The sequence below is a fragment of the Alligator mississippiensis genome, chromosome 1, assembly GCF_030867095.1.
Source record: "Alligator mississippiensis isolate rAllMis1 chromosome 1, rAllMis1, whole genome shotgun sequence".
NCBI classification, from domain to species: Eukaryota; Metazoa; Chordata; order Crocodylia; family Alligatoridae; genus Alligator; species Alligator mississippiensis.
In genome coordinates, this window is record NC_081824.1 from 18,273,879 (window position 1) to 18,345,967 (window position 72,089).

Genomic DNA, 72,089 nt, shown 5'->3' on the forward strand with positions numbered 1-72,089 from the left:
CTCCCATAATGCCTTAACATTTGAGAGGTTTATCTGTCCCTCATAGATAGTCCCAGCCAAAAGAAACCTTTTTTAGCAGAGACAGGTTCCAATGCTAGTATTTTCTCATATTTATTCTCCTTCCCTCCTAATAAATAATTCCAAGGAAAGTTTCAGACCTAATAAAACTCTGTGTATCATTCTTACTGTAACAGCATCTCAAAGAAAAGGCTGCAAAACTGGGAATTCTGCATATTAAATATTTTTGGGAGAAATTGGGTGATTTTCACTGTCAGAGTAGACTATAATAGTTATCCTGTCCTGTGAGGCCAACCCAGTATGTTATGCTGTCAAATCACAGACACAATAGAAAGTGGTACCAAGTCATGTTTAGACATTGTTTTTCCACTCATTACCTAGCCATCGCATACATTATTCAAAATAAGCAATTATTCCATGAAAAATAAATAAGGCTATTCCTCTGGGGTGTGTTTGCACCTCCAAGCTAGCTAATGTCATACAGTCTATAACTACCATCAGAGTAAAAATACTAGGAAATGTAAGTCTTTGGGGAAATATTCTGTTAAATCAGTTTTAAACATATGCTATGCCTACTGCTGACTTTTTTGAACAGAGGAAGTGGATGCTAGTGGTTAGAAGAGGGGACTGAGAGTCAAAACTTCTAGAATCTAATTTTCCAGTCTCACCAGCAGAAATCAGTATTCTCTCCAATCAGAAGGATTACATTAAAGTAAAATGGATATATATAAGATCCTTTGAGAATAATCATAGCTCATCCATGATCACAATATGACCCTGAGGAAGACACAATTTCTCTGATTCTGTTTAGAATACCTAATATTAAATGGAATTTAATATTAAATGGTGATATTAAATATTGATATTAACTAGCTTAACTTTAATTAACTTTATTAATTTATAATGCTAAGAAGTGCCCATTATGGGAACATAGGGCTTGGAGACACCTTCTGAGTTACTGAACCGAGTCATCTGCATTGCATTCATTAACCAATGGTGCTCCATCTTAAAGCTAGCTACACTGTAAATCCCACTCAACATCTATCTGATCTTTAACTTCCTAAATACCAAGTGCCCAAGTTTTACTTTTGACAATGGCATTTAAGCTCCTAAGTCATTAAGCACTTTTAAAAATTGTATTAAACTCTAACAAAATAGAATGGTATACACGGCAGTTCTAGTAACCTACCTCAAGGGTTATTTTATTTAGGTGCATTTTTAATACCTAAGTAATAAGTGACCAAAAAATGAGATCATCTGACAAAAGACAGCATGAACTTGCACATTTTCAATGACTTTATCTGCTCTTCCAACAATTAGAACCAGGTCATAACTGAGCCCTGCAACTTCTAAATAGAATATAAATGGAGCAATTCTAATTGATCCTAGTCAGTGACCAGAAAATAACTTAGGCAATTGAATTTTAAACTGAAAAAAACTATAGGCCCCCAGAAAAACCTGCAGCATCCTTATAGACTTGGCAGTGCTACGCTGGCTAGCACTGCGGATGAAAGCAACTTGTGGGTCATGATTGACCACAAGATGAACATGAGCCTGCAATGTGATGCTGCTGCTAGTAAAGCAAGAAAAATGTGTGCTTGCATCCATAGATGCTTCTCAAGTAAATCCCAGGGCGTCATCCTCCCGTTGTACTTGGCCTTGGTGAGGCTGCAGCTGGAGTACTGCGTCCAGCTTTGGGCTCTATAATTCAAAAAGGATGTGGAGAAGCTTAAGAGAGTGCAGAGGAGAGCCACGTGCATGATCAGAGGTCAGGAAAGCAGACCTTATGTAAAGAGGTTGAGAGCCATGGGACTCTTCAGCCTGGAAAAGCTCAGGCTCAAGGGGCAATCTGAGGACCACCTATAAGTTCATCAGGGGTGCTCAACAGGATCTGGGGGAACGTCTGTTCACCACAACGCCCCAAGGGATGACAAGGTCGCATGGTCACAAAGTCCTCTGCAACTGATTCAGGCTGGACATGAGGAAGAACTTCTTTACTGTCCGAGCCCCCAAGGTTTGGAATAGCCTGCCACAGGAGGTGGTTCAAGCACCTACTTTGAACACCTTCAAAAGACTTTTGGACGTTTATCTTGCTGGGATCCTATGATCCCCGCTGAATTCCTGTCCCTGGGGCAGGGGGCTGGACTCAACAATCTTCCAAGGTCCCTTCCAGCCCTAATGTCTAAATGTCTATGAAAATTTATGCTACTATAGATGCTCTGAAGTGATCCACACCGGTCAGCTAATCACATCAGTCAGTTACATCCTGTTGCAAACCAAATCATTTTGGAAAGCACATCAAATTCAAAAGTCCCCAAATCTGATTCCTGTGGCCAAAATTATTTATGTTATAACTCATAACTATCTAATATAAAATTAATAAACAGTTCTGGCAACTGGAGCCCCAAAAGCTCCCTCCCTGGGAAGTGATCTTCATGCTTGGTTAACATATCATATTTCTTTGTGCTTGCTCTGTTTCTGTTGCCATGAATCCTGCATTCTTGATTCCCTTTAGGAAGATTTACAGTGACTGCATTTAGCCTAAGCCATACCCAGTGATAAAAGTGTTGACTGGGAAGTGAGAGATGTGGATTTGAATCTCCTCAAGGTGAGGAAGGCCTAGCACCTCAAGATGCTTAATCAGCCCCTAACATTAATTAGCGGTATCCCAAGAAAGGCACTTAAATTTTAGGCTTTGTGTCCGTCTTTCCAGTTGGAGAAGACACCTTTGAGGTCAATTAGAATGTGGCCTTTAGTGATTTTTGAACATGTCATTCTGACAGTCATGAACAAAGACACGATAAACACCTGCAGTAATGGCTTCATGATTGTTGTTCTCTTCCATGTAGGTTACAGGAGAATTACAAGTTCCTTCTCTCTGCAAAATGAGAGAGAAATTTCCCAAATGGGGGAAAAGCTTTCTTAAGATATTTCTGGTACTTTTTGACTCAGATCAGGCCATAGGTCTTATGGGAACAGCCTCTCTATCATATATGTGTTACTCTTCCCATCTAAGACCAGCTGGTAGAAGGCAGAGGGAAACAGTAGAACGATGAAGAGAAACTATCTGAAAATCTTTGTTACAATATTAGAATTGGGTTATCACTGCTTTTAACTAAACCAATTCAGCCAGACATAGTATAATTTAAAAAAATCACAGCCAAAGGATAAGTCACCAGGCTTTGAGTCAGGGCACCTAGGTTCAAGTCTTTAAAGCTAAACCTAAATTTAGGTTGAAAAATTTACATTAAAACTATTTTTTAATCAAAAACTGGTCTTTGAAATGCACCCCTCTTTTTTCCATAAAATGTGCCTATTTTGCAAAGAAAATACAGATTTTAATTGAAAAACAGGGCTTAAAATATGAACCATTTTTTCTGAGAACAGAATTCAGTTCGATGCACCCCGGCAGTATTCTACAGGAGCTGTAGTTCTTGCTTCAGATTCCCAGTCTCTTCAAAGCACTCGGCCCACTGGTCGGTGAACATCTGCCATGATCCACATCCTTATCATGATAATCTATATCATGGGATAGCCAGCTGGCCAGGAAACCCAACTCATAGAGAAGAATAGGGTGAACTACTGAATCATTTTTTCCAAACAGAAACATTCTACTTTAAAAAAATTAGATAAAATTTGCTTGTGGGACATTTAAAGTATTTAAAATTCACTGTACATAGCCTTCAAACAAGCACCGAATCTTGCTAACCTCATCACCAGAAACAAACTTCCTCAAGCCCAGACCACACCAAAAGGATCCAGACCGTGCCATGACAAGAAATGCAAAACCTGCCAACACATCTCCACCACCCCCACTATTACTACACCCCACAACAGAGCCATCAGCATTCCTGGATCTTACAGCTGCACCTCCAGAAATGTAATACATCTCATCCAATGCACCAAATGTCCTGATGGAAAATATGTAGGAGAGACCAAACAACAACTGCACACAAGAATGAATGCACACCGGAAATCCATCAAAGACAGAAATACCCAATTACCGGTGGGGGGCACATATCTCACAAGAAAACCACTCTCTCTCCAATCTCTCAGTCCTGATCCTCAAAGGAAACTTACACAACACTTCCCAGAGACAAGTCTATGAACTCGACTTCATCAGCCTTCTAATACTAAAAAAAATCATGGACTAAATATAGACATTGGATTTCTGACACATTATAATCTGCCTGACATCTGACTCCCCAGCCCAGCCCCTGGCTTCTTTACTTTTCATACCATCCAGGAAGATCACACACCAACTGCTGAAACTTCCTTAGCCCGATGAAGGGTTTTTGAACCCAAAAGCTTGCTAAATAACTATTCTCCAACTATTTGGGTTGGTCTAATAAAATATATCAAATTCACCCAAGGAACCTTGTCATACATATGAGGTTTTCTTTAAGGAAAAGAAATCCAACTGCATCAATCTAGAATTTTATTCTTACCTTTGTAAGAGGCAAGGATAATCCTTAATATAATATAATCCTTAATATAATATAATATAATTCTTGCATAATTCCTGGACTATCATGGCCACAACTTTGCTCTAATACTACGATTCTTAACTTTGTCATTAAACTATTGAGCAAGAACTTTGTGTCTCACTTTCCATATCTGTACAATGACAATAATGGGACTGATTGTTCCTTGTAAAAAAAAAAGTTTTAGATCAGAGAATGAAAAGATACAAAGGTCCCAAGTCATCCAAACACTTAATGTGATGAACTTCAAATATAAATCATTGCTTTGCAGTCAATGGGATTACTTGTGTGCTTAAATTCAAAGCAATGTTTAAATGCTTTCCTGGATTAGGGTATTTGAGACGCTGGGTTAATATTATTGACTATTATATTCACCAATTCTGAATATTTGGCATTTAATTCTTAGGGGTTTCTGCCTTCTAAATGGTTTTACTTTAAAATGTTAAAATATGGTTTCAGCTTAAACTCGAGAGGGCTAAGATCATGAAAATTTCTGTGCATACTATATTATTTCTATTAAAATGATCTAAAACACATCTATTTCCAGTGACCTGTGTGTTAGCATCTTGCTGAAAAATGTCACAATTAGCTAAAGAATCCTGCTGAGGGTTTGATTACACAGTCAGTGGCTAGCTTTGCACCTCTGGATGTCTGACTTGAAGTGAAAATGTCTCTGTTGGTTTACAATTTATTCCCTACTGAGCATTTGTCCATATCACAACATCAGCACACAGTTTAGCACAATTAACACTGTAGTCTTCACTGAAGGAAGGACTAGGAAGGGAGGGGCTGTAGGACTAATCAATTCCTTCAGACCACATTGACGGACCTAGATTACCTGGTGGTTTGTGCCCAGTAAATATAAATGACCGATGAATAGACAATGAATGTGAATTTGGAGAACTATGTACTGAAGCTGGCCTAGTGCTGATCTGCGTCTATGAGTTCTCCATCCTGCTGGAGAAGATACTACCCCATCATCTCCCAATGGGAATAGAGTGCCTCCACTGAGGACTATATTTTGTCATATAACCATCAGTTTAAAATTTAGAAAATAAGAACTCCCATTTACTGGGTCAGATCATTGGTTCATCTTGCCCAGTATCCTGTGTCTACTAGGTGTTCCTCCGTTCATGTCTCCTGGCAGAGTTTCACTGGTTGGCAACCGCAGGCTCCGTTGATTAGTTCAGGGGGCAGTGGGCACTGGCTGGTGTGCTCTGCTTGGTGTCCCTTTCCAAATCCATTGTTATTAACCTGTGAGCTCCACACCTGTCCCCATTTTCATTATTATTTGCCCCCAGTACTCAGTAGTATGTAATTAGTGGTCTCCAGTACTAAAGAGGGCTTATGATTTCCTTGGCAAGCCTGGGCCTGTGACTTTTCCTGAAGTGTTAAAAGTCGTACATCCAGCAGGTGTCACTCCTCCACTCAAGTCTCCAAGCAGAATTTCACTAGTCGGTGTCTACATGCTCCCTCTACTCATGCAAGGGGCAGTGGGAGCTGGCCGGTGTGCTCTACTTGATGGTCCCTTCCAAACTTGTTGTTATTAACCTGTGACCTCATTGCCATTCCTGTTTTCTTTTCTCTTGTCCTAACTATTCCATTGATGTTTATTCAGTGGCCTCCCTTCTTAAGAGAAGCTTATATGTGATGGGCCAAGACCCATGACCCAGTGGCATATCATATAAGTTTCCTAGACATTAGGGATGGAAGGGACCTCACAAGAACGGAATCCACAGAATCCAAGGATGAGGAAGTAGAAGGATTGTGGGTTAGGCTACATGGGGGGCAAGGAGAAAGGGATTTGGTGGTAGGGGTCTGCTACAGACCCCCACATCAAGGGGAAAAAATAGATGCAGGGCTCCTGAGGCAACTCTCGGAGACCATAAAAGCTAAAGAGGCGGTAGTCATGGGGGACCTAAACTACCCGGACATCTGCTGGGAGTCACAGACAGCAAAGTCCCACCGCTCACGCAGGTTTCTAACCTGTGCACAGGACCTCACCTGACACAGGAGGTACATGGTCCCACTAGGGGGAATGCCATACTGGATCTGGTATTGGCAACGGGGGATGACATGGTAGGGGACCTACAGGTCGGTAGCCATCTGGGGGACAGTGATCACCTAATAATAGAATTCACCATAAGACGTCGAGTGGGTAAGGTAACTAGTAGGGTGAAAGTGCTAGACTTTAGGAAAGCTGATCTCAATGCACTCAGGTGATTAGTCAAGGACGCACTGCAGAGTAGGAGTTTTGAAGTGATGGGAGCCCAAGAAGGGTGGCTGTGCCTTAAGGAAACAATCCTTCAGGCACAAAGCAAGACAATCCCCATGCGAGGTAAAAGAGGGAAAGGGGCCAGGAGGCTTCCCTGGCTGACCAGAGAAATCCAGGGGAGCCTAAGGGCCAAAAGGGGAGCACATAAAAAGTGGAAACAGGGAGAGATCACCAAAGACGAATATGCCTCCTCTGCTCGTGCTTGTAGGGAGGCAGTAAGACAGGCCAAAGCTACCATGGAGCTGAGGATGGCAACCCAGGTAAAAGACAACAAGAAATTGTTTTTTAGATATATAGGGAGTAAAAGGAAGGCCCAGGGAGGAATAGGACCCCTGCTAAATGGGCAGAAAAAATTGGTGATGGACAGAGGGGACAAGGCTGAAGTCCTCAATGAGTTCTTTGCCTCATTGTTCCTAAGCGAGGGGCACGACAAGTCTCTCACTGGGATTGTAGAGAGGCAGCAGCAAGGCGCCAGACTTCCATGCGTAGACCCTGAGATGGTGCAGAGTCACTTGGAAGAACTGGATGCCTTTAAGTTGGCAGGCCTGGATGATCTCCATCCGAGGGTGCTAAAGGCACTGGCCGACATCATTGCAGAGCCACTGGCGGGAATATTTGAACGCTCGTGGCGCATGGGCCAAGTCCTGGAGGACTGGAAAATGGCCATTGTGGTCCCCATTTTCAAGAAGGGGAAGAAGCAGGACCCGGGCAACTATAGGCCAGTCAGTCTCACTTCCATCCTTGGCAAAGTCTTTGAAAAAATTATCAAGGCTCACATTTGTGAGAGCCCGGCAGGACAAATTATGCTGAGAGGAAACCAGCACGGGTTCGTGGCAGGCAGATCGTGCCTAACCAATCTAGTCTCTTTTTATGACCAGGTTACGAAATGCCTGGACACAGGAGGAGGGGTAGATGTCGTATACTTAGACTTCAGGAAGGCCTTCGATACGGTATCCCACCCCATACTGGTGAACAAGTTAAGAGTCTGTGACTTGGATGACTACACAGTCTGGTGGGTGGCGAATTGGCTGGAGGGTCGCACCCAGAGAGTCGTGGTGGATGGGTCGGTTTTGACCTGGAAGGGTGTGGGCAGTGGAGTCCCACAGGGCTCGTCCTTGGACCAATACTCTTTAATGTCTTCATCAGCAACTTGGACAAGGGAGTAAAAAGTACTCTGTCCAAGTTTGCAGATGACACAAAGCTATGGGGAGATGTGGACATGCCGCAGGGCAGGGAACGACTGCAAGCAGACCTGGACAGGTTGGACAAGTGGGCAGAAAACAACAGAATGCAGTTCAACAAGGAGAAATGCAAAGTGCTGCACCTAGGGAGGAAAAATGTCCAGCACACCTACAGCCTAGGGAATGACCTCCTGGGTGGCACGGAAGTGGGAAGGGATCTAGGAGTCCTAGTGGACTCCAAGATGAACATGAGCCGGCAGTGTGACGAAGCCATCAGAAAAGCCAATGGCACTTTATCGTGCATCAGCAGATGCATGATGAATAGGTCCAAGGAGGTGATACTTCCCCTCTATCGGGCACTGGTCAGACCGCAGTTGGAGTACTGCATGCAATTCTGGGTGCCGCAATTCAAGAGGGATGCGGATCACCTGGAGAGGGTCCAGAGAAGGGCAGCTCGTATGGTTAAGGGCCTACAGACCAAGCCCTACGAGGAGAGACTAGAGAACCTGGACCTTTTCAGCCTCCGCAAGAGAAGGTTGAGAGGCGACCTTGTGGCTGCCTATAAGTTCATCACAGGGGCACAGAAGGGAATTGGTGAGGATTTATTCACTAAGGCGCCCCCAGGGTTTACAAGAAATAATGGCCACAAGCTAGCAGAGAGCAGATTTAGATTGGACATAAGGAAGAACTTCTTCACAGTTAGAGTGGCCAAGGTCTGGAACGGGCTCCCAAGGGAGGTGGTGCTCTCCCCTACCCTGGGGGTCTTCAAGAGGAGGTTAGATGAGTATCTAGCTGGGGTCATCTGAACCCAGCACTCTTTCCTGCTTATGCAGGGGGTCGGACTCGATGATCTATTGAGGTCCCTTCTGACCCTAACATCTATGAATCTATGAAGATCATTGGGTCCAGCCCCCTGTCGATATAGGCCTGTGTCCACCAGGTATCACTCTTCCACTCATGTGGCAGTGTTTCACCAGTCAGCATCCACAGGCTCTCTCGAATCATTCAGGGGGCATTAGGAACTTGCCAATGTGCTCTGTACAGTGCCCTCATCTGGATCCCTTACTTTGCACCTGTAACCCTCACTCCCGTTCCTATTTTCTTTTTTAGTTGTTCCACGAAATCACTTCTTGCATTCTCAGTGGCCTCCCCTTTTAAGGGAGCTCATGGCTTTTTTTGTGGTAGACCTAGGCCCGTGTTCCCTGAGTGTAACAAATAGGCCTGTCACACAATGTTAGAGAGTGGATGCTGAAAGGGAGAGTGCACTGGGTATGAGCAGGATTATCTTCCACTGTTCCTCTCACACTTGTAGCCTCCAGCATTTAAGATATAGGAAGCTCTGGTTCAGAGAGTTTATCCCTAACTCCCATGCTCAAGAGCTACTGATGATGTCCCTTTCCTCCAAGAATTTGTCCACTTCCTTTTTCAGTCTGGCTGAACTATCAGCTTCTACAACATCTGGTGGCAATAAGTTCAATGCTCTAATTACATGCTGGGCATGTCTACATGTGCATTTACACTGACTTAAATTTACTGTACAGTAAGGTACTGCATGGTAAAGAGGAATAGGCCAGTGTCTACACGTGCAGGCATTAAAGCACATTGATGCTGTGTGTGGGCTGACTTGAGACTTAAGTTAGTACCAACACAGTCCACACACACAGTGTTATGGTGCAGTAAGGCATCTGCATGTGCGATACTGAGCTGTAACTAATTGGGCATAAATTTAATAGATTTCATAGATTTCATAGATATTAGGGCTGGAAGGGACCTCGGGAGATCATCGAGTCCAGCCCCCTGCGCAAAGGGCAGGAAGTCAGCTGGGGTCATAGGATCCCAGCAAGATAAGCATCCAGTTTCATCTTGAAGGTGTTCAATGAAGGCGCTTGAACCACCTCCGGTGGCAGGCTGTTCCAGACCTTGGGGGCTCGGACAGTAAAGAAATTCTTCCTTATGTCCAGCCCGAAATGATCTTGAAGTAGTTTGTGACCATTCATGATGCAGGTATCAAATTTATGCTCAAATTGGCATAAATTACCATATTTTTTGTATTGTATGGGCATGCCTGTGTAGATGCATGCCTGTGCTACACAGTAATTTCAGTTACTGCTTGTAAATGTGAATGTGTGGATGTGCCCACTGCATGAAAAGAACTTCCTTTGTTAGTTTTAAATTCCTAAATACTAGTTCTATTTTGTGACCCCTGGTTTTATTCCTCAAAAGCCCTGCCTAGGTCTTGGGCTGCCTAAATTCTCTCTGCATATAAGTTTCTTCCAGCAAATTCCTTTTAGTGCCTAAGTTTCTATTGCTAAATATGACAGAACTACCGAAGTCTTGATACCTACCATACCAATCTCATGCCTATGTCCCAATGGGATTCACAAAATAGGTGTTTTCCCTCTCATCACACCTGCAGGATCAAGGTCTGACAGGCATTCTCAGGGCACTTTGGAAATGGCTTTCTTAGTCTCTTTTTTTAAAGCCCTTGTATGCTTTATAAAATATTTAAATATTCACTGGAGCTATGAGTGGCACCTGAATCTTTCATATCCCAGGGGGGTTTAAAGCCAAACTCTTGATTTTTTCTCTCTTGTCCAATGAATATTTAATAATTTACATAAACTGGAACAGACTGAAAAGGAAAGACTGAAACCATTCTGCTGCCCACAAAATACCCTGCCACTGGCTCCAGCCAGCAGAACCAGCCTCCTGGCATCTGGCAGGCAGATCAGGGGCCTGCACCCCTGGAAGAAGTCCGGGCACAGCCCCTGCAGCCCTCCTAGGAGTGCTAGGGGGCCCCCAGTCTGTCTGCTGCATGACAGGAGGCTGCCACTGCCAGCAAGTGTCAGGAGTAGGACATTTTTGGAAGAGATGGGACAAATGGACTCAAGTCTAATTTGATAGTAGGGTGATTCAAGAATCGGCCGCACGCATCCCAGATGAGTGTTTTAACCACTGTGTTTTAAGAATTAGATTCTATTCCACCTATGAGGTGTGTAAGTGTATCTAGCCACTTGCATCCTAGAAAAAAAATTATTATGGTGGGAAAGACCTCAGTTCCAGCCACTGTTTTCAGGATTGTTCATGCATTTTGCATTAAATAGGCATTAGATTCAAAGCAGAAATAAGCCTGAGTGCTGTGACCAAAATAATTTTTTGCCCATCAAACATTCCCTTTTAACTAGGATACTAGGATGCTTTCCTTCTGTCCCCTTAGCTTTTGCGTTCTGGCTACGCAGTGGTCCAGCTTCAGTAGGAAGACTAAGACTCTTCTATAATCTGGTGATAAGGCATGCTTCAAGGAAGTGAGATATGTGAGTTTGAAATTTCTCAGACTGACAAATATTTAAAACCCAGGTCTCCCACTTCCTGGGTGAATGTTAAAACCATCAGGCTATTATATAAAAAATGGCCACTGCCCTTGTTCCACGCTTTTGAATGGCAAAGGCTATCACTGCTACTTTGTACTGAATTCCATGCTTTCAGGTGGTAGTAATGCTTGGAGCATACCTACTATATCATGTTGCATTTAGATGACACACTGCCTCGTGCCTGGATTGCAAAGAAGGTTAGGTAAATGTGAGGTACTTAGGTGGTCATAACAGCCATGCCTGCAGATCTATGGAAGCCCAATCTTAAGGGTACAGGGAACTTTGCAGTTGAAAAATGTTCGTACCACCTGGATTTAGGCATGTAATGGGTTTTGACTCCCTGCTGGAGTACAGGGCTTCCTTGATTTATTTTTTTTGGGGGGGGGGGGGTGGATTTAGGCACCTAAAACCACCTAAGTATAATTTCAAGTGTATATAGGGCCTTTCTGGATCTTATTCTAAATGGCATAACTTCAGCTTATGAATTACACTGAGTGGCAAGGAGCCAAAAAAGTAAGCATTGCAAAATTGAGCTTACCTCCCATTGGGCTCATCTGCATGTGCAATTAAAGTGTAGCCATTAACTCTGGCACATATCATGCCAGAGTATATTGTTTCCAGGCACCGTGTTTGAACATGTGTCTGGGACCACAGTGCACTGAGCCAAGGCAGAACAGTCCCAAATGGCATGGAGTCTAGGGGCTCAGCCTGGCAGCCCAGGGCTGCTCCAACCTGGCTCAATGTGCTACAGAGAGACTGGCTATTTTGAGTTTTGTTTTGTTTAAAAAACACTGTTCTGTTTCGTTTCATCAAAACTGTTTCGCTGTTTTGACACTGTTTCGATATTTTGCCCACAGGCTATAATGGAGAATCATGAAAATGCCTAAAACTTTGTCATTTCTTGCCTGATTCAGATGAAACTTGCAGGGATGGTAGCTCCTTCTGAGGGCATGAAGCCTGCACATTTCAAGGAGATAGATGTAGGGGTTTCTGGGAAACTGAACCTCAAGCTGTTGACAAGCAAAACTCCTGTCACTGCTAGCAGTGGCAGCCTCCTGACATGCAGCAGGCAGATTGGGGGCACTCCTGCACCCCTGGAAGGGCTGCAGGGGCTGTGTCAGACTTCTTCCAGGGGTGCAGGCCCCTGATCTACCTGCTAGATGCCAGGAGGCTGGTTCTGCTGGCTGGGGCCATTGGCAGCACCAATCTTCCTGGCGCTGGGTGTGGGACACACCCAGTGCCAGTCCCAGGTGGCAGCAGAAGCCTCCTGTCATCTGGCAGGCATATTGGGGGCCCACACCCCTGTGAGGAGTCTGGCACAGCCCCATAGTCATCCCAGGGGTGCAGGTGGGCTCCCAATCTGCCTGCCAGATGCCAGGAGGCTGCTGCTGCCACCCGGAACCTGCGCTGGGCACAGCCCATGCTGAGCACTGGGAAGATTGGTGCTGCCGCTGGCCCCAGCAGTGACAGTATGCTGTCATCCAGCATGCAAATCCAGGGGCCCATATCCCTGGGAGGGCTGGGGGCTGTGCCAGAATCCTCCTGCGGGGCATGGCCCCCAGATGTGCACTGGATGACAGGAGGCTGCTGCTGCCAGCTGGGCAGTAAACCTAGCAAAGTAAAGTAAACCCGGCTTTGAAACTCGAAACATTTCGAAACTTTTGAAATGTTTTGAGTGCCTCTGTTTCATTTCAAAGCTGTTTCGAAGGTTTTTGTTTCATTTTGATTTTGCTATTGTGAGCTCAAAACGCATTGAGACAGCTTCAAAATGAAACACCCATCGAAATTTCACACAGCCCTACTAATTAGGCAGCTCTGCAGTAATCATTTCATGTAGATGTGTTCACTGTGTATCTAGTCCTCTCCACAATACAGCATAAATAAGTCATAGATGGTTCCTTAGAGGCATGAAGTTTATCACCAGATAAAGCAATTTCAGAACCTGTTATATAATGGCTACGTGAACATTTGAGACAAGGAGTATAAGGGTCCGTGCTTTGGTCTAACCCTTTCCTGCTGCCCCTGTATTTGCATACAGATTAAATTCACCTACTAAAGAAAATGTCACTCATAGCCACTTAAAGATATTCTCATAACAATCACTTTTCCCTACATTAATTAGCACATGTTTTGTTTTGTTGTTTTCTAAAAATCTTATGAAGGAAACTGGGGAATTATTTAGCTTAAAAGAAGATATTATAACTTGTCAAGATCTTTGCTGCCACTGTTGCTGTTGTTGTACTGTGCACTATTAATGCAGATGAGCAACAAATGTGCTTCTATAAATTGAATCTGACTATGGCAGCCCCAAGAATAACCCAAGGCAGAAAACTGGGGAAAAATAAGAGAGTCAGAAAATCTCTCTCATTATTTTACTATAAAAATCTTAATTAGTCCCAAAGGCTTTTTGTTATAAATTCAGGTAGGTAAGGCATACCAACTTTTTGTCAAGCAGACTATGCAAAAAGTAGGACAGCGACAAGAAATGATTTGCAAATGAAGCTAGTCATGTAGTCTAACAGGTGAAATATTTATAAACCTGCAGAGCTATCTATCCACAGAACAGGTATAGTCAGTGTAAATAAATTAAACTGCAGAAATTAATAAATGCTTTTAATTGAGTTTACCCTTTTAAATTAATACAAAAGGAAAGAATATACATTTGTGTATGTGTATATATAAGTGCATATATACGTGTATATTAATATATATATATATATAACAGTGGGGAATCATAGCTATCTCATGCCATTGTATTTGCAAATTAAATCTAGAATTTTGCAGCAATTTGAGTCATGTAGTGATACTTTTGCTTGCTTTGGATACCATCTAACTCTGCATGTTGTCCCACTGTAGCCATTACAAGGATCCGATTTTAAGAAGGGACTGAATGATGGCATATCGTGCAGAATAGCTGCTGGCATTTCATGACATGAAAATGGCACTGAACTTGCTGCCCTGAGAAAGACATCCAGCTGTCTTGCATTCTTAATTTGATCTCTGTTTATTGTCTATGATTGAGTATTCCTACAGAGTTGTGATCTACTTCTAACTCTTAATTTTTTAATTTGAAAATAAAAGAACACCTTCTGGCATAAACTATTCCAGATATTCTATTATTTGGGAACAACAGACTCGTGGCTGTTGTATACATATTTTGGTTTATCTTTGCCATAGTCACTATCTAGTTTTGTACAGAGGTTAGTCCAACTAATGGTACATTCTTCTTCTGTCAATATAACAGGGTGTCATTGAAACTGGTTGAAGTCCCTAGTCTTTCTGCAGGAATGTAAAGCCCAAATTCCTGAATGAGAACAGAAGAACACTACCGAAGAGTGCTCTAATCCCAGTCCATAGGGAATTCTAGTGTGGAGTGATGTCAGGAGTGCAAGGAGTTGTCAGTCCCTCCTGCAGAAGCTGCTACACTTTGAATAAAACAATTAAATATTCATTAGACTAGGGACTGAAACCCAGGTCCTTTTTTCCATGTGACTGGGCTAACCACTGGGCTACAAAGTGATTCCCATTCACTTTAATACAGTGAATACTTCTGTACTCCTGGCACATTGGAGAAACTTCCACAGGAGGGACTGAGATAACTCCTTTTCTCCTTGTAAGGACCCCATAGACCAGTAGTTGAACTATTCACCTGAAAGATGGTAAATTTGGGTTCAAATCTTCTCTAGTTGACATTTGGCTTGACCCTGTCTCTCCCACTTTTAGTATGTATAGGTTATTAGTTAGAGAGATGCCATGCTTCCTTCTTTTTTCAGTCATTTTTTGTGGAGCATTAGATGCAGTTTACATTTGGAACAAACCAGACTCTTCAAATGAGACAGGGGTAGCCCCCATCTACTCTCCAACAGGCACTGAACGCAAATACTCTGCAGTAGGCATTAATCCTGGCAGTGCTATCAGGACATAGTCAGTTATGAACACGCCATCAGCAGACACTTAACTGCCTCTGGGTTTTACCAACAGAAAGTGAGACAATCAGAAACTTTAGGTATATAGAGAATTTGGAGGGGGCGGTGATAATGCCAGTAGGCACATCCACATATGAAATTAATTTGATGCAATAAACTCCAGTGCAGTTTGCAGCATAGTTTATTGCTCCTAAGCACAGAGTTGACATTTGCGCCCAGGACTGAAGCATGTTGAGCCAGAGCGATGTAACCTCAGCTACTAGGGAGTCTGGGAGGTCAGCCTGCCAGCCAGGGACTGATTCTGCCCTGCTCAAGATGCTGCAGAGGGGCCGGCTATGGTATGAGAGAGTTTTGCTCCAGGACTAGCCAGCAGGCAGCCCTGTACTGTAGCACACTCATACCCCAGCCAGTCCTGGTCACTGTCTACACATGTGTTGTGGTGAAGAAAATAACCCCACCTTAAAATAATACTTGTGTTAGGTAGTACTATCCTATGTGGAGTTAGTTAGTTTACTCCAGCCTAATACCATGGCTCGTGTAGAGTGACACTTTACTGCAGAGCTAATTAGGCAACTCCGCAGTAAGCGTCTTGTGTAGATGCACCCAATGGCTCTTAAATCCTGGAACTGGGTGCTCATGATGTCATTTAATACCAAAGTTCCCCATGCAAATCTAGCCTGGTGTGATATTCAAAATGACTAGGCATTAATGTCACCATATAGACATCCAAAAGAGGTACGAAGAGGACAGAAGAAGTAGAGTTATAACTATTCTTCCCCTTCCTCCTGTTTAGTTGCAGGGGGAGGGAGAATGCATTCAACCTTTTGGTTTTCTAAATGTTAGATTATACTTGCTCTCCCATTATAGCCTTAACCATCTCAAGGGGAGATGGGGAGCCAAAACAATCTTTACTTTATTTATGACAATGCAGGCACCAAAATTGCTTTGCCCAGCTAGAAAACCAGAGATGCACAAACATAGATCAGTAAAACAGCAGTGGCTGGTAGGTTTTGACACTTAGGGATGGACTTTTCCTCAGGCACTTTCTTCCTCATCAGCTCACACAGCATTTTCTGTTTATGCACTCAGTAGTATTCATTGATCAATTATACAGCCGTAGAGGGCATAAGGAAAAACGAATAGTGTACTGATAGGTTTGAAAATACATCTAAATATCAGTAGATAATCTATAGCATGTGGATTATTGTTTCTAATGCATCACATATACCCATATCTAATATTCAGCATTAGTATTTAAATGATATATTATTTTTTATTTTTATTCCAATATACCTACAGATTCTATTAAAGAGAAAAGTACCATGGTGCTAGGGACAATAACCTTGCTACTGGAGTTACCAGGAGGAAAACAACCCTAAACCTACTTCTTGAAAGCACTGGCTGTTAAAAATAGATCTAAAAATGTCATGTGGTTAGGTGGTATTAATAGTACACTATTGTCCTCTATGTGGATCAACCACTAGTTAGGGATATTGCATGTAGTGGCTATGACTACCCTGTGTCACCAGTTTGGGACTGATTCTATTACCCTGTCTTACTATGCAAGTGTCCTCATTGTGGAAATAGGAACACCCTTGAGAGATACATAGGTGTCTCCCCAGGGGAGGGGGGAGCAGTGGCATGTAATAGAATTGCTCCTACCCATTAGTTGGATAACTCAGGGTTGGTCACAAGATGCACCTCATTGTTCACTAGGTGAAATAGCATTTTGTCCCTAGTTTGTTACATAACTGCTGTACAAATGCAGATATTTAGATGTGTATATATACATATGCATAGAGAATTGCATCCCTAATGGAAAGGTCTTACAATCTTTTCTTATTTTACTAAAAATAACTTAGATATATAAAGAAGGGATGGTATTTCAGAGTTTGTATTATACTGGTAAGATGTATACCCACCCTAAGCATTACAAGATATGATTTTTTTTTAAACTCTTGATATACACACATTCAGTGGTGGTAAGCACTTGTATAAAATATCCTCAGTGGGCGTATCTACACTAGATGCTACATTGCTGTAGTGATGAACTACAGTGACATAGGACTGGTGGGCACAGACCGTGACATAGATGCTACAGCGCAGTAGGGTCAGAAACGACCCATGTGCAACCGAGACTGCACAGTAATGGCAGTTACTGCATAGTCACTTAGTACTTGCTAAAGCACTTAGCAAGTAATAAATGACTGTGCAGTAACAACTGTGAGTCGAAGGCACGTGTAGAAGCACCCAGTGAAAGACAAAACCTGGGAACACTTATCAAGGTCTTGGTTTTATTACAAACTCATGAAAACTTCCATGAACTTAAAATCTGGCAACCTTAGCCAGTTTCTGACTCTGACAATGTATCTCAGCTATTTCTACAGCTCAGAAGCTGAAAAATCACAGTCCAAAATTATTATTTCACAAGTTACTGTGGACAAAACTCAGGCTATGGGCAAATATTCCTTTTAAACACTTTAACAAGGGAAACAGAGCTGCCAGTCAGAAGTATGCATCACGTGTTACAATGATGTAACTGTTCCACCTACAAGCTCCTGTAGTGATTCAAGTTAGCTAAAGTACTGTACCTTTAACCCTGAACGAAACGAGGTTAAAACTACAACAGTTTTGCTACACTTATATTGCTACAGAAGCATGCAGATTAACTGTCACATTGTCACAGCTTCCATCAGTATCATTTGATATTGATACCATTGTTATGTCTGTCTTCATCCCCAGTGTACTGCAGAGCTCCAAGGGAAAGGGAACATTTTACAGGATGTTTACTGGGTCTTACAAAAACAACAGAGGTTTTACTGCATTTCATGTAACCAGCAGGGGCCTTCCCATCTAGGTAAAGGCAGGCTTGGTGGTGTTAGTTGTTTCTGGATTGTTTGTTTTAAATATCTTTTGAAAAAAGATTTCCCTTTTAAAGCCTCTTCAAAGGCCCTCGTATGTCTGCTTCAAAGAGAGAGTAAACATAACAGGAGGGCCTCATGCACCTGACCAAAAGTGGAGAATGGTCTTTTTGTAAAGTCAATTAAAAGGTAATAGCAGCCCATCCCTCCTGCCCGCCGCCATCTTGCTGTCACTTCCCTCCATGGCTGCAAGAACCCCTCTCTTTTTCCTGGTAACCTATTGCTCACACACATTTATAGATTCTAGAAATTATAAGGACTCATTACTAGTTACTTTGCATGCATAGTGTTCTCTCATCTCCCAGTGCTAAAACATCCCAGGTAGGAGAAGAGTTGGATTTCTCCTTGGCTCACCTCTTTTAGCTTTCACACTTCAACTCCAGCTGCTTGTTCTAGGACAGAAAATGAAACCAGATAAGTTTTGCAAATAAAGGTGCTGGTGTGAATGACTTTAGTGTCGGCAACAAAATATGATGTAGAAAGGCAACCCAAGGTCAACACTAAATATCTAAATATACACTAAATATCATTGTAGATCTATATATTCTCTATAGCCATATATTCTAATGCACTGGAATACATATCATTGTAGAGCTATATATTCTCTATAGCCATATAATCTACGACAATATATTTGCATGGAAACTAAGTCATGGCTTGGTTTCTTGGCTTTTAGACTCCATCCTCCCAAGAACAAATGGTTTGAGCTTGCACTGTTACCATGTACTTCACAATGGTGGTTGTGAAAGTGCAGGCCAGTCTTTCATTTTGGCCATTAATTAGTTAATATATATATATATATACATACAGCAGTAACATCCCAATGCAAGAGTCAGAATCAGAGTAATATGTGCTTTTCAAGGTACTGGTATGCGAAGAACTATCACTCATCCCAAAGAGGTTCTTTTATTTTTCATCAAGTCCAAGATTTTGATATTTTAGTCAGTTTGACCAATATCTGAGTCAGAGAATATGTCTTAAGCAGGGTTATTTGCAAGTGGGTGCATCTACACAAGCCACCCACTGCACAGCTGTTACTGCGCAGTCATTTAGTATTTGCATAACTAAGTAGTAAATGACTGCACAGTAACTGGCATTAACGCGCAATAGCATCGCAGCATGGTTGCTTAGTGATGCTTACTGCGCAGTAGCTCATTAGTACTGCAGTACTGTTGTATCACCCGTTTGTGCCCAGTGACACTGCTGCACAGTAGCAACAAGTTACTATGCAGGAAGTGTCTCATGTAGACCTAGCCAGTTTCTACTAAACCAAAGTAGAAAGGGAACACAATTGGGTCCAGTATAACTGATTTATTAAAATCAATCTCATTTTAATCATTTGAAACGAGAGACAGAAAAGAAATCTTTCAAATCTTCTGTGATTCAGTGCAGAAATAGAACGTTTTATAACTGTGACTCAAAGTGCAGCTCAGGTTATACTTGCTTTTTCAGATGCCATACAAAACAAATAGTGCATTAAATTGGGACGAATGACTGGATTTCACAGTGGGAAGAATGCATTAGATTAAAATGATGCATAATCATAGATGTGTGATACTGTGCTTAGGAGCATAAAATGTTGCAAGGGAGCTACGCACCATGCACAGGTATTTAAAGTGCTGCTTATAGGCTTTATCATTTACAAACAGGTGAACAGAAAGAAAAGCCTGGAAATTTCCCCCAAATTAATTTTCAGCTGAGAGTTCTCTTCTGTTAAGGTGATAAGTAACTTGTATTGGATTACTATACAAAAAGTTAACTGTCTGAAGAACTTGTAAGTCTAAGGTTATCTAGGATAACACGTACAAAATGGCATTTGTAAAGTGGATAGTGATAAGAAATTTGTAACTGCTACAAACCAAATTAAATTATCTATTTAACCCAGAGGTCTGCTGCAGCAGTATGCTGTGGGAACTGGAGTAACAGGAGAAATGTTGCCACTCCTAGTTAACATCCACACATGACTATTATTCACTTTTCTTGCCATCATTGGTTTCTGTCCCTGGCTTATCAAGATACTTTTGAAGTATCACTACTCCCCAGTGACTCAGATTATCAAGCCAGAAGATGGGGTAAATTTTCACCTTATAAACTAACTAAATCAGAGATGCATAAGCTTTCATAAACAGCAGTTTGCTTCATCAGATGCAATAAAGGGACTGATGAAGAAAGCTACCACTGGAGAAAGCTTATGCATCTCTGATTTAGTTAGTCCATAAGGTGCAAATCTGCAATGCCTTCTGCCTGATATCAGATTAACATGTTTAACTACCTCTCTTTGGGTGCATCTCCATATGCAATTATGTTGCCTAAATATACTGTGGAACTTATTGCTGCCCAGTTAATTGTTCCCAGGTGCACCGTTTGAATGTGCACCTGGGAGCAATTAACTCCAGAGCAATAAGCTCCACAGTTTATGCAGGCACAGCATGTTGAGTCCAGGTGAAGCAAGCATCCCTGGCTGGTAGGGGTCCTAGGGATGAGCCTGTCAACCTGGGGCTACTCCCCACTGCTCAGTGTGCTGTGGCGGGACTGGCTGGGGCACGAGAGGACTTCAGCACAGGGCTAGCAGCCCCCTCACTGCACCCTCATGCCCCTGCCAGCCTGGCAGTATCTACACATGTGCTGCTGCAGTGTTTTTTACTTGTATTTATAAGTACTGTCCTGCTGTGGAGTAAATGAGTTTATTCCAACTTAATAGGGGCACGTGTGTTGATGCCGAGACATTTACTGCACAGCCATTTTGTCAACTGCCCAGTAAACATCTAATTCAGATGTGCCCTCTGTTCAGATAAACCACCTTATCCATAGCTGAGGGTGGAGTAGTTACTCCATCACTGGCAAGACCAAAGCTGACTCCTCTTAAAGAATTTACCAGCCTACGGCAAGGACAATTGCAAATTCCCCTATAATTTCCTTGCCCAGGATGATACAATGCATCAGTGATACAATAGCTTTCTATGAGTACTCTTCTACTCAGGGGCCTGCTACATGTTCAAATTAAAGCTGGATAAAAAACAGCTATAGCGTTGGTACACAATTTCAAGCACTAACTTTATAATAGGATGGCTCTTTTTATAGCTGGAGAGTCATTTTTATCACGTGATAATTACTTTGCACTTGTGGCTGGTCTTACATGGTATGTATGGTCAGTCTAAATTTATCATGCCATTAACCAGTTAACTGTGTAATACATGTAACGCGTTTCAAGGGTCTTAGTATGGTAGGCCATTGACCCTTCTCAGGAATTGTTGATTATTTTGTTTTCATTCTTCCCCTTCTACAAAGGCACAACCCTGGTTTTCAGAAAGAGTTATTGTCTACCCTTTGGAAACCAGGTATTTTTAAGATGCTTCCAGCTGGGCAACTCAAAATGAAGGTAGGTACCCAATTTCACTGCTTTCTTTTGAAAATCTTAACCATGATTATCATTTTCCAAACTTGCTCTATTAGGTTATTTTTATGCTTAAATTGAGTAATTATATATCTCTATGTCAAAATCCTTATGCTTCCTCCCTCCTTACCATTTCTGGTTTCTACCAGACCTATTATTAAATGCTAAACATTTTAGTGCAGGAAAAATATCTATATATTTGTACTGTGAGGAGTCTGGTACATTGACATGGTAGAGAAAACTATGTCTATGATATTTTTATGGCACTTATCACTACAAGATTAAAGACCATGAGCATTTCATAATCTTTCTCAGTTGATATCCCTGAACAGCTTGCTGGTTTGCCCAGTGGGGGAAATAAGTGTAGTCACAAAGGCTCTGCCCCTGTAATTTGATTCACACCCTTGCAAAGTGTCACTGGACTCTCACTGTGATGGGTCTGATTTTGTAGACCTGGTCTAAGTAGTAACACAAGGAAGAAAATGATACAAGTAAATCTCCTCTGTGTAAAAGCAAATGTTATTCTAACGAGGCTATTTGTATTAACACTGTATTAATATCCCTAGAGCTGTGTTTCCAGTTAATTCATAGTCATTACATTTCTGAAAAGAAAATAAAACTTAGCATTTAAAATAATACCATAAACATTTAAAGATAAATAAATCTGGGAGCCAATATATGCATGGGATTTGATCCAGCAAAAAAGAACTCTTACTCCCACATAGAATGTGATGCCATTACAATGAGTGAAAGTACTTTGAAATTGCTGATTATTAACAGATTTCTCTGAAAAGTGAATTCCACTGCATAAATTTGTGCTTTCAGCTCCTTGTTTAATACAGCCACCGTGTTTGCAAGAAAATGAGGAGTGACTTTGCAGAAGCTCTCTTTAAATATCCTCTGCTCTGCCCTATTTCTAACAGCTCTGGTCTCCATTTCTTAACGCTGAAAGAGGAAGTTTCTTTTCTCATCTCCAGATGTGTATCTAGCCCACGTGGAGGAGAAGGAGTCAGGCTTTTCTAGAAAGGAATATTTGTGCTAGGAGAAAAGCGAGCTAAAGACATAAAGGAGGGGGCTCGGGGAATAAACTGGAAATAATACAGCTTCAGGCTTTAAAAAAGCCCCTTTATACTTCAAGACTTCCCACCACTCTCATAGCTGCCAGGGTTCACTTGAACGAGTGGTGCAACAATCCAAATAAAAAACAATAGAAATGGAGGTGAATCAGACAGAGCTGGAGGCTGCTGGATTGCTGAAGCTGAAGCAAGAGGTAGGGATGAATAGTTCCAAGGATGAGTACAATTTTTCCTCCTTTATTCTCACCAGTAACACTTCTCTCTTTTCTGGATTTGCTGTCCAGGCTTTCCTTCTTTATTTCCTTTCAACTTTTACACTTTGGCCCACTAGGGCAGACGGGGAAAAATAACTGTACCCTTGAGAAGACTGAGATACCTCCCTCTGTTCATGTGGGTGCATAGAGACACGTGCATGATCTGGGCCAAGCTAGCTATACAGCCATTATAAAGATTACAAATTCTGCAAATTCTGGACTCCTTCAATCCCCCCTTGGTAATATATCTGCAAATAAGTGAAGTAGAATACCACGTTGCTTACACAGACAAGCACAGATGACCTTTTCAGGAGTACAGTTAGTTTAAACATTTCAATCAATTTCCTCTTTAAATGAGGAGACAGGAATAAATGAAGAAAAATCCCATTTTCATAAAAGATCTTTGTGCTTTTACTTTAGAAATATACACAAAATAAGAAGAATTTTGCCAAAACCTAAAGTTTTCCCCAGGTTCTTGATTTTCCTCCTCACTGGAAAAAGCTGTCCTCAGCCAATTCTATTCAGTATTAAAAGGAGCTTCAAAGGCAAAACCTGGCAGACAGATGATTGTTTATATTAAATATACCTTTTGAATCTAATCAGTGCTGAATTGATCATTTCAAAGCAGGCATTTAGTTTACAATAAAATGAAGACTGGAATCTCAAGGCACTTCACAAACAGCTTCAGAATAATTATCTCCAGTGTTTCTAGGTGATGAAATGGTAGCACAGCAAAGTTATGTGGCCATCCTATCAGACCTGTGATAAAGCTGGGATAATAGATCTCCCAAATCTCATTTGAGGAATCTAAACAAAAGGATAACTGAGGGCCATCTCACATGTTACATTAGCGTGTGTTAAATGTGCTTAAATACAAGCTTAAATTCAAGCAGAAAGACATGTGCTAAGTGTGCTCATGTTGTAGCAAAGTTAGGTCTTTTGAGGTGAGCAGTATCTCTAGATTCATAGATTCATAGGGGCTGGAAGGGACCTTACAAGATCATCGGGTCCAGCCCCCCTGCGCTTGGGCAGAAAAGACTGCTGGGATCAGATCAAGGTAGGCATCCAGACACTTTCTGAAGATCGTCAGGGTGGGTGACTGTACCCCCTCTGGGGGGAGCCTGTTCCAGACCCTCGGCACTTGAATTGTAAATAATTTTTTCTTTATGTCCAATCTGAAGCAATCTTCAATTGGTTTGTTCCCATTGTGCCCTGTCTTCCCCTGCAGGGCCTAGGTGCCCAGATACTCCCCCAGGCCCTAAAGTAGGCCCCTAATATACTTATAGGCTGCCACCAAGTCCCCTTTGAGTCATTTTTTCTCCAGGCTGAACAGTCCAATGTCTTTCAGCACCTCCTCGTATGACCTCTAATCATGCATGTGGCCCTCCTTTGGACCATGCGTGTGGCCCTCCTTAGATCATATTAAGTAACATGTTCAGACAATGCCAGAGTGCTCCACAGAGATAATATGAGCAATCTGTGTTACATCAGCTAGGGACCCCCCAAACCCCCATCTGGGACAAGGGAAGCCACAGATGTCAGGAAGAAGGATCCTGGATCATTCACTTGTCAGGTTCCTCCAGGATCAGGATGAAAGCAAATGCCCACAGCCCTGGAGGGTTCTGGAGCTGGGATTGACACTCAGCTGACGATCAGTCCCAGCCTCAATACTGAACTGGGACCAGTTCAAGACTGGCTACTATGCATGGAATCGCCACAAATGGACTGGAGCAGCCAACATAGCCGGGGCTTTGGGCTGCTGATGCCATGGTGCACAGGCTCCCCATACAGCAATTTCAGCAATCCCCAAGGTATAGCCTCCTTGGGGGCCACCATTTTGCCACCCCCTCTCAATCTGTGCCTGGGGCAGGCGCCCCCTCACCCATCCCAGGTTAAGCCACTGACTGTGACGACTAAAGCAAGTATAGTCCTGTGTGTTTATATACTACAGAGCAGGCATAGGAGCAGCTGGGAGAGATAAGTGTAAAGTTTTTGTTGTTCTACTGTGTCACTACAGCTCAAAGATTTCTTCCTTACTTTTGTTTCTGTCACTCTCTTTAATGTCTCCTTTACACCATACCTCTGCTATCTTTGCAGACAGAGACCAGCTCTTGCTGAGAAATTCTTCCTGAGCCTATAAAAGTATATAAATGAATGAACCACAACAACATTACATTTCATTATTCCTTGCCCTTTACCGCACACACACAAAAGTCATAAATAAGTTACAGAGAGCAATCCTTATAGACACAGCCTCCAGCACTTCTCATTTGGAGTCTCACTCATCAAAGGGCAGTTTACAGTGGTGCATGGGTTGAGGTCATGGTCCAGGGGAGAAGGGTTTCTTTTCACATAGTCAGTTGATAAAATTGTTCCATGGCTGCTGATTTAGTGAGAAAAATAAATGAAGATACCCAGTTATTTTCATACTCTGAAAATGTGTATGAAACCTGATCTTGGCAGGTGATCCTCTTTTCTACTAGCTGAGTAAACACATTTGTATGCATAGCAAACTGCTGAATTCTGCAGGTTTTTTAAAATGCACATATTTTGAATGACTATAATATGATATAATAGAATATAATACAGCCAAGGCCAGATCCTGATTGACCATAAATCAGCACTGCCACAGTGATATACACTAGCTGAGAATGTGGTCTATAAACTTATTCAAAGCAAAGTTACCAAAGTATTTTTCCCGCATATATGTGGATAGCTATGTGCATACATATGCACATGTGTGTGTGTGCATACACATATATACACACAAGTACATATATACATATATAAATGCATATGTATACATACACATATATGCATATATGTACATACATGTACACATGCTCAATGTAGATTTTTTTCATATTTTCCCACTTTATACAATTTTTCAGTACTTGATTTTTTTTCTGAAATTATTTTGTGACAATGATAATTATTATAGCTGTTCTTATTTTATGCGTTGAAGAGTGGACAGCTCACTGCTGCTCAAAATATTTCAGATGAAATGACAATTGTGGCCTTATTTGAACTGCTTATATTACTGTCTTTCTGGAATATATGAAGAGGAGACAAGAATGTAACATTATGCAGGTGGATGGCATTGCTAATGCCTCACTTTTTTTTCCCTTTACGCATTCCTTTGCCCATGGTCTGACAGGCACTGTACACCTATGCCTGATTGTATCCTATGCCACCACTTAGATCCCCTGCAAAGTTTACTTATAGAGCTAAGTCCTATGTATTTCCTTTCATGCTCCTAAATGGTTAGTATGCAGTCCCATAACTGCAGTTTATGGCACTTAGGGTTAGCTTGTGATTCAGTTCTGGGCACACAAGTGCCCGTGCACCCTGTCAGTATGCTCAATTGGCTTGTATGCTGGCCAAGTAGGTAAACAGCAAAGCTGGATCACCCAGTGGCTTGAGATCAGGTAAGTCCCAAAATTATAGGTGCAGGAAAACTCTGAATGAAGGAGTGGCCTAGCTCCAAAACCTTTGGATTAGAGAACATGTCTAGGGAACAGGAGGCCCAGGCTGTCCCTCTTACCTATACGGATTTTGAACGTTAATCTTGTTCTTCCCATCAACCTACTCTAGCAACCAGACTGTGGACCAGGCATTACTCAGACCTTTCTCTAGCTCTCTTCTTGTAGCTGGTCCATTAGGCAGCTGAGAGAGATCCATGTAGTGAGGTGGAAGCAAACAAGCTAGCAGGTGCATGTCTCAGTGTAATGCCTACAAGTCTAGAAAGGAAGGGGGTAGGTTGGGTTCTAAGGTAAGTCTTTGTTCCCACCTGGGTGGAAACCTTCCCACTGCTGTTTACAAAAGGAGTATTAAGCACAAAGTGCAGTGGGTCAGCTTCAAGACAGCTGAAAGGTTTGCCTCCTTGAAATCCAATATATTTTCCCACTCTTGGTTTTATTCCCCACTTAGCCCTACACTAAGGTTCATAGGGGAAGAATTACATTCAGCGCTATTGCTGTCACCATTATTGGGTTAGGTCCTCTGCCAGTATAAATTAGTGCTGATCCACCGAATTAAATATAACTACCATTATTTACAGTGGCTACAGAGCCGGCCTCATTATATCTTACTGATATAATGACTGATTGTCAACCGCACAGACTGCTATTTGTCCTCCCTTCTATGGGGTCATGCAAAAGTTTGTTCAACCCTCACTGAAAGAAAAATGAGTGCAGTCACAGGACACTACATTTCTACTTTGTTTCATGCCTAGGTATGCATGCAAATAAGGTGTTTACTTGCTAAATGATATGTACTTATAACTTATGCAGATAACTTTGTACATACATCTTCACGTCTTATCATCAAGCTCCCAAGTCTAATCTGTTTCTTTCTAGGGCATTTTCTGTAGCATAGTACCTACCTCCCCCGTTGTGTAGAGGGCTACCCTGCACAAAAAAAGTCCCTCTTCTATTGCAGGAACTATTTTATTGAATTGCAGAACATGGCTTTACTAAGTAGCTCTCAGTGTTCAAAGGGATAGACAATATTTTGTAGTTCACTGTATTTTTTTTTTTTTTTGTATTCGCTTGTTTGTTGCTTTTTGACTCTCCTTCATTTCCTAGGGCATTCATCAATTTACTTGCAGAATTCTAGTCTGACTGCTAAGTTAAAACTCTCTCTTCATCTTGTGATGTTACTAGTTTTGGTCTTCTGACTCCCGGGGGCTGATGATTTGCATATGGTTGACAGTTTATTTATGTGTTGCCTGTGTTTTTAGATAGTGTTTGGGCTCAAATCTGTTTGGAGGAATGTGTATGCAACCAGAATTAGTTAACATCTAACTCTGAATCCAATAATTAGAGATGAATGAGTACATGAGTATCCTTGCTCACCTCAGGCTTTCTGAGCCAGTGGAATAATTAACCAAGCACCTGAGGCATGCTTTCCTTAAGGAGGAGATATCTCCAGAAACATAATGTAATGGGTCTTGAAGGCATCAAGGCTATCTGGCCTAGTTGGAAAAAAAAAACACAAATCCCCTCTTCATTTCGAATGACACTTGGTTTCTATCTAATTGCCTCTTTTTTCTCTTAGATCTTAATCACTTGTTTCACACTGTACAGCAAAAAAAAGTCTCTCTGATATAGTATCAAGGATCATAGGGTAAGGAGGTATAAAATAGACTTTGTGGCTTGCCTATTGTCATATATGAACAGGAACATAAAGGTAGGATAAAATGGAAGCTTGGAAATGTGGAAGTGGTAAAATTCCTAGGCCAGTGATGAGACGACGCTTCATAGGTTATAGCTATTACATGAATAAACAGAGGGACTCTGTCTCAGAGATAGCAGTGTGGCACCTTTCACAAGCAATACATTCATCAACAGACCCAAAATGCTTACCTATGACTTGTTCTTTATTGTTCATTCTGACCTCATCAGGTCAGGGTGAGAAAAAAGCGATGTTATCAAAATTGGTTTGAAAGAGAGTGGGAACATGAAAAACAACTTCCCAAAATACTATTCTGCATTGTTGTAACTTTTGTATTATTTTATAAATAGCTCCCAAATGATTAACTAGCAAATGATTTCCTTCTTATTGACAGGAATGTATGTGACTTCAATCCACCACTGAAGGACATTAACAAATAACAGGGCATATTTTATGTGTCCTCATCTACTTCACACAGAGCTCTCATAATTCACTAGTGAAGTCTACGTCACTGCTGTCAACCTACCAAGGCCCCTAATTTGTGACACTGGCCTTTAAAAAGCATGGCAAAGACCTAACAGCAAAACAAAAACAAAACAAAAAAATACCCTAAGCAGCACCTAGAGAGGATATGAAGATCATTTCTTTTCTATGGGTAGGATAGATTGTGACATTGAAGACTGAAAAATAAGGAAAGGCCTATAACATGCAGCAGGGTCTGGAGGCACTTTGCCTGAGGTAGGGAGTCCTTGTGTTGAAGGTAAGAGTCAGCACCCGCTAGCTGCACCTCCCTTTTTTCCAGGCCCTCTGCTTCTACTCCCCTCATGTCTTGATCCTTTTGCTTCGTGTCTCTCAAGGTGGAATCCCAAAATTCTCCCACACCTACTCGTCATATGTATATTTGGTCTGCAGATTCATTTACATACCTTTATTTTTTTTATTTTTTCAAAGTACTAAGATATGTAATCTAATCACTGCAGTAGCTGGGGGGGGGGGGAGGGGGGAAGTGGGGTGACTGCCCCAGGAGCCAAAATGAAGGGGCACCAGCAGGGGCAGAGTGCGAGACAGAGCCATGAGTGGCTCATTTGGGGGGTGGGGGAGAGCTCAGGGATGGGGGAAGGGGAGCTCCCACCATTGCGTGAACTTCCGGGCAAGTATGGGGGGGTACCCTCCAAATCTATGCATGGGGTAAGGGCAGGCTTTGCCCGGGACACCAAACTTCATTGTTCCGGCACTGAATCTAAGATTAAGGTTCAATACTCAGCTGATATGGACAGACAGTTACACTGACCTCATTCAAAACTCACTGAAGATACCCCAGAATATACAAGTAAATAATAGAGATAGAGAGTAACAAAGGGGCATAAAAAGCTTATTGTCACACTGGTTGTTGAATATCCAGCTTGTATTTGGAGCAATAAATCAACCTACAAACAATTTTCAATGCTAATTGCTATTGTCTTTGAGGCTATTATAAATGTACTATTAGATTTAATTGCTTAATAAATTAAGTTTTCAATGAACAAATGCTTTAAAAATAAATGGTAGGCTTTTTCATGTGGTATAAGCGTATGAATACAGCTTTTAACCATTTCTTTTGTTTCAATTTAAATGGAAGTCTGAGAAAAAGGACTTGGTCACCAGTGTAGCAATAATGGCTGGTGCATGTCAATCAGTATACAGCAAATAGCACTGAGACAGCAACACAGCATTGCTTGTGTTCTCTGTGAACTGTCTTGGTTATTTAGTCTCGTACATCAATCAAATGTTGTCACTATGATTGAACATATTCAGTACATCCCTTCAGAGCAGGTAAACAAGGATGCTTTGTATTTCTCTTTTGTGCGGTAACTTTCAAGAGTTCTACCCAAAATACGCTGGCTAGCTGGAAAATATGTAAAACCATTTAATCAAGACATGTTACATTCTGTATTCCTTTGCACAGGCCAAGGATCATTTGGAATTGGTTTCTGTAGCCCTCCTTTCATTGTGCATCACACATTACTTTCAAGGCCTGTTTCATCTACTCCATGGTAGCTGGCTGCTAGGGAATGTGGTTCTTTACTTCAAGTTGTAGTCTTCCAGTCTTAACTATGAACATTTTGGGTTAATTTCTTGCCAATGGCCAATGTCACATTCTTTATGCTGGTACTCAACCTAGCCAATGAGCGAGGATTTTTACAGCATCATTGTGAAGTGTCATTTAAAAATGCGGTGATAAGCTCTTCCATGTAGTAATTGGCAGAATCATTGGCTACATGATGCACTTATCATACTTCACACCAACATTCATTACAGAGCCCCAAATGCTTCACAGAAAAGCTCTGAGAAATAATTTACAAGGAATAATTCTGATAATTAAGTCATTTTGGATATATCCTCCCTTTAAAAGTCACATTATATGAAAATGAAGATCTTTATGGTTTAAGGGTCCATCTGCTTCTATTGCTGATTTCCCATCTCATGTCAGAATCCCATCTTTAACATAATCATTCTTTTGAAACCAATTTTTCATATCAGAACTGAAAGTTATGATCTTAAGTGATGGGAAAATAGCAGGACCAGATGGAATTCTAACCCCCAACAATCCTGGTTAGAGAAAACATTTTTGGATTTCAAAACATGATTTCTTCTTTTAAGAGTGATATTTTCAAAGGTTTCCATGGGGCACTTATCTGAAGACATCGAAGTGCATGCTGCAAGTGAGTCAGTTCCTGCAAAACAGCCCAATACCTAGCGGTGACAGTATTAGACATCTACCCAGTGCTCATATAGCTAAGAGGAAGGATATTTTCTGGGGGGAAAAAAATCTAAGCTACAAACTATATCCTCCTTCCTTTATGCCTTCTCCTGAATTGGATGCAAGGTGTCTGTTTATCTTGTTCTTCATTTTTTACCTTATTAGTAATAATTTTCTTCCTTAGTGCAGGTAATACCACAGTTAAGCTAGTCATTTGCAGGTGAGTTCTTCTAAACTAGGTTTTCATTGACAATTACAGCTCTTTAGGTCATATAGGCTAATCAGAGCTTCTCAGAAGAGTTTTGAGAAAATTGCTTGTCATTGGCAAATTTGTCAGAACTGAAACTTTCCCTGGGGAGTTTTGAGGAAACTTTCCTTGGGGAAGCTTTCTCAGATGCACAGTGGACAAACAGGTCAAAATGAAGGTGAGAGAATCTTCCTCCCCACAAAGTAACCACTAGCTTGCTAGTCAGGGCATTCAGCCTGGAAACTGGGAGCTATGGGGTTAAGTATTGACCCCTCTGATTACTTAACTATTGATAAAAAAGGTGCAAGACCTGGTGTCCCAGAACGACCAGTAACCTGGCTGCTACAACACATCACCACAGTGCAAAAGAATAGTAGAATTAGGACTTGAACCAGTTCTTATATTGACCATAAAGCAAACACAAACCCATTAATAGGTCTTGATTTATCCAAATGGGAAACAGGAACATTTTTTAAGCACAAAAAAATATGGGCCAGGAAAATTATATCCTGCCTTGCTCTAATTGCAATGCACACACATTTTGTTTGTGTAGCATTGGCAAATTGCACTGTAGTGGCCTTTTTTTTTTTGGTTGCCAGCAGGAACAGGTATAGTATTTTAAGTGTCCCTTCCTCATCCCTAATTTAGGTAGGAATTGTTTGATTTGACAGGATGCAGCTTCCAGTTAATTTTAGATCTTGTTTGATTCAAACACCTTCCAACTCCACGAAAAACAATCACTTCAGCAGAGATATCCTATCAATCATAGCAAGGTTTGCATGCTTATTTAGCTGGCTTGTAATTAAAGGCAGCTAAAAATATCATGCATGAATGGCAAGTTTCTTCTTCTTTTTTTTATGCAGCTCATCTCCTTCACAGAGAAGACACAAGTCCCATCAATCAAACAGTTGGTAACTGAAGTCATTATCCCTAAAATTAAGGCAATTATATACAAATGAATATTAATGAAGCCTCCAGTCAAAATCAGGGTCAGTTCTCAACATTTAAAAAAATGTTGAGAACTCCTCTTTTCTATTTAATCTTGTGCAAAATAACCAATAAAGAAAAGGACACACCTTTCGTATTAAGCTAACATAGTGGGATCATAGCTTTAATGAAATTAATAGCACTACTTTCTGGCATGGTGCAGAGTGATGTGTTAATTAACTTTGTTCCTCAAGAAAGTGACACAATGTTACAATGACATAACTTAGAAATTATCCCTTCCAGTTTCCATTATGTCTACTAATAAAAAATCATAATGCCGTAGCATCAAGAATAGCCGAATGAATGAGATGAGACCACACTGTCATACAACCAAGGCGGTCACCTACCACTGACTGTGTCCTACAAAGCTCTTGGTAGGTGACAACACCTCCGTTTGTCACTCTCCTAACTCCACCCAATCAGCAGCAGAAGGGGTACCAGTCTCCATCTTCCATCTTCCAGGGCTTCACCGTGTATCTTCCAGAATCCTCCCAACTACTGTGTAAATGCTTTGAGGTGAATCACGGCAGTAACTGAACAGAGCACAGTTACACAGCACAATGGATAATGACAGGAAATGCAGACGCAGCGGCATATAAATGAAACTGCAAGAACGATTTAGGAAGATAGAAGGTAGATATTTCACATCACTGAGGTTATGGTACTCAGACTTTCATATCTCTGTCTTTACGAAAAATTACCAGCGGCAACTGTCAACCTTCTTCTGTTATCAATAGTAAGATGGTCCCTCATAGCTTGATTTAGATTTTTTCCCCTCTTAGCTGGAGCTGAAAGCTACACTAAACTAGATAGCAGCAATGGTGATAAATTAGATGTGTATGCCCCTTTTCATATTTTGATCAACTTAATTAATAAAAAATACTTTACTCACCACTGAAATGCATCTACCTCTGGGGTCAAATGTGTCAACTGCTCAACAAGTGAGGCATAATATTGTGCCCAATTGTGATCCCTATCAGACCCAAGTTACACTTTTGCCTAATTCCATGAACAGCTGGCATCACTCCTGTGCTGATTTACACTTGAGTGAGCAAGATCAATCTCAAACTCATTATTATTATTATGAGTATAGGGGGAAATTAGGTAGGCAGAATGTAATCACTCAAGTTGGTATTTGGCTAAGATATAGGAGTGATCAAAATAATTGTTTAAGTTGTAAATCAGTAGTCTCTCAGTACTCTGAGACTACTTTAAACCTCAGCCCTAGCAATAGATAGAGGCAAAATGGAGTAAAATAATTAAAAATTATACTTTTATAAAAGAATCCCATTTCACATGTAATCTTCAAATTATAAAGGAGCAACAGGGAAGTATGTACACAGTATTTTAAAAGGATATGTAGTACTGGGTGGATACAGAGATAATAAGGAGCCTTTCTTCTTGGAGAATTTAGAAGACTTATTAATCTTCACAATTACAACCAACAATTCCAAAACAATTAAAATTGGTTAAATAAAAGCTGTGGACAGGGAGACAGTTTATTGCCTGTAAATTGCTAAAAGTCCAGGAACATTTTAATGTGATCTCTGTGTACCACATTTATTTATCCTGTGCATAACCTAGTTTAAAGGGGGGGGGGGGAGAGAGAGAGTTTCAAAAGGTCGCATTGTTGTATAATAATTGATTGCTTTGTTAAGAGAATTGAATACTTAGCTACTGTTCAGAAATAAGAACTGTTCATAACATCAAGAGTTCCTAACCCATTATTTTTTTTTTTAAAGAAACAAAAGCTCATTCCTAAAGTAAATAGCTATTGGTAAGTTTATACGTGACTTGATCCTTTACTTATAAAAGAATCATTTAAAACTAAGTAAGGTGTCCAAGAATAAAGACTGGAGGACTGAGTAAGCAGTGGTGGGAATAGCTACTTCCAGTGTGAGTGTGATAGCCGCTCCCCTGGACCATCTGAGTGCTAATGCACTAAGACAAGCTGAATGTTGTAACTGGTGATATTTTATGACTTTTGAAAACTTTTGGGTTTTTCTTCCCCTGATTGAGAGATTGTTTTCAGAGCTGCCCCTTTCTCATGAATAGTTCTGATTTTGACAAATTGACATCATTTAACGAAAACCATTTCCCTAGAAAATTCCATACCGCAGCTCATGTAGATGACTGTGTAAGAAGTTGAGCAACAGTAAATCAGAGACCAAAAGCCTAGCAATTTTTCCAGCCTGACAGATCTCCTAGACTCTGATAGACCTTGATAAACCTAATAAGGTTGTTATTTATCCTGAAAACTATTCCTGTGCTTAAGCAAACAATGTTAACTCTTTTAGGGCACGTCTACGTGTGACGTTACATCACCATAGTGACAAGCTACAGCAACATAGTGTCCACAGGTGTCTATATGTCATGGGTAGCTACTTCACTGTAGTGGCATGCTCCCCTGTTATAGTGTGCCACTATGGCCAAGTAGCTGCTAAAATAACCAGAAGTACTAAAGTAACAATGTCATCGTAGGGCAATATATAGATGCACCATAATGTGATGCCTCTTTTTTTTGACGTTCAAGGTCTATGGAAGTGCTAAGCATTGTCTTCTATATAAGACACAGGACCAAATTGTCCTTGTCTCAGTCAGAGAAGGCATAAAGACCTATTTTCACTATTTCACTATTTAACAGGTTAAAGGGATAATAAAGGAGAAAAATGCCTTTCTCGGTTTTATACGCAATGAAATAAAACCCTAGGGGCTAAGACTTCAGGTTTCTACAGGTTTTATATTTAGATTGACCTAAGTAGGATATGGTCAATATAATGCTTTATCTTACAGATGTGCAGAGGGCTTAAATCACCCTCAAAATGGTATCCAATTAGTGCCTGTTGCACTAAGTTAGATCAAGGTTGTGTTAACCCACTCTAAGAAAGGGGTAATCTAATCTTATTCATAGATTCATAGATCGTAGAGTCGGAAGGGACCACAGTGGATCACCATGTCCTACCCCCTGCCCCTGGCAGGAAAGAGGACCGAGATCAAATGACCCCAGCCAGGTGACTATCTAGCCTCCTCTTGAAGACCTCCAAACTAGGTGATAGTACTACCTCTCTTGGAAGCCCATTCCAGATTCTGGCTGCCCTTACTGTAAAACAATTCTTTCTAATGTCTAACCTAAATCTACTCTCCACTAGTTTGCACCCATTATTCCTAGTTACTCCTAGGGGTGCTCTGGTAAATAGCGCATATCCAATTCCCTGCTGTCCTCCCTTGATAAATTTATAGGTGGCTACAAGGTCTCCCCTCAGCCATCTCTTGTGAATTTTGAAGAGATCCAGATCTCTCAACCTCTCCTCGTAGGGTCTTTCACGGAGGCCACTAATCATGCAAGTGGCCCTCCTCTGAACCCTCTCCAGATTCTCCATGTCCCTCTTGAAGTTCGGCGCCCAAAACTGGACACAGTACTCCAACTGTGGCCTGACCAATGCTGCATAGAGGGGGAGCATCACCTCCCTTGATCTGTTGGTCATGCATCTGCTAATACACAACAAGGTGCGATTGGCTTTGTTGATGGCCTCGTTACACTGCTGGCTCATGTTCATCCTGGAGTCAACTATGACTCCTAGATCCCTCTCAGCCACTGAGCTATTGAGAAGGTCATCCCCCAACCTATAGGTGTGCTGGGGATTCCTCCTTCCTAGGTGGAGTATACCTTACATTTATCTTTGTTGAATTCCATCCTATTTTGTTCTGCCCATTGATCTAACCTGTCCAGGCCAGCCTGTATCTGCTCCCTGCCCTCCAGTGTGTTAACTTCGTCCCATAACTTGGTATCATCTGTGAACTTGGAGAGGGTGCTCTCCACACCCTTGTCCAAATCATTGATGAAGATATTAAATAACACCAGTCCAAGGACCGAAGTTTGTAGAACCCCAGCACCCACCTTCCTCTAGGTCAAGAACAACCCATCCACCACCACTCTCTGGGTGCATTCCCCAAGCCAGTTGGCCACCCACCTGACTCTGTAGGCATCCACTCGACAGCCTGCTAGCTTCCCTATGAGAATAGGTTTTGAAACTGTGTTGAAGGCCTTCCTAAAATCCAGGTAGATAACATCAGCCTCAGCTCCTGTGTTAAGGCAGTGTGTGACCTGGTCATAAATGGCTATAAGTTTTGTCAGGCAGGATTTATCTGTGATGAACCCATGCTGGTTTCCTTTCAGCATCATTTCCCCTGCTAGGCCTTCAGAAATGCACTTTTTGATGATTTTTTCCAGTATTTTCCCAGGGATAGAGGCAAAACTGACTGGCCTAAAGTTACCCGGCTCATCCCTTCTCCCATTCTTAAAAATGGGCACCACATTGGCCCTTTTCCAGTCCTCAGGGACCTGGTCTTGACTCTCATGAACACCTGTATGCATTTGTAGTGTATCTCCAGGGTTGGGAAAGCATAGAGGCCTGCCCAAACCCTGAGACTGTGCTATTTGTACCCCCCTGCCCCCAGCTTTAACTGGGTGACTTTTAGCCCCCCAAATCCTCCCTCTGATCACACAACCCCCCAGCCCATGGGCCCACCAGCTGCACTGACCCCCCGACATGTGAACACAGACCAGGTGCAGCAAACAGAATCATAGAAAATGAGGGTTGGACCAGACCTCAGGAGGTCACATTTAGTCCAACCCCCTGCTTAAAGCAGGACAAGCCTCAACTAGATCATTCAAGCCAGGGCTTTGCAAGCTGGGCCTTAAAACCTCCAAGGACACGGATTCTACCACCTCTCTAGGTAACCTATTCTAGTGTTTTAATAACCTCCTAAGGATAAAGTTCTTTCTCATTTTGAACCTAAACTTCCCTTCCTGCAACTTGAGACCATTGTTCCTGTTTCTGTTATCTGCCACCACTGAGAAGTCTAGCTCCATCTTCTCTGAAACCCTGCTTCAGGTTGTTGAAGGCTGCTATTAAATCCCCCCACTCCCCCAGTCTTCTCTTCTGCAGACTAAATAAAACCAGGTCTCACAGCCTTTCAAGTCACATGCCCCAGTCCTCTAACCATTTTTGCTGCCCTCTGATGGACTGTCTCCAATTTGTCCATATGCTTTCTCTAGTTGGGGGCCCACAGCTGGACACAGGTGTGGCCTCACCAGTGCTGAATAGAAGGGAATAAACACTTCCCTCAATGAATCTTCTGGCAACACTCCTAGTAATGCAGCCCAGTATGCATTAGCCTTCTTGGAAACAAGGGCACACTGTTGGCTCATATATTTAGCTTGTCATCTGCTGTAACCCCCAGGTACTTTTCTGAGGAGCTGTTGCTTAGCCAGTCAGTTCCCAGCCTGTACCAATGTATGGGATTGTTCTGTATTAAGTGCAGGACTTTGCACTTGCCCTTATCTAAGCTCATGAGACTTCTTTTGTTCCAATTCTCAATTTGTTGAGGTCTCTCTGAATCCTAGCCCTACTCTCCATTGTATCTACTACTTCCACCAGCATGGTGTCATCTGCAAACTTGCTAAAGTTGCACTCCATCCTACCCTCCAGGTCGTTGATGAAGATATTGAACAAAACTGGCCCCAGAACCCACCCCTGAGGCACTCCACTTGACACCAGCTGCCAACTAGACATCAAGCCATTGACTACTATCCTCTAAGCCTGATGATCCAGCCAGTTTTCTATCCACCTTATGGACCATTCATCCAATCTGTACTTCTTTAGCTTGGCTTGTGAGCTGTTTTCACATACATGGCTATGCTCACCCTTTTTCTTAAAATTGTCCCCTGGCCAGCCCCTCTACCATGCAACATTGCCCATCAAGCTCAGGACTGACTCCCTATTCCCCCTGATATTCCAGGACTGCTCTACCTCCATCTAAAATGTGCTATTGTCCTGGGCACATGTGTAAACACTGTACCTGGGAGCAGCTGACTCTAGCACAGACTGTGCCAGAGTTTATTTCATCACACTAATATCTCTGCTGTGCTACTTGGAACATTGGATTACACTGGGTCTTCCCAACTGGAGGTGAAGTCCTTCTCCAGTCCTCCAAAAACTGGATGCTAGATCCTTGAGTCAGGGCCACGGGAGCGAGTGAAAGGCCAAGGTCTTACAATGCATCAGAGCCTTGGCTCCCCACTTGCTCTAGAAACCATGCCTGGGCTGGTTTCAGTAGACACTCTCAGAGACTAGAAAAGCTACACCGCTCCAAAGCAAGCATCCCCTGCAGGCCACCTTGTGACAGGAATGAACAGAGGATTTCTAGATACATACATTAGAACACCAGAAGGAACATCCATCACCATCCAGGTATTTTAAGATGCTTAATATAGTTTAAAAGAGTGAAATGATAAACCTACCACTTCTATTATAAAGTCATTGTAACAGTTAAGCTACCTCATTGGTAAAAGATTGACCTTTTCCAAGAAGAACTTGTTGGTTTCCCCTTGATTCACGTTATACCACTGTCATCAAAGCCAGATCCTCTCCAACCTTTCACAGGTCAGTCCAAATACAGAGACAAGTCACATATCTACCTTCTCTTTGATAAGCTGAGAATGTTAAGCCTCTTCAAAAAGATAAACTAGTGCGATGTTTAGAGGAAAGAACATTTCCCTATTTCTCCTGGATATTCTTTATTGTATACACTCAAGCACTGCACTGGCCCTTCTGCCCGATCCCGCTTGCATATTGTGGTCTCCATTGAGTGCAGGAAATACTCTTTCAATATAACCCAATCAAGGTGAAGAGGAAGCAGTGTAACAGTACTAATGTATTGAAAGCAAACAATTTATCAATCACACACTAGAAACCCAGAGAGCGACCATGTTGTTGCTGTATATGCTTTGAGATGACACGGGAAATTGGTATTCCACCTTGTTTCTCTGTGTACTTTCAGTTAGCTACTGTATTCTTCACCTTGCTTGGCTATCAAGGGTGGATATAGTGTGCCTTCTACATATTTTGTAAAGCATACTGGATTTTGTAAAGCACTGTTGGAGTCTACCAAATGAAAGGTATTAGACAAACGTAAGTTATTATCATTAACTACAATAGCTCTCAACTACAACTAAGAGCCAAGAAACTAAACCAAGCTGTTAGGGACCATCTTAGTATTGATAAAAGAAAATAGTTGACATTTGCTGCTGGCAGTTTTACTTAGAGATATGTGTCTGCAACTTTGAGAAAGATATCATCAGCTGTGTGAAGTCTGAGCGATCTCAGAGGAAACAGAAAGAAGAAAGGCCTGCAAAAGACTGAGGTATTTTTCCTCCGTGCTTAAAAAGAGACAAAGCTTCAGAAATATTAAAACAACTAATGGGACTTACTGGCAGACACTGGTAAAGAAGCTGCAGGAAAATTTGATCTTCTCTGTCATGAGCCATGACCTTGAATGTTACAGTTTCTGTATGAGTAACAGCAGCATAGTTGTAAATAGAATGTGTATAGATGCTATATTGACATTTAATTCAGCATAGAGAGCAAGAGATGGGGGGAGGGAGTGGATGGAAAATGATCTAATTTGTTCCTGTTGTGACTTCTTTGTAGCTATTTGAGATAAACTGCAGATGCACTTAGCCCATATTCTGAAAAGTACACACAACATTTAACAAGGCAGTTGAGAAGGACATTGTTACAAAGTATGCTTTGTACAGAGAAGAATAATTTTTTTTTTAAATGTTTTGGGGGAAAAGAAAATTAGAACTATCTGGTCTATACCCATTTAACATCAGTGCCAACCTAAGGATTCCCCTCTATAATAAATATTTTTGGCAATTAGTTATTGGAATAAATCATTTTACTTGCCATTTAAAAATCTACTGTCTCCTGTTGCTGGGGATAGGTTATTTGCTCACATTTATATTAGAGATGTTTGTATTTCAGTGGCAGGCAAGTATTTTCTCTAAAGGGTGAGATTTTCCATTAGTATGCAGATATATGTATCTTTAAATCCTGTTTACATGATTGTCATTTTTATTCACACAGGTTCTATATTCTTTGGGATTTTGTTCAATTCAGGTTGTTTACCAAGCTTGTGACCACACTATGTGGCTTCCTTCTGGATGAAAAGTACAATCTTCCCCTCATTGTCATTATCATCCCCTGCTTGGTTAATGTGGCACCCTAACCATACCCAGTTGGGTCTCTACCCATATGCGAAGGCTTCCCCACAATGGCAGGAGGTTTCAGCATCCAGATGACCAAGGCAATGCACCTCTCTGAGTTGTTGTCAATTCCTTGAGGATTCATTTACACACCAGGTTGAATTTTTCAGATTTTCATTGCATACATAAGGGCTAGGACGTTTTTCTTTTTTAAAATGAAATCTGAGATTCTGGTGTCATTATGAGACTCCGGGTTAGAGAGCTGATGATGTGAGCCTACAATGTGTAAAATGTAAATCTGATCCTGATTTTCCATAGGAAAAATGAAGAAGGTCTTTATTTCTTCTTCTGAAACACCTATTAGAGATGAGGTGCCAGACTAGGGGAGGTGGGGGGCAGAAATAAATGTTATAAGCCAGTACAGGAATTCCTTTGTTTGTTACAAACTGGGTGCATCTATACGTGCAGTTAATCATGATTAGCCTAATGTGCAATAGCTAGCAGGTGTCTACATGTGCAGGCAACCTCCACTAAAGTTAGTGCCAGTTCCCTCCAGTCCTGCCACATACCCCTGTGGACACCAGAGGGAGCTCCAGCCTCTGGCCACATGAATGCCAGCACTTGGTAGCCATGCTGAAGCCAGAACCAGCTGCTAGCACTTGGCAGTTATCTTGGAAACTCTGATCCTTGGCCAGCCCCTTCCCTGCCCAAGAGCCATGTGCCCAACACAGGGGCAGCATAGGTGGATTAACAGATAGGCCAGCTGGGCCCAGGCCCAGGTGTCACTACTAATTCAGGGCCCCCACAATCCTCATCATCAGGGAAGCAAAAGTTATGGTTTTAAACTTGGCGCCATTTTTGTCTTCCAGCATTTTTGTCTCTGTGTGTGTGCATGTCCATCTGTGTGTGTGTGGCTGTGTGTACACATCTGTGTGTGTGTGCATCTGTGTGCATCTGGGTGTAACTGTGTGTCTATGTGTGTGTGCGTCTGTGTTCATGGCAGGGAGAGTATGTTTGTGTCTGTGTGTCTACCCTCCCACCTACCAACACTTACACCTCCCCACCCTTCCCACTTACAAATGGGAAATTATTTACAAATGGAAAATGCTATTTACAAGTGGAAAACTATTTACAAGTAGAAAACTACTTACAATATTTTGGGTCTCCAAGCCCAGAGTGGGGGACTGTGGGGGGGGGGGGGAAGGGAGCTAGGGGACAGAGTCCTGGGGGAGGTGCCCAGTGTCCCAGCCTCGGGATGTTTACCCCCCAGGTCCAGGGGCTGTGGCAACCTCAGTAGGTGGTGGTCTCATGCACAGCCTGGTCTTCAAGCATGTGATGCAGTGGTGGGGCTGGGCCCAGGTGGGTGGTAGCAGGTCTGGGACAGGGGATGAGCCAAGGGGTCTGGCAGGCAGGAGTTGCCCAAGAAGCTCCTCCCAGGACCAGGCAGAGGCCTGCTATGGGGGTGACAGGAGGGACCCAGAGGCCTTGCAGGGCTATGGGCAGAGATTGGCCAGTGGGGGGTATGGACACAGCCACCAGGCCTAAGAGGGTACTGCTCCAGGACCTCCATTTGGGTTCAGTCCCTCCATTGGGTCCTACTGTGCCTGGTTCTACACCTCAACCTGGGCAACATCCTCCACTTACCAGGCCTGCTCCTGCACCTCCTCCTCCTCCACCACCACCATCCACTGGAGAGGATCCAATCCTGTGTGTGCCACTGGCACAGCTGGCACATCTGGACAGCTCCAGTAGTGGGTGGTGGTGACCTTGCTTGGGCTGGTGGCCTCTCCCTTGCATCCAGATGATGGCCTGCAGAGGCAAGAGACAGAAGCCTTTTGTAAGGTTTGTAACATTTCAGAAATAAGATGATCTGCACCAGGGTCTGTGCATTGCCCAGCCTCAGATTGGGGGTTGGCTGTTCACAGGTTCCCAGGGACCATGGTAAGCCAGCCAGGTAGGCCCAGGCTCAAGTGGCTGCCACCCGAGCCTCCCATCCTCCCTTGTTCCCCTGGGGCCAGTGGCCTGCTGGGTGCTGGCCACAGGCAGCCTGCCTCCCCCACCTCCCTCCCAGTGTGGGACAGGCCAGGCTGCTGGAAACATCTTCTGCTGTGGCTCCAGACGGTGCCTGGGCTTGGGGCACATGGGGCTCCCAGACAACTGAGGTGAGGAGCTGGCCACATTCCCACCCTCTCTGCTGGGGCCCTCTCTACAGAGGTGCCCCAGGGCCAGCCTTTTGCCATGCTACCACTGTGCCCTGGATGTACTCCTGCTGCATGTCCCCAGGGCAATGCACAATGAGCAGTTTGTGCAGGCAGAGGGGTGCCTAAGCCACTAACCCTGCTGCTGCTAATGCTTCTGGTGCCCCAGGCACACCTGTGCTCCTGGTTTGGGACCCTGAGCTACCACAGTGTGGGGCACAAGCCTGGGGCTTCCCTGTACCCTTCACCATACCTAGAGGGCCACCTGTGGCAGCATTACCTGTCCCTGCCCCTGCTCCTGAGGAGGACATTGCCACCAGTATCAATGCCTTCCATGGGGTGTGAGAGGCCTATGCCCACCCAGCAGTGGGGACACGGGCTGCTGAAAAAAGTTCTGAACTGTGTCCTACTTCCCTGTGTGCTGTAGGGTGGGGAACCTGGAGCCAGGGGAGTGCAGGCAGGCCAGGGAAGGGAGCAGCAGCAAGGGCTGGGACCAGGGGCAGGGACTGGGAGGGCCATCCTCCACTGCTAGACTTGCTATGTGTCCAGAGCCAGTGAAGTTGACAGCTTGGCATGGGCTTCCCTGTCAGCGATGGCATCTAACTGCACACAGTGTCCACAGTCTGTAGTTTGCAGTAGGCTGGTGCCTGGCTAGGGCCTGCCACCACTCCCCTCGCAGGAGGGGCTGGTTCTACTGGCAGCTGGTGATGACATTGCTGGCTGGCTGCTTCTTATGGTGGGGTCTGGGGCTGCACTGGGGGTAAGGCAGCCACTGGCCAGGGCTCCCCAAACAGCCAATGGATGCAGCAGCTGGGGAGGAGAATGGGCAGGGTGCTGAAGGCCTGACGGCCCTTCTGCTGCTGATGTATAACTAAAGGGGTCAGGGTGGGGTGTGCCTGGCTCCCTCTGCTGGTGACACTTGCAGGGGTATGGCCTGTGTCCCAGGGTGCCAAAATATGGGTCAGCTCCTGCATAAAGGCCATAGTCTTACAGCATGACTGGACTGATGATTGTAGTTGGTCACGGCCATCCACTGTGCCCACAAGGCCTTGACCTTAATGAGGCACTGTCAGGATGACCAGGAGTGCCTCACTCACACATGCCACCTGATAGGGCCTCATAAATGTGGGTGTTTGAGCATCCTGTTCCTGATACCAGCAGGGGCATATGCATGCAGGTGGGGTGGGAGCTTAACATGGTAAATGATGAGGATGGTATTCTCATACTGCGCCAACTCTCTGGGCCCTCATGTGGCTGTCCCTGTGTGGCCAGCACTGGACAGTACTCAGGAGCACACACCAGAGGGGTATGGAGAGGGACCAGGAGCTATGCAACCGAGATACTTCACCACAGCATCTCCAAAGAGACACTGTTGGGGGTGAGCAGCAGCCGGGAGCAGGTGCTGGCCATGCTGCCAGACACAGCCAGGCAGCAGCCCTGGGGGGATCTCAGGGCTGGGCAAGGAGTGCAGCAACCTGCAGCCCTTAATAACACTCACCTTTGGCCAAGCAGAAGCTCTGCAGAGGTAACAGGCCCGGAAGAGGCAGCCTGTGGCCTGGCCAGGGGGGCACATGAGGCCTGCTGGGCTCCTGGACACAGAACAGGCTCCCTCAGGCTCCCTGGTGTGTATGCCCCAAGGCTTCAGGCTTTTATACCGTGCAGCTAGGGGCTGTAGAGAGGAGAAGAAGCAGCCATTCAGGGTTTCCCCTAGTGGCTGGGCAGACCTGGCACTAAAGTTAGTGCTGGATCCTGTCTACACATGTATTACTACGTATTAACTAATAACGCCTACTTTTGATACCTGCATGTGCAGGTCACAAATTAGCTGTTTTTACTGCACAGTAAGGGTGCTCACATGTAGACACATGCCTGTACTGCTCAGTAAATCAGGCTAATGCACATTAGCATGTCTCATGTAGATGTACCCACTGAGGAATCAATACTGAAACTATACAGCAAAGAAGCTTCAAATGTAGGGGAGCATATGCTTAACTTTAAGACTGTAAGACCATCCCTATTCACCTAATAGTCACCTAATAGGCACCCAAAGCCCTTTTAGTATGTTCTTAATTTAAAAAAAAAACTGTAAAAGAGATCTTTTTCAAAATGCATCCATCTGGGGAAGGTCAGTGAGGCTCTTTTGAGCATGCTCAGTGGGGATATGGGTGGTGGCTGGTAGTCGTGTTGGATATGACTAATGTCAAGAGGAGAGAAAAAAAAGCTGTATCTTAGCAACTAGGTGTGGGGGGGGGGGGGGAGGGAGGGAGGGGAGGGGAGGAGGTCAGTTGTGTCCAGGGGGAAGTGTTTTGAGAGAGCTTTCTATGAACAGGGACAGCGTCTGCTAGACTGAAGGGACTGTCCTTTTGAAACACTGAGTGAACAGGGCTGGGTAAGTTTTCTCCTGCTGGTAGAAAGGTAAAAAAACAAAATCTACCCATTGTTCCAGGAACTGAAAGGGGAAAATTGGGTGACTTTTCTCTCAGCTGAGTGCCTGCTGGGAAGAAGAAATAACACAACTGCATTGGATCCATCCAGAGGCTCCAGAGAAGGTGGATTCAATCTGGTGCTCACTGGAGTCAGAATACAAGGGGCATCAGGGAAGGTGAAGCTGGTTAGCAGCTTATTCACTGCAAGAGCAAAGTTATGTCTACATTGTGGTTTTGTAGGTTTTCCTTTGTAAGGTTTTCCTTTGTTGCTTGTTATGCAATTGTTATTAGGTTTGTTGTTATAGTAAAAAAGATACATTTGGACACACACACATTCATTATTATTCACTGAGAAGGGTTTGATACCAGGTGTCCCATGCTGGATGCTGCTAGTTTTTATATATATGAAGTGATTCCAGAGGTGTTCTGCAAAAGGCATTGCATAGCCTTTTCACTAGCACCATGGAAGCCATCTTCTTTCTGAACTGGCATCCTAAACCTTATTTTTAACAGGAAGCTCTCTCAGGTCAATAGGACTACTCAAAAAAGTAAGGTCTACTCATTCAACTAAAATGTTTTGGTTTTTTGGATGAGATGATTATTTTGGAGATCAGGGCATATTTGAAACACTAAAAATATAGAGTCCTAAATCTCCTTTTCAATAAAATATCCCATTAGAGACAATGGGGGAAATTTGATTCTCCATTATTTTCTCTTCAGTTTCTATTAAAAATCCATCATTTCTTTTAAAAATGCACATAGTTCTTTCTTAAATAACACTCACATAATCAGCCCTTCTCAGGGTCCAATGGTACTGCCTGCTATTGCTTTGAAGAGATATTACACTAAAAGAGTATCTCATTACAACACCTTTACAGAAAGCTAGGAGTTTTCTCATGAACAAAATGGATATTTATGTTCATCATGCTTTAAAAATCATATTTAAAAAGAGATTTAATGAAAGGCATTCTATGACCTTTCTTAGAAGTTCAGCTGCTATTGTGGGCAAGACTTTTTCATTTCATGGAAATAATTATATTAGTAACTTCTACTTTTTCTTCTTTTAATTGACAGTAAGTATGATTAGGAATACAATAGCACCACCTGAGGCACAACAGCTGCCTAAATGCCTAGTCAGTTTGTAAAATACAGGGTCAAATTCAGGCTTGATGTAAGCAGGTATATTTTAATTATCTGTTATTTATTACTTGTTAAGCATTGACAGTGTACTCTGTGCTGAACAAGGCACACATTGCAATCTCTGTTCCACAGAGTTTGCAGTCTAAAGACCTAGTTTTGCACTACCTACTCAAATGGCTCAGCATGAATGCACCACAATGCAAACAGCCTAAATGTTTTGATATTGAGGGTTAAAGTCAAACTCTTAGGGTGCTGACAGATGTGCAGCTCCCCAGTGTAACTCATGGTGCTTCACAGAAAGCACTGTGAGTTACAGCAACCCCTCCCCAACCCAACAGACATTTGGTGTTGGATTAGGGGGGTAGGGGGATCAAGCTCTACTTTGGAGCCAATCCAGGAGTATCTGCATGTCTGCAGCCTCTCTCACCTAGCCCCATCAAAGGCAGGGGGGCTCCAATCCTACCGCCTCCCTGCTCCAGCACAGGCTGGACAAACCCCAGCCTGAACTCCCTCCCCTCCTTTCTCCCCACTCTCATCCTGCAAACAGCACCAAGGGCAAGGGTGGCTTGTATCAGCCAAGGTCAGACAAGTTAATGAAGGTGCTCCACTTTGGAGCACCTTCATCTGAACCCTCATTACATGAAGGTTAATTTGTCACATGATCAGACACTTTTAAACAACTCTGCAGCTGTGTACTTCTGTCAAGGCATGACTGTAGAGTGCTTTCAAGGGGATGATCTCATGACAAATGTCACTTCTGTCAGCTTCCTTAGGGTAAGGACAGACATAACATTTTAGGCACTTCCAAGTGTAGCTGTATTCTGAAGCACTTCAAAAATGGAAGGTTTCCGTTGCAGACAGATGAACAGCCTTTTGTTGTGCTCCCACAGCTGGAGCACTTCAAATTGCTGTGGCATCCTGTTGAGCTCTCCAGCTTGTGTTCTTGCTGCATCCTTCATCAAGGGTGTGTGACAGCGTAGAAGCCACCTGTGGTTCTTCTCTCCCCCTTACACAGGGTGGGAGTGGAGCTGACTCAGGGAATACTTCCCTGTGCATTTCCCTTCCACTCTTCCAGAGCAGTCCCTGCTGGAGCTGGCAGACCAGAGCTCCCCTCCCCTATGCACACATGCATGCACTCAACCTGGTGACAAGACACAAAAAGGTGTGTGGGGATTTGAGGCTGGAGAGCAAGAATCCTGGTTCCATTCAGGGTGTGGGGCATACTGTTTCTGGCAGGGTTATGGACGTTGCCTAAGAGAAAAGAAGCAGAGCATACAGGACAGTGCTCACTGATATCAGCTACACACACACACACACACTGGGGTTGGAGAATGAAGCACTGTGGGTTGCTGTTATATTCCATAGTGCAGTCATATGTAATAAGAAGTGTTTCTTTTTGAAGCATTTCCAAATAATACTTGTTTCCTAAGGCTACTTTTGGGGAGCTTCCACCATTTTTGGAGTGCTTCAAAGGGTACCACCTATATCCCTCAGTGGGCATGTACACCTGTATGCTTAACCCTTTGAAGCTTCTTAAATGTTATATCTGTTCATACCCTTAGATTCACACAGAGGTTCATAAATGCAAAAAAAATAAATAAAATAAAATAAAAAAGCATTTCAAAAGTGCTGAACACCTTCAAATCTCTCTGTGAGAGGGAAAGCCTGCAAGTCATGTTCCGGAGAAAGAAGCAGGTGAGCAGTAGATGTGTAAGAACTGGCAAGACCATGGCTGCCATTTTACTGGCAAAATAATTAGAAAGAAGTGGGGATGCGTACCTTGCTGGGGTTATTTGATGGATGCACACCTTGCTGGGATTATTTAACCCCAGCAGTCTTTCCTGCCCAGAGCAGGGGGGCTGGACCTGATGAACCCATAATGTCCCTTCCAGCCCTAAACGTCTGTGAATCTCTGAATCTCTGAATTTGTATTTATGAAGAGAATGAGTATGATGGTAAGAGCTATTTTCCTGACCATAAGTGTTATGCCTAAGTGATAAGTCAGGTTCTGAATGCACTTTACCTAAGTGGGTCAGATTTGTTACAGCACTCACGTCAGTATGTGCTGTCTAGAATACCACCGTTTCCTTTCAGATGTACAAACCTGATGGCTGAGAACATATTTAAAGCCAAGCATCAAATATTGATGCAGTCTTGATGAAAAGAAAGTCATGGAAACCCTTGAGTTCAGCCCAGAGAAATAGCGAGGCAGCTTGGTGCCCAGGGCAGCTGTGTCATGTTTAGGACAGCCCAGGGCAGCCATGACTATTTTTGTTTCTCCCCCACAAAGGCAGCACCTGGGGCTGCTGCCTTTGTCACCATCCCACTTCCACCACTCCCTTCCTGTTATGCCACTGGTTCAGCTTATGAAGGGTGGTTCTACTCTGCAAACCCCTCACTCTTGCCCAGGAAGCCTTTTTATTTTCCTATGGTACATTGGGCCCTGGGCCTATGTTTTAGTATATAATTGGGACAAAATGACCAAGCACAATGTGCAGGGACCTGAGGGCTTTCACAACCCTATTATTATTTTTTTTTACCTTTCCTACTCGCAGGGACAAATAAAGCTATGTTTGGAATGCATTTGGTGTGTATGCTTTGTACCTTAATGAAGACTTCTGGTAGCTCTGTTAAATTTATCTTGTTATTCCATTTTAAAGATGCGGAGAATGAGGTCCAGTACTGTTAAGATTCTTATTCAAGGTTGTATCAAGAATCAAAGACAGAGCAAGATAGAAACCACAGAAAAATTGACTGAATGCTGAGCTCTTATGAGAACCATTTTTATTTAAGGGAATATGAAAATTCGGATTCTTAGCAGGCACTTGCACTTGCAAAATGAATGTCCAAACATTGGGATGAAGATTAGGATAAATGTTTGTAGAAATATTTTTGTGAATAATATTTCACATGGATATTGAGAATTGCTGAATGAATAATTATTAATACATATATTTTTGGATATCACATTAGCTAATTACATTATTTGTGATTTGTTTTACTGCCATCCAGTGGGCACCTCCACACCTTTCACCCATGAAATGTCCATCCTGGAAATTCTACTTCCTAATTCTCCTTCAAATTAAAAAAAAAAACAACTGAATTTCACCAAGGCATTGGATAAAAAAACAAGTGACTGGTTTTCAAAAAGCAGTTAGGCCTCCTGTGAACAGTACAGCATCACAATAGCTGAAACATTTTTCAGCTTGACAGACAAGCAATGCTTCAGTTAATCATTACTTTAATGAAACATTTGTTAATTGAATGTTATTCTACAGATCCATTAATCTAATATTTATTTTCCTTATAAATGAAAACACCACAAATTATAACAAAATCAGTCATTATTATTTTGTCTACTATTCTAGTAAAACGTTTACAGTTGGCTATTGGCTAAAAAAATCAACGAAATCAAACTCCTTTTCAATGTCTGCTCATTAATTAGAGATGTTCATTCTCCACATTGATTAAATAGGTTTATTTAATAGGCTAATAACAAAAGAATGCCCCCTCCAAAAAAAAAATCATCACTGGAGCTGTAAATTTGGAGAAAGTTACTGTCTAAGGAAATAGCTCACATTTTTTGTTTCTGTTTGGTTTTAAAAATTTTATTGAGTTATCATGGGAGTTCGTGCAGGAGGGTGAGTAGGAGGGGCACGAGGCTGTAGATGGTGAGCCTGAAGAGAAGGGTCAGAACAACAGTAGCCCAGACTACTACCTGTGTGCAATGGTAGTGACACACAGTACCCCAAAGATCCCCTCTGTGTCTGAGTCCTCCCCCTCTGGTACTACAGAGGCCTCCATCCAGACAGAACCCCTGATTCTGGCCTCCACTCAGACATGGCCCCTGGCTTTTGGCTGTGGGCGACTGCAGGCACCTGGGATGAGAAGCAATGGCACCTCCCTTTGTGAAATTTGCTCCACATTGGAGTCTCAGGAGTGCTGGATATGGGAGCTCCAGGCTGCAGTGCAGAGGCTGTGTGACATCAGGGATGCAGAACAGGAGATTGACTCTTACTGCTTGATTTTTTGCCTGAAGAATAAAGAGGGAAGAGCAAGGATGGCTGGCAGGCAAGGGTGGACAGGAGAAGCTCCAATGAAATCCAACCTGGATGAAGTTTGTTTCTGGCCCCAAGGCACACTGCACCAGAGTCACCACCCCCTTGGATCTGCACAACAGGTATAAACTCCTTGCAGCACCAGTAGAGCCATCAGTATCACTAGATCCAGCACTTCAGGAAGAAAGGCAACCTACAGTCACCCCTAAGAAAAAATGCAGAGTGATCATTGTGGGTGGCTACCTCTTGAGGGGGACAGAGGGAGTGATCTGCCCCCCTGACCCCTTGGTTCATGAGGTCTGCTGCCTCCCAGGGGCCTATATCCAGGATGTAGCAGAGAGGATCCTGAAACTTGTCTGGCTCTCTAACCACCACCCCATGCTCCTCATCCATGTGGGCACAAATGACACAGCTCAGAGCAATCATGTTGCAAAAAAGGGTGGGGGTGTAGCTCTCTATGTGAAGGGGCAGTACACTTCCCTACAAGCAGAGATTGACACCCAAGGAGGGTGACTTGAGACCATCTGGGTTAGATTATGGGTGAACATGGTGAAGGGGATATAATGGTAGGAGTCTATTACAGATCTCCTAACCAAGAGGACGAGCTTGACCACATATTTGCTAGGGAACTGGCAGAGGCTGCAGGCTCTCAGTGCAAGGTTGTCATGGGTGACTTCACCTACCCTGACATCTCATGGGAAGAACACTCTGCCAAATATGATCGGTCATGAAGCATCCTCACTTGCATTGATGAGCTTTACTTGTCTCCAGAATTGTACAGGCTGACAAGAGGTGAGGCACTGCTAGATCTGGTGCTGGCCAAAGGGGATGATATAGTGAGTGACCTGAGAATCGAAGGGAAGCTGAGAGATAGTGATCACAAGTGGATCGCTTTCTCTATCCATTGCAAAGCTGGCAAATCAGTAAGCAGTGCAGAAATCCTTGACTTTAGAAAAGCTGACTTTCACAAGCTCAGGAGGCCGGTTGATGAGGCCCCGAGAGGCCATGATCTTACAGGTAGGGGAGTCCACAAGGAGTAGTTGCTCCTTAAGGATGCAGTCCTTGAAGCACTAGGGCAGTCCATTCCAGCTCATAGGAAAGGTAGCAAAAGGGTTGGGCAACCCCCTTGACTAAATAGGGAACTCTTGGATCTCCTGTATCTGAAAAGAGAAGCTTATAAGGGATGGAAATCAGGTAGCACCACCAAGAAGGAGTTTTCAGCACTGGCCCATACCTGTAGGGAGCAAACTAGGAAAGCCAAGGTTGAAACTGAACTTAAACTGGCTATGGGAATCAAGGACAATAAAAAGTTCTTCTTCAGATACATGGGTAGTCAGAAGGAAAACAAGGGCAACATTGGACTGTTGCCAAGCCAAATGGGGCAGGTAGCAACTGACACCCAGGAAAAAGCCAGTCTCCTTAATGATTACTTTGTGTTAGTTTTTCACCAGCCCAAGGTGATCACCCTGCCTAACAGATGCAGGATATGGGTGAACATACACTCATTATTGGCAAATATGAGGGAACACTTTGAGAGGCTGGACATCCACAAATCAGCTGGCCCAGATGGAATGAACCCAAGAGTACTAAAGGAACTGGCTGACATCGTAGCACAGTCAATGGCAAAGATATTTGAGAACTTGTGGCATTCAGGAGAGGTACCTGAAGATTGGAAGAAGGCCAATAAGGTGCCCATCTTCAGGAAAGGGAGGAAGGAAGATCCAGGGAACTACAGGCCAGTTAGTTTGACCTCAATATCTGGTAAGATCTTGGAAAAAAAAAAACATCAAAGAAGCCATTAATAACAGGCTAATGGAAGGCAACATTCTGAGAGATAGCCAACATGGCTTCGTTGCAGGTAGGCCTTGCCTGACCAACCTCATTTCCTTCTATGACCAGAAGATGCATCACCTGGGTAAAGGAGAAGAGGTTGATATCATATATTTGGACTTCAAAAAAGCCTTTGACTTGGTCTCCCATGATGTCCTCATGGCAAAATTGGGGAACTGTGGCCTCGACAGCCTTATGTTCTGATGGCTGGGGAACTGGCTTTGTGGTCAGACCCAGAGAGTGATACTCAATTGAACTATATCAACACGGTGCATGATGACCAGTGGCATCCTCCAGGCCTCTGTACTTGGACCATTACTTTTTAATGTATTTATAAATAATCTGTATTCTGATATCAGAAGCAGACTGGCTAAGTTCACTGATGACACCAAATTATAGGGAAGTGTGGTCTCACTAGATGATAGCCCGGTGATTCAGGCCAACCTGGACAGGCTCACAAGGTGGGCAAATCAAAACCTGATGGCATTCAACATGGAGAAATGCAAGGTGCTCCACCTTGGGGGAAAAAAAAAACCCACATCATACTTATACTCACTGTACTTATACCCACTGGCACCATGACTGAAAGAGACTTGGGGGTCATGCTTAACTACAAAATGAACATAAGCCACCAATGCGATGCTGCAGCCAGCAAAGGAAACAAAACCCTGGCTTGCATCTACCAATGCATCTCAAGAAAGACCCAGCAAATCATCCTCCCTCTTTATTCAGCCTTGGTGAGGCCAAAGCTGGAGTACCGCATCCAGTTTAGAAGGGATGTGGAGAAGCTTGAGAGAGTTCAGAGGAGAGCCACACACATGATTAGAGGACAAGAGAACACTCCTTATGAGGAGAGGCTGAGCCATGGGACTCTTCAGCTTGGATAAGCAAAGGCTCTGTGGCTACTTGGTGGCAGCCTATAAGTATATAAGGTATGTGCATCAGGCACTGGGAGAACAACTGTTCACCAGGGCACCCCAAAGGAAGACGAGGTCTAACAGTCACAAACTCCTGGAAGACCAGTTTAGGCTGGACATAAGGAAAAATGTCCTTACCATCCGAGTCCCCAGAGCCCAGAATAGACTTCACCCAGAAGTGGATGAAAGCACCTACTCTGGATACTTTAAAGAAATACTTCGATGCCTATCTTGTTGGGATCATTTGGCCCCAGCTGACTTCCTGCCCCTTGTGCAGGGGGCTGGACCCAAAGATCTTCTGAGGTCCCTTCCAGCCCTAATGTCTATGAAATCTAAGAAATCCATTTTCCCAAGCTGTTCTGCCTAAGCAAGATTAATTTACTATATTTACTCAAATATAAAATGAGGGTTCCCCACCCCCACCCTTCAACCATTCAGCATGGGTCAGGCAGAGTTTTGTGGCTCAGGGCCAGGCCCAGGTGGCTCTGGTAATAGGTGGTGTGTGGGAGAGTGCAGGGAAGGGGCACATAGTAGGAGAACATGGGGGAAAGGACAGATAGAGTCCAGGCAAATGGTGCTGAGGAAAAGACACATAGGGTGAAGGGAATATAATGCAGGGGAAAGTGTCAGGAAAAAGGTGTGCAGTGTGGGAAAGATGTAGGGAAAGAGCACATTGTATGGGAGGCATACAGGGAAGGGGTGCTTGGTGCCAGCAGAAGCATGGGTGAAGGGATATGTGAAACAAGAGGAGCCTGGAGAAAGGGACACTAGGAATGCAGGGAAAGGGCATAGAGAAAGGGGAGTGCAGAGCAAGGGGAATGCAGAGAAGTGGTACAGGGAAGAGGCATGGACGGTGCATGGGGAAAAGGGCAAGCAGTGCTGGGGGAGTATGGAGAAGGGGTGCACAGTGCTGGGGGAAGCACAGGGGAAAGGATGTGCAGAGACAGGGGTCTGTGCAGAAAGGGCATCAGGGAAGATGCCCAAGGAGAAGGAAACCTATAGTGCGGGGCAAGTTGGGGGCAGAGGGAGAGGAGCACAGGGAAGGGGCACAGGGAAGGGACAAACGGTACAGGGGGAGCACATGGAAAGGGATGCTCAGAGAAGAGGGAGCATGGGGAAGGGACACATGAAGCAGTGGGATTGCTGCTGAGGCTGTGACCCTGACTCCAACTGGGGCTGGAGGCTGAATCTGGAGCCATAGTTATGGCCTAGCCCAGCTGGATACCCCATGCTCCTGGAAGAGAAAGAACAGCTGCAAATATAAGTGGGAGAGGGGCACAAGAGGGGGACAAAGGATAGAAGAAGAAAGGCACCTGTGGGGGGAGGGGGGGGGGAACTGGCAGCAGGGGGACAGACACAGGGGGCAAGTGGCAAGAGGGGAAAGGGGCATGGGACAGCTGAGTGCCTCCCAGCTGCTGCTTTCCCTGCCACTACTTTCCCTTTGCAGTGGTGAGAGGGATGAATTTAAGAGGACCCTCGAATAACTGGATTCTAGACATGGAAAATTAAAACAATTTAATATTATTTCATGTCTACAATTTAGTAATTGGGGAGGCCATCTTAAATTCAGAGTAATCTTAGATTTGAGAAAATATTGTAAGTAACCAGACAATGTAAAAGGAGAGACATTCCAATAGATACAGATATAGATATATAGATATAGATATAGCGTCCAATTTAAATGAAAGTTTTGCACTCAGAGGGCCACACTCGAAAAATGAGTGATAAGCCCATTCTATTCTTTAACTTGACAATAAAACATACTGTATTTACTCAAATATAAGATGACCCTGAGTTAGATTCTAAATGTGGGAAATGTATTACTTTGATATAATTTTCCAGGTATAGAATATAATTTTTGGAGGTTTATCTAGAATTTGTCTCCCTCCCACTGATAATGCAGGGAAAATAAATCTGGGGGTCAGGTAGCTCCTTTGCCCTTTGCCCCTAGCAACTTATTCGGCCTGGAGACCCTTCCCACCCTCCTTACTGTCATACCCTGCTTTTACTGAGCACATGGAAGTCAGGAACATTTTTTTTTAAGGTAAATTTGAAATAAACATGGCTGTAGCAATTTGGTCATAGTAAGCATACAGTTATTTCATCCAGAATTGATGCATTTTACCTTTTTTGAAACTGCTGTAAATTTTTGTACAGATACTCTATAAATGCATTTTTAGCAGCAATTTTGTACACAGTACAAACTATGGGGTTTTTTTTTGTTGTTGTTTTTTTTTGCAGATAGATAGATAGATAGATAGATAGATAGATAGATAGATAGATAGATAGATAACTGCACCTCTTGTGACCACCATGGTTCACTTGATAGTCCAAAATACATTTTTATAGTTACATCATTCTTAGTCCCATTAGAAAGACTGTACCACACATCTGCATGCCCACATATCCATGCGTCCATGCCCTCATTGCCATCACACAATTACACAAAGGACTAACTCAGTCCTGTCCCCCTCCCTTCCATGCCTTCCCAACGTTTCACTCATCCTTATCATAGTAATTGCCATCATCATCACCATTTTCATGGTTCTCTTCAGTGGGTTCACCTCTGAAAAATCTTTGCTAGACCTCTCTTTTCTATCTGATGTCTGCCATGCCATCTCTTTCCTGTCCTCTTCTACCATCTTCCTGTAATGCCAGTACATCTCACTCAGGCTTATCTTTAATACAGTCCTCAACTGGGAAGTTTGCAAGACTGGTCATGAACAAGTTCTTGGTCTTCCACAGGACATTCCTGAAGGAGGAGATAAATTGTTCAAAGCAGGCTGTCAGGGCCCCTTGCTGCTTAGTCGAGCGCCAATGCAGAACCATTTCTCTGGTCAGGGTTATGAAACCTGTCACCCCCAGGAGGAGTATGTGTATTTTTTTCCACACCTCTCTGGCATATTAACAGTCCGAGAAGAGGGCGGTCAGTTGTTTCTGCCTCCTACTGACAGGACTGCAGGGGGCAATTGGATGCATCTCTCTGCCCTGCAGTGTTTTTCCAAGTCTGCACAAGGAATGCCCAGGGAGCTACCTGCCATTTCAAGTCTCTTTATTCCTTCTGCAAGTCCTTGTGGAAGATTTACTCCCACATGGCCTGAGGTCTCTTGCCCATACCATCTCCTGCATCTTGCAGTGGCTCACCAACATTGCTGGAGCCTCATCCTGCAGTTTATATTTGTCCCAGAAATGTTTCAGGATGTCATGGAGCCATCAGGACTCCATGGTTCCTGGGCTCACATTGGTTGTTATGAAGACCCACTAATGTCACAGTACGTTACAAAGTAGGCTGTCTTGGATTCTATCCCTTTTGCCAGTTTGCAAATTTGGCTCATGTACTTGGCCCAGAGGAATAGTAGGATCTCTGGCATTCCTCTGTCTGTGGACAATTTTGCTTTTTACAATGTGGTCTTCACCACTTTCTCCCATATGGAGTTCCAGAAGAAGATGCACATGGATCTTTGGAACCTGTAGATGACTTGAGGGGGGAAAGACTAGAGCAGTGTGTAAAAGCGTTGGTAGTAACACCACCTTCATGAGTGCCATGCACCTCCAAATTGACAGGCAGCACAATTGCCATAGGACCACTCTCTGTTTAACCTTGATCTCAGTCTTTCCCCACGCCCTCTGTGCAGTCAGGTCTGGGACTGCACTCAATGGGCACTACCATACATCTCATTTAGTTAGGTTACACTAATTTATCCTCATCAAAGGTTTCTATCAATATATTTACCCAATATGGGCCATGCATTTTATAGTCATGCTTGGTGTTGAGTGCATTTAATCAGTTTAATTGTTGGTTTCCATTACTGAACACATGCTGCTTTAAGCAGCAGTTCAAAGACTTACAATGTATTTAATGTGGTTTCCTTGTATGTGAATTTAAGACAAAGGGCTTTGTCCCTGATGCTGATTGAGGGAAAGAAAACACACCTTATATTTGAGTAAATATGTGTCTTTGTGTTTTCATTCACATTTACATTGGGGGATAATGCTTCCATTGGTGACAGTTCTCCATATTCATTTCTATCAAATGTAGAAAGTGTCATTCTCTGTTAGCCCATTGGATTAGTAGAATAAATGCCTGGGTAAATGGCAACAGGCTAAACTGGAACCGTGGAATACTGGAGATTATATGGTTGATAATTTAAACATTTTGTAAGACTTCAGAAGTTGCCAAAGTGAGAAGCTCATCCTCCACCAGTGGAAACCTCCCCTTCAATTATTGTAAAGCTAGTGTGGGCAGACCACACTATCTGAATCCCTCTGGAGTCTTTATAGTGGGGCCAGAAATATTTTATTCATTTCCAATTGACCAGAAATCTTTGTTGGACACTGACTTCTTTCACAGTGATATACAGGTTCTTTAATTCCAGGTTAGAGAGGTAGGGATCTCAAAAAGGGCAATGATCAAACTTTTTGGCTTAGCAGGCAATATAGCCACCATTCAATGAGGAGGCCATCTCAAAAGCAGTGTCCTATAAAAAACAGATTAAAAAAAAAAATTTAGGAGATTCTCTGAAAGTGGTTACATCCAATTTATTATAATGCCCCACTAATTGTGTTGTAGAAAATATTGTCCTAGACTTTCGTTCTAAAGATTTTTCTTCTGCTGTAGATATTATCCATTCTGTAGATAGTTTCTATAGTCCACATTTGTTCCTCGCTACACATAAGGCATCTGTAATGAGAATTGGGGAGGAGACACTTGACTTCAGGCTGGTGCCCTGAAACTTGGCACCTTCATCTTGAGCTCTTTTTACCTTAACACAGTCTATCATGATGCATCTTAGTCCACTAAGAGAGGAACTTAGCAGCTACCTTGAAAGTAGCACTCACTTTTTTGTGATCTGATTATATGAGAGGGAATTCTGAGTCAAGAAAAAAGAGTTACCATATGTCACACTACACCTAGACACAACAGGGTGTCCCCTAACTACTCTTTAAATGTACTCTACTGTGTCACTGCATTGTAAACCATATGGCAAGTATTACTCTCAAATAAATTCCCTCACATATATTGTTTTGCATCACAACCTTAATGTTTCTTTCATGTATTACTCTGGCGGATGAATAAACCTATTTTTTAACGATATATTATGTTTAAAGCCTATTGTTTATTTTCCAAATGCAAATTTAGGGGGTCATTCAAAGCCTATTGAAATAAATGGGAAACTTTCCATTGAGTTCAATAGGATTTAGATCATGTTTATACAATCTTGAAGACTGCAATCTTATGCTGCTATGTCACACTAGTGCAACGCAAGCGATGTCAATGCATGATCTGGTGTATCTCCTATTATAGGAGTTGGCTTTGTTCTGTTCTAATCCCCATGTGTACTCAGGTTTCATGCAGTCCCTTACAGCCATGATTGATGAAAATAACTGAATTACATTTTGCCCAAAGAGTGACCAGTATATTCCAAAAAACAATTTAGAAAAGTGTTTACAAAAAAAAAAAAAGGCATATGCTTACTGAATAAATCATAGCAATTGATAGCTTTTTCTGTAGAGAGCTTCAGTTGATAAGTTGAATAGATACCAGTGTCTTGAGAGTGGCTGAGGTTTTCTTCACCAGTGCAGTATTATATCCTATGCAATATATATTTTTATGTTTTGACCAATCTAGTTTTAAAAGTCCCAAGAAATTGCTTCTTTACCACTTCCCTTAGGTTATTCTCCAAATCATACATGGCAATATTAAAACAAGACTTTTCTGATATTATACTTATATTTTCCTTATTTTCATCCTACTATTGTTAGTTTTATACTAATGCTGCACACTGCATAACTCCATTCCCTTTTTAGAAATTAAAAATTTTACAGCAGATTTTATGATTTATACTCATAGAAGTTGTCACTGTGCAGCTTAGCATTTGCAGTTGGTTCCTTGAACTCCCTAGAATTTGTCTATCATTCTAATTGTTGTTTGAGGCTGAATGATACATTTTACTCTGTGACAGCATGTTCTGTACATTGGTATTTATTCCTAACCTATCACATTATATGTTCATATTTCTAGGAACCAGGAATGCAGGCCATACTTACAGGGTGCATCTACATGAGACACATTACTGCGCATTAGCTTAATTTACTGCACAGTACAGATGAGTGCCTATACGTGCATGCCCTTACTGCACTTTAAATTCCCTTAATCATATTTAAATTTGCTATTGGTAGCAAATTTAAGCATGATTAGTTAATGCACAGTAATGCAAATGTAGACACAACATGGTCCCTGAGCACCTGTGCATGACTGACCCCTGATCTGAGGCTGGGCAGAGCATGGCCCCTGGGGCAGAGCATCTTATCTGTGAAGCATTGCAAACTCTCACAAAAGGATTCTGTCTCTTGTTTCTCTTCAGGGACAGCATCTGGACATGGGGGAGAGGTCTCAGGGCCCAGAAAGGATAAGGGTTCAGCACCCAACAAGCATTGGAGCCCTCCACATGTGCCAGCTGTGCCAGCACCACATGCAGGACTGGACCTTCCTGTTCCAGTGTCTGGTAGTGGTGGCCAAAGAGTGGGAGGAGTGGGCTCAGGCCTGATGGGTGGAGGACCTGGCCTGCCAGGAGAGGCAATGGGTAGAAGATATCACCCAGGAGACACAAGACCAGGTAGAGAGGGAGTACCAGGATGAGCTCCTGGCCCTGGAGATGGAGCACCTGCAGATCATGTGGGACCAAAATGTCATCCAGGCCATGAATGATAACCACTGGACCTTGGACACCATCCTGGGCCTGGCAGTTGTGTGCATGCTGCTCACAGTCTGGCCCCTGACCCTAGCCCTGCAAGGCCCCTGGCATCTGCCTCCTGCCCCGCAGAAGACCCCCACTTGCACCTGGGAAGAGGTCCTTTAGTGCCTCCCACCCACAGGAGCCCCTAGCTCAGTCACTGCCCTGGGTCTGCTGCCGCCTACTGGGGCTGAGGCCTACCGCTTGCCCTGGCTTCAGGCAGGAGTGGAGCCAGAGGTGCCTGCAGAGCCTGGAGTGGCACCACAATGGGATGCTGGCCCTGATGGCCCTGGACTTGAGCAGCCAGAGGGGAAGCCGCCTGCCCCAGAAGAGCACCTGCCACCATCACCCTTGGGTGAGCCCCCTGCCTGCCACGGTCACTGTGTGCCCCATATCCATGGGGGAATTGCCCAAGGCCAAGGTGCTGACCATCTTCCCCCTGGGTGCCCCCACCCCACAGCCTCACAGACTCTTGTACATAGTTTTGAAACATGGTGGATGTAGAGGGTGGTGGAGGGGCTCCATTTGTTGTGGACAGAGGGGGAAGGAGGCTCTGTTGGTTGAGTGGGAAGGCAGAGGGGGAGGGTACTCTGTGTTGGGGAGGGAGGGGAGAGGGGGCTGTGTGTGTTGAGAAAGTAGGGGAAGAGAGCAGGTCTGTGTTTTAAAGATGGCTGCCAGGTGCTAGTAGCTGTGTCTGGCTTCAAACATGGCTGCCAAGTGCTGGCAGCTTGGGCCAGAGACTAGAGCTCCCCTCAGTGGCTGCAGGGACACATGGCAGGACTGGAGGGACCTGGCACTAATTTTAGTGCCAGGTCTCTGCATGAGTAGACACCTACCCAAATGCACTTACTGCATATTAGCTTAATGCACAGTAAATTTAGTCATGACTAAAAGCACAAGTAGACCTACCCACAGAATAGGGTTGTTTGTTATGTAAACCAGTGACACTGTTAAGGAGAGAGGGGTCATAGTGGGTAAAATGAACTTCCTGTGCAAGACTGTGCCCAAAAGGCAATAATTTCTTTTATTAATATTGAGCAACCACAAGTGTTAAGGAGTTGATTTTACTTCTGTGTGATATTGAAATATTGCATAATACTGAAATATTGCATCCAGTTCTGGAGTTTACATTGTTAATTTTTTTTTTTTTTTAAGTGGAAAGGCTAGAGAAGAGTACCACAAAGCATCATTTGAGGACAGGACAAAATGACTTTTTAGCTCCTGAAGAGATTAATGTGTTTAGTTAATCAAAATAAAATCAACAGATAGCTTTATTACTGTGTACAAATAGGCTCACCAGGAGAGAATACCAGGTACCAAAGAGTTCTTAAACCTAGCATAGAAAGACATGACAAGAACCAGTACCTGGAAATTCAAGTAAAAAATGAAGCATACATGTTTAAAAGCGATGATGATTAACAACTGCCAAAATAGTTCATTTTCTGTCTTGTGAAATCCTTAAACCAAGAGTGGATGTCTTTCTAGAAGATTTACTTTAGTCAAATACAAGTTATAGAATGAAACACAGAAAAATCTGGATGAAATTCTGTGGCCTAGGTTATAGGACGTTACTCTCAATGATATACAAAAATATGTCTAATTCACTGTCTTTAATGTAGTGCTGTCTGTTCTGAGAATCTTCTTTAAAAGAAGTGAAATAGTATTCCTGATCGATACATACATGTTTTTTTGGAGTCAGTAGCTGGCTAGAACACCTTTTCTTAGGCAACAGGAGACAGGAAAGACTTTTGTTTCATTCTAGGTAGCTTGGTAACCAATAGCATTGAAGATATGGCAGCAGGGTATTCATGGTAGGCTACATAAATCTACTTGTGCCCCAGCGTTCACTGGAACACAAGCATATTTACTGTCTGCTACCTGAAATAGCTAGATTAAAACTAATTTGGGCATGGTTGCACATAGTACATTGACACCAGCAATTGAAATGTGGATATAACCTGCTTATCAGCAACAGGTACCAGGCAAAAAATATTGCTAATCACCAGGGATGCTGCTTATCTCTGATTTTTTTAAATCCCCAATTTTTGGATTTAAAAAAGTAACCCAAATTTTTGCTGTGATTAAAATGAAATACCACTATTATATAGATTTTTTTTTCTGCGATTAAAATGATACACTATGATAGATAGTGCCCCGGATGGGGCAGCCATTGACAGGGCTAGGAAAGTTAGTGGTTGATGGGGCCTGTTTGATTTGGAGAAATCAATTCAGGACAGTGATTCGAATCACTGAATAGAATCACTGTTGGCTGAATCCAAATCCGAAGCAAATATTAGCTGCTTCACACAGGCTAGATAGATAGATAGATAGATAGATAGATAGATAGATAGATAGATAGATAGATAGATAGATAGATAGGTTTCTCATTTTAGTCATGGAAAAAAATCTATATAATAATGTTGTTTAATCTATCTATCTATCTATCTATCTATCTATCTATCTATCTATCTATCTATAATGGTGTTTCATTTTAATCATGGAAAATGTGAATTTTGGGTTACTTTTTTAAACCTGAAAATTGGGATATTTTTTTTTTTTAATTAGAGAAAACCAGGATCCCTGTTAATTTTTTCCAGCCAGTGACCAGGAAGCCAGTAAACAGGGACTGCAAACAGGGGAAACAGTTTGTATGCAGTTGCTGGAGGCAAGAAAAGGAAGGAGGAGAGAAGCCAGGCATCAGATCCTGCCCAGGAAAGGTAAGTGATCCAGCTGCCTGTGCCTTTGGTTTTGCTGAGTGTTTGCTTGGTGGGCTGTGTGTGTTTGGGGCATATGCTCTGAGAAGCGGGGAGTGATTGCTGACTGCTGAGTGATTTGCTGATTGTTGATTGTTGTGGCATTGCTGACTGCGGTGTGATTGCTGCCTAAGTCTGACAGAAGCCCTAACAAAGGGGCTGAGTGAACCCAGGTCCAGAAGGGTATAAAAGGAGACTTCCCAGGTGACCATGAAGCTGCAAACAGAGGAAGCAGTTTGCAGGCCAGGTCCTAGGCCAGTTCATGGGTAGTAGCATAACCTATTACCATACAATGGTGGGATGTGTTGTACCCTGAAGCTTCCTGCTTTGGCCCCAACTGGTGTTCCCTTCCCTTCTACCACTGAGGCCTCTACCCAGATGGAACCCGTGGTTCCAGTCTCCGCTCAAATGGATCCCTTAGCACCGGGCTGTGGGAGCTGCCTGGCATGGCTGGCTGCCAGCAACTGGGACTGGGAGCAAGGTCACCCTGACCCGTGGTGTATGTTCCTTAATGAAGTCCCTAGAGTCCCAGGTGACTGAGCTCCAGGCCCAGGTAGGCAAACGTCATGCCAAACTGACTAGCAACATGACTGAAAGGGATCTAAGGGTAATAATAGACCACAGTATGAATAAGAGCTGTCAGTGCAATACTGCAGCCAACAGGGGAAACAATACTCTGGCATGCCTCAATCAGTGCATCTCAAGCAAAAGCAAGAAAGCAATTCTTCCATTTTACTCAGCATTAGTGAGACGGCAGCTGGAGTACTGCATCCAGTCCTGGGTGCTGCACTTCAGCAAGGATGTGGAAAAGCTTGAGAGAGTCCAGAGAAGGGCCACCCATATGATCAAAGACTTGCAAGACAAGCCATAAGAGAAAGGCTGAGGGACTTGGGCCTCTTCAGCCTAAAAAAGAGAAGGCTGAGAAGGGACTTGGTAAGCTGCTACATCACGGAAATACATCAAGGGCTCAGCGAGCAACTGTTCACTAGGGCATCCTTGGGGAAAACCAGGAGTAATGGTCACAAACTCTTGGAAGATTGTTTTAGGCTTAACACTAGGAAAAAGTTCTTCATAGTCAGGGTGCCCAGACTGTAGAATAAACTCCCTCCAGAGGTGGTGCAATCGCCTACCCTGGAAATCTCCAAGAGGAGACTGGGCAGTCACCTTGCTGGGGTCACCTGACCCAAGTTGTATTTCCTGCTTGGTGCAGGGGGACTGGACCCAATGAACTTGCAAGGTACCTTCCAGCTCCTTATAATCTATGAATCTATTAATTTAATGGTTTTTGAAGAACTTGAAGGTGGGTAGTTAAAGGCTGTGGAAGCTATCCCCCACACCAAGGGGAAGAAATAGATGCGGGGCTCCTGAGGCAACTCTCGGAGACCATAAAAGCTAAAGAGGCGGTAGTCATGGGGGACCTAAACTACCCGGACATCTGCTGGGAGACGCAGACAGCAAGGTCCCATCGCTCACGCAGGTTTCTAACCTGTGTACAGGACCTCCACCTGACACACGAGGTACACAGTCCCACTAGGGGGAATGCCATACTGGACCTGGTATTGGCAACAGGGGATGACATGATAGGGGACCTCCAGATTGGTAGCCATTTGGGAGACAGTGATCACCTAATAATAGAATTCAACATAAGACATCGAGTGGGTAAGGTAACTAGTAGGGTGAAAGTGCTAGACTTTAGGAAAGCTGATCTCAATGCACTCAGGCGATTAGTCAAGGAAGCACTGCAGAGTAGGAGTTTTGAAGGGATGGGAGCCCAAGAAGGGTGGCTGTGCCTTAAGGAAACGATCCTTCGGGCTCAAAGCAAGACGATCCCCGAGCGAGGCAAAAGGGGGAAAGGGGCCAGGAGGCTTCCATGGCTGACCAGAGAAATCCAGGGCAGCCTAAGGGCCAAAATGGGAGCACATAAAAAGTGGAAACAAGGTGAGATCACTAAAGATGAATATACCGCCTCTGCTCATGCTTGTAGGGAGGCAGTTAGACGGGCCAAAGCTACCATGGAGCTGAGGATGGCAACCCAAGTAAAAGACAACAAGAAATTGTTTTTTAGATATATAGGGAGTAAAAGGAAGGCCCAGGGCAGAATAGGACCCCTGCTAAATGAGCAGAAACAATTGGTGACAGACAGGGGGGACAAGGCTGAAGTCCTCAACGAATTCTTTGCCTCAGTGTTCCTAAGTGAGGGACACGACAAGTCTCTCAATGGAGTTGTAGAGAGGCAGCAGCAAGGCGCCAGACTTCCATGCGTAGACCCTGAGATGGTGCAGAGTCACTTGGAAGAACTGGATGCCTTTAAGTCGGCAGGCCCGGATGAGTTCCATCCGAGGGTGCTGAAGGCACTGGCCGACATCATTGCAGAGCCACTGGAGGGAATATTTGAATGCTTGTGGCGGACGGACCAAGTCCCGGAGGACTGGAAAAGGGCTAACGTGGTCCCCATTTTCAAAAAGGGGAGGAAGGAGGATCCGGGCAACTATAGGCCAGTCTGTCTCACCTCCATCCTTGGTAAAGTCTTTGAAAAAATTATCAAGGCTCACATTTGTGAGAGCCCAGCAGGGCAAATTATGCTAAGGGGAAACCAGCACGGGTTTGTGGCGGGCAGATCGTGCCTGACCAATCTAGTCTCTTTCTATGACCAGGTTACGAAACGCCTGGACACAGGAGGAGGGGTGGATGTCGTATACTTAGACTTCAGGAAGGCCTTCGATACGGTATCCCACCCCATACTGGTGAACAAGTTAAGAGGCTGTGATGTGGATGACTACACAATCCGGTGGGTGGCGAATTGGCTGGAGGGTCACACCCAGAGAGTCGTGGTGGATGGGTCGGTTTCGACCTGGAAGGGTGTGGGCAGTGGGGTCCCGCAGGGCTCGGTCCTTGGACCGATACTCTTTAATGTCTTCATCAGTGACTTGGACGAGGGAGTGAAATGTACTTTGTCCAAGTTTGCAGATGACACAAAGCTATGGGGAGAAGTGGACACGCCGGAGGGCAGGGAACAGCTGCAGGCAGACCTGGATAGGCTGGACAAGTGGGCAGAAAACAACAGGATGCAGTTCAACAAGGAGAAATGCAAAGTGCTGCACCTAGGGAGGAAAAATGTCCAGCACACCTACAGCCTAGGGAATGAGCTGCTGGGTGGCACGGAGGTGGAAAGGGATCTTGGAGTCCTAGTGGACTCCAAGATGAACATGAGCCGGCAGTGTGACGAAGCCATCAGAAAAGCCAATGGCACTTTATCGTGCATCAGCAGATGCGTGACGAATAGGTCCAAGGAGGTGATACTTCCCCTCTATCGGGTGCTGGTCAGACCGCAGTTGGAGTACTGCGTGCAATTCTGGGTGCCACACTTCAAGAAGGATGCGGATAACCTGGAGAGGGTCCAGAGAAGGGCAACTCGTATGGTCAAGGGCCTGCAGACCAAGCCCTACGAGGAGAGACTAGAGAAACTGGACCTTTTCAGCCTCCACAAGAGAAGGTTGAGAGGCGACCTTGTGGCTGCCTATAAGTTCATCACAGGGGCACAGAAGGGAGTTGGTGAGTATTTATTCACCAAGGTGCCCCCGGGGCTTACAAGAAACAATGGCCACAAGCTAGCAGAGAGCAGATTTAGATTGGACATTAGGAAGAACTTCTTCACAGTTCGAGTGGCCAGGGTCTGGAACGGGCTCCCAAGGGAGGTGGTGCTCTCCCCTACCCTGGGGGTCTTCAAGAGGAGGTTAGATGAGAATCTAGCTGGGGTCATCTAGACCCAGCACTTTTTCCTGCTTATGCAGGGGGTCGGACTCGATCTATTGAGGTCCCTTCCAACCCTAACGTCTATGAATCTATGAATCTCATCCTCCAAGATATAAGACAATAAATTTACACTACGTTTAATTACAGGAAGACAAGAAAAATGAAAGTGGATTGTACAAGGCTGGCAGCATGCAGGGTCAGGAACACTGTGGTTGAAAAGGTGATGATTATATAGTTCATGTTGCTCCTGCTCTGACAAAAGATTACAAAGATTCTATAGGAGACCAATTTTGAGCTTGGCTTTTACTTGAAATGTGGGTATATTCACCTGTCACTTCTTAATTAACTCAGTATGTTGCAAAACGTAGCAGGGTCAATTTTAAGCTTTAGAGCTGTTTATTATGAAATGTTATTTTTATCAGACAGAAAGGAATTGAGCTGACTTCAGATGAAATATGAAGGAGATGAGGGATTTTTATTCCAAACCTTCCTACATCTCTTTGAACCAAAGTTGTCCTTGTGTGAATCATAGTCACATCTTCAGGATCTGTCTAACGGGTCAATTTTTATTCTTTAAATTAGGCTGAATTATATGGAAGTGCCATATATCTTCTGCTATGTCTGCTGTAAAGTTGTCTAATCTCTAACCTCTAGATGCATGTCTTTTGCTTGAAAAAATAAAACTGATACCCAAGCTAAATATATCTTTCAAAATGACAAAGTATTTTTAATTTGTCCTGCTATTGTTATCAGCCTGCTGTAGTATGTATGGTTTGATTACTGCTGCCATCAGCAGGATGCCCCTGGGAACTGGATGCTGTAATACAGAGCTCCAGTTTCTGTATTGTGGAGAGGAAAAGCCCAAACATTTCTATAACTAATAGAGGTAATCTTCCTACCTAAAATACTTCATTGGCTGCCTGAAAATTATATATGACGTATCCATAAAGCATGGGAATGTTAACATCCTTCTGAATATTAAGAATTCGTAAAAGAATAAAATAAACAAATCCACCATAAAAATGTTTTATTTTTTCATAAGAACAAGTATCAGTGGGTGCATCTACATGTGCAATTAATTGCGGAGCAATTGCTGAATCCAAAATATCGCTCCTGGGTGCAGTGTTTGAACGCGCACCTGGGACAGCAGCACATTGATCTGGGTCTCCCCCCTGAATCAATGTGCTGCAGACAGGCTGGCTGGGGCCCAAGGGTGCTCTAGTGTGGTGCTAGCCAGCAGGGAGCCCCCACACTGAAGCACCCTCATGCCCCATCCAGCCCCATCAGTGTCTACATATGCATTGCTACACAGTAAAAAAAAAAAAAAAAAAATCCACAGCAGGATAGTACTTGTATTTACAAGTATTTGTATTTACAAGTACTATCCTGCTGTGGAGTTAATTAGTTTAATCCAGCCTAATAGGAACACACGTGTAGACGTCAAACATTTACTGTGGAGCTAATTAGTCTACTCTGTAGTAAACATCTCTTGTAGATGCACCCAGTGAGACTGGTTGTTTTTCTTATAAGGATGTAACTTTAGAATAACTCCATTGAAGCCAGTGGATTTGCATTAGACTAATGATAAAATCACTATTAATGATAAAAGATCAGAATCCATAGTAAACTCCATGAAGTGAGAGCTGAATCAGATGTGTGTTTTATATAACTTATTCAAAGTAAGAAACCATTTAAAGTACTTGGGGGAAGGGGAGCTGATATTGCTCATTCTTCCTATTCAGACAATATCAAAATAAATAGCTTTTGCTGATGCAGTGCTATAATTAAGTTTGCAAACCAGTTTCCATTATGAAATCTATCTTTACTTGCTTATAATTTTCTAAAAATATCTCCTTTCTGGCTGAAGTTTTCCATGCTGCTTCTAATACTTCAAGAGATTTTAAAATAATCTCTTATTTTTCAGTTTATCTGAAGTAATGAGAAGATGAAAAAATATTCAGTGTAATAAATTTTGGATCCTATTACCTACTTCCACAGAGATCTGACCATTGCTTGACTTTTCCTTCCTCTGTCTTATTGTATTTCATGTGTACTTAACTACATTTTTTGTCTTTTAAACTCATTATTAAGGCTCCTCTTTTTTTCCCCTCTCTCTCTAATACTCTTTCTGCTTATTTCTGCAAGACATCCTTTCCCAATTTTAAGGAAAATGAGCAGTTAAATATAGGATCTTAAACCAATATTTAGGCATGTAAAGTAGTCTAGTTTTCAAAAGTGCTGAATATCCAGTAGCTTTTATTAATTTAATTAGGAGTTGCTGGATGTTCAGCATTTTAGATAAAATTTAAGCTTATTTTTATTTAGATGCCTGAATGTGGATTTTGAAGCCCAGATGTAATCTAGTAGGACATTTTCAAAGACACAAATCTGAGTTACGGTTTTGATATTCAGGCACACTGGTTTTGGTGCCTAATACTTTGGGCATTTATACATGTGCTCCAGGGCTGGTGGGGGGTGGTGGGGCGGGGAGGGGTGTGCTTCAATTAGAGCAGCTCTGAGAGCCACTGTAATTCAAATGCCCAGAGCGGTTTGTGTATCAGCATCCCTGTGCTTCAAAATGGTGGTGTGTGTATACAAATGTGAAAAGTGTAGGGAATAAACAAGATGAGCTAGAAGTTGCACCCTGCAAAAAGAATGATGATCTTATTTGCGTCACCAAGACCTGGTGAGTTGAGGGTTGCACTCTATTTCAGAAGGACAGGAGTGGGAGAAAAGATGGTGGTATTGCCTTGTATGTCAAAAACATATATACTTGTTCCTGGTTTGGGAGGAAGAAGACAGCAAAGCAGAATACATCTGAGTGAAGATAAAAGGTGAAAGGGGGGTGGTTGGGGAACTGGGGTTTACCAATGAGGGACTTTTATGTCTATACACAAAAATGCTAGAAATATGGGGAATAAGCAGGAGGAACTGGCACTACTGCTATAAAATAGGGACTATGATCTCATTGGAATAACGGAGACCTGATGGGATGCCAAGCATGACTGGGCTGCATGCGTAAAGAGCTATCAGCTGCACAGAAGGGATCAGGTAGGAAAGAAGTGGGAGGAAGGAGGTGTAGCTCTGCATGTAAAGAAGTGGTATGCCTCTTCAGAGATCCAAATTGGTTTGAGAGAAGGGTAACTGTAGACCATGTGGGTGAAGATGGGGGGGATGAGGAGAAAGAGACTTGATTGTAGGCATCTACTACAGATTGCCACACCAGGAGGAGTTTCATAGATTTCATAGACATTAGGGCTGGAAGGGACCTCGGAAGATCATCAAGTCCAGCCCCCCGCCCAAAGGGCAGGAAGTCAGCTGGGGTCATAGTTGGTTGGAACTGGAATTTTCCAGAGCACTGATGAAGGCTGCAAATTCAAGGGATATGGTTGTCATGGGTGACCTCAATTACCTTGACGTCTGCTGGGATGAGCACTCAGTCAGACCTGACTGGTCATGTAGGTTTTTGACTTGTGTGGAAGAACTTTATTTAGTACAGGAGGTGAACAGGTTGACCAAGGGGAAGGCTTTGTTGGATTTGGTTCTAGCCAAAGGGAATGACCTGGTCGGACATTGGGGGTCAGACTCGATGATCTATTGAGGTCCCTTCTGACCCTAACATCTATGAATCTCTGAATCTATGATCTGAGGACTGAGGGTAATCTGGGAAATAGTAAGCATAAAATGATAGAATTCACTATTAGGGCTGCGTGAGGCATCGGCGTCTGAAGAGGCATGCCCGGATCGAAGCGTGGGCTCAGTTAACCTGTCTGAAGCTGTTTGGAGAATCTGAAGTGCTTCAGAAATGCTTCAGATGCTTTGAATACTTAGAACAGCTTAACTAAAAGTTGGCACCCTTCCACCCTTTCATACATGTGCCAGAGTGTTTGTAAGCCTTCTTCAGAGGCACAGGTGTTTGTGGGCCAGAGCCAAGGCTGGAGACTTTGACTGGGATGTGCCAATGCTCCCACTGGGACCAAAGCCAGATGTTCCTAGCTAGAGAATCTTGCCCTTTGCTCAGGGTCTGACTGATCATCATGTTTGGGGTGAGGAAGGAATTTTACCCCATGGTCAGATAGGTACAGACTCTGAGGGCATTTGCTTCCATCTGTATCATAAGGATGATCCTGCCTCAGGCTGAGGTTTGGACTACATGATCTCTGGAGATCAGTTCTAGCCCTAATTCTCTATGATTTTATGATTCTATGAATGCTTTCAGAAAGAGCTAACTCGATCTCTTTTCCCTCCACTTCCTTCATTTTTAAGAGACCTTGAATCTCTCAACCATTTCCATATACCTTTATTTTTTTCCTTTATCCCTTTTCTGATGGGCCTCTCTTTGTCCCAATGGCTCTCAAATTGGCCCTTCATATGTAAATGATTTGCTTTCTTTCTAGCTTTTTTGCCATTTTAATTAACAATCTTTAGAGAACTGCCTGTGAGATTTTAGAGCCATTGGATCCAACACAAAATGGAGTCAGTCTTGAACTCAGCTCCTGACTCGTAATTTAAAACCTAATCAGGAGCTGTTTGTAAAGTATTCTTTTTTTTCAATACCATTTAAACAAAAAACAAAAAACAAAGAAAAACAAAAACAATCAATGTTTCATGCCACATAAGGCTCAAACTGTGATTTCTTGATTTCTTATTCAAAATAAAAAACAAAGCGAAGTTAGAGAGAACCAATTCTTCCACTAGATCCACCTACTCACTTTTGAGGATGTTCACTCGGGCTTTGGACTAAGTTCTTCTATATATCAACTGAGTCTTCAAATCATCATTCAAGTAATTATGCATGGTCGCTCTTTCTCTCTCTCTTTATCTCTCTCTCATTCTGACAACAAAGTCCATCTGATTCTGAGAAATCTTTTCCAATGAAAGTTTCACCAAAGTGATTAATTTTCATAAAAAAGTATTGGTTTGGATAAATCAGCATTTCTTATAACAAAAAGTTTCATTATTATTATTTTTTTAACAGATTTAAGTTTCTCCGTTGCAACAATTATCTGGGTATTCAATCATAATTATTTTTTGCTTAATTTCATTCCATTATTCCTACCTGTGCCTCTATTTACCACCTTCAACTTTCTAAAGATTTTTTTTCCAAGGTCTGAAATATTCATGAAAAAATCTTCAAGATGTTTGGAGAACAAAGAGGAAAAATACATTAACCTTCGAAGTAATTTATGTGCTTTCCAGGTTACTGATTTATTAAGACACTTTGTGCACCTGTTCCATTCATTAGTGATATATTGTTCCATAGTAAGAACTCACTCTATCTTAGTTAAATTATTTTTGCTGGTTGGATGGACTATTGTTATTCCACAGCTTCTTGTTAATGTGGAGTTTGCTACTTGTTACCATGTGATATATAAAAAAATCACACCCTAAAATGAATAAACTGTGAATATAAAGCAGCATTTGTATACAAAAATGTTTAATTCTAGTATGCACATATTTGAACTAAAATTTCCAATATACAGGTCTTTAGCCAATGTGGAAAATGTCAAACCCACAAATTCCTTTATCCATTGTCTATGACAAGTTCCCTATGAAAATTTCACAGTGTGTGCCACTACTGGGATGGAGTCAGAACTCTTGTGGTAGAGGCAATATCTTTTATTAGACCAACTAGATGTTTGCAAAAAGAGGTCTTTATTTGCAAGCTTTTGCGTGCTCACACCCTTCCTCGGGCAAAGGAGAATGCCAAGATTTCTCCTAGGTAGAAATGAAATTCCATATAGCACAGGAGAACTGGAGGATGGTATAAATACTCCTGGGTGGAAACGTTCATTTTAGGCAAATTACGCTCAGATAAAAATTGAAGCAGACTATCTCAAAAGTGTCTGATGGCAAGCAGGATGTTAAATTTTGCTTCTTTCTAGTTAAGTTGCTTCATGTTGCCAAGGATAAGTGATGGCATGTTTCTCCTGGGTAAGGAAGTTCTGCTGTAGTGAAGCTGCTCCTCAAATGTGCAAATTCAGCTCAAAGCAGGAGTGTTTGCTTCCAGGTCTCAAGGTGTTGAATTTTGCTTCTTGTAAAATTATGAAGTTTTAATTTCAAAATGGCTAATTAGAATATCTTCCATGTTTCAGGGATATAGGTTGTAGCCATAACCTCAGCTTCTAACTAAAGGGGTACAGTAAGGAGAGAAACAGGAGGAACCTAGAAAGATTTCACA